The 63,034-nt window shown below is 45.6% G+C and overlaps 3 protein-coding genes across 5 annotated transcripts; all 3 read right to left on the bottom strand.

Annotated features, from left to right (window-relative positions):
- Positions 1-2,742: 2,742 nt before the first annotated feature.
- On the bottom strand, positions 2,743-4,538 carry LOC309584564 (retinal homeobox protein Rx2; the record flags this gene model as incomplete). The annotated part of the gene is made up of 3 exons (XM_082300646.1): positions 4,088-4,538; positions 3,737-3,966; positions 2,743-3,195 (listed from the first exon to the last, which is right to left on the bottom strand). Exons 1-3 carry the CDS (start codon positions 4,353-4,355, stop codon positions 2,743-2,745), a joined length of 951 nt encoding a protein of 316 aa, XP_082156772.1. The 5' UTR covers positions 4,356-4,538.
- An 8,008-nt stretch (positions 4,539-12,546) lies between these two features.
- On the bottom strand, positions 12,547-20,443 carry LOC309584600 (complexin-4; the record flags this gene model as incomplete). Its single annotated transcript, XM_082300694.1, has 3 exons — positions 12,547-12,774; positions 18,305-18,392; positions 20,277-20,443. 3 exons carry the CDS (start codon positions 20,441-20,443, stop codon positions 12,547-12,549), a joined length of 483 nt encoding a protein of 160 aa, XP_082156820.1.
- Positions 20,444-23,007: 2,564 nt separating this feature from the next.
- On the bottom strand, positions 23,008-36,431 carry LOC309584570 (protein ERGIC-53-like). Of its 3 annotated transcripts, XR_014227242.1 has the most exons (14): positions 36,247-36,431; positions 35,286-35,440; positions 35,095-35,202; positions 34,573-34,634; positions 33,759-33,858; positions 32,422-32,545; positions 32,030-32,088; positions 31,301-31,433; positions 30,296-30,492; positions 30,119-30,189; positions 27,778-27,928; positions 26,946-27,067; positions 25,444-25,887; positions 23,008-24,498 (listed from the first exon to the last, which is right to left on the bottom strand). XR_014227242.1 is itself a non-coding variant. In XM_082300655.1 (13 exons), the coding sequence occupies exons 1-13, from the start codon at positions 36,428-36,430 to the stop codon at positions 25,851-25,853; spliced, it is 1,503 nt and encodes a 500-aa protein (XP_082156781.1). In that variant the 5' UTR covers position 36,431; the 3' UTR covers positions 23,008-25,850. The 3 variants fall into 3 exon arrangements, 2 of the variants coding, with proteins under 2 accessions (XP_082156781.1, XP_082156782.1); XM_082300655.1 differs by having other exon boundaries at positions 23,008-25,887; XM_082300656.1 differs by having other exon boundaries at positions 23,008-25,887; positions 30,296-30,489.
- Between the last annotated feature and the right edge of the window lie 26,603 nt (positions 36,432-63,034).

Here is a 63,034-nt window from a genome sequence, read left to right as displayed (position 1 = left end):
CGAGGCAGGATTATTAGACTCAGCACCCAATTAAGGAGGAGAAGATATTTACAACAAAATGAACAAATGGGCTTTTAAAATGGAATGGGACAATTTGAAAAAAAGTGTAGGAGCACCGAAAACTAGACAGGGTAGAAGAAAGATGTGAGTTTGCATATGCCTCTGTCTCTTTATTTGCCCACTTATGTGTAGCTGGTAAAATATTCATTTTAAGCAATAAACTCACAGCTTTCCTTGGAGGACATGTCTGTGCACAGCCGATCCACTACAGGGTTCACATGTACAAGGTATAAGAAAGACCTGTTTAATATGCCAATTAAAAAACAACCACCATATCTTGCCATAATCTTTCTTTATTTGTTTGCAGATGCTGGATCAGGACCTTATCAAAAGTGAGCAGGTATCTTCAGCTGCTACTTCTGCTGCTCTGTCATTATGGTTTTATCTGCTGCCAGTCCTTGACTATCTCAAGTAACCAAGAGTCAGCGCTGGTGACAGCTGATCAGGAAGTCAGGGGCTTCTTCCCATGGCTTTACAGGATACAGAAGAATCGTAGGTAAGAGAGAAGGAGGGTAGTAATGCCAAATGTGGAAAAGCACTATTGAAATCTTGGGGAGCTGGTTATTAGCCATGAGCAATAAGCACAGGTGAGAACTTTTGGGCAGCGATTGAATGTGCTCACCTGCAGGGGGGTTTTCAGCTTCAGAGCCACAGCTGGACTGCAGCCAAGTAATGACAAGTGAGATTGTTCCTACCCTGAGAAGGAAGAGTGTGCAGAGCCTGTGCAGTCGCTCATTAGTGTGTGTCTCTTGCTGATACAGGCTGGGCTATGCAGGCACTTCTCAAGCACACCAAGAGGAATCCTTCTCTTGCAGCCACCAGAAAAGACGTGCCTTCTTGCAACTCCAGCATCACGGGGGATGCAAGCAAAGCTCGCCTGTGGAAGGACCACTAATAAGACCTAAAAACTGAAGCAATGTGATTTTTGTTCTCCTCTTTTACTCAGGTGTCCTTACTAGAGGTTAGCAGAATACCTCCCTGGTCCTGACAGCAACAGCAACTCTTTTCCTGGCAGCTCTTCCTCTCTTTGCCAAGGAAGCAAAGAGCTGTGTGCTGGGAAGTGTGGGCACCACCACAAAAGCACACACTGTAGAATTGTCAAATCCAGATCCCAGCAGGAGGGTCTCCCCCAGCAGGGCTTCATTCCCCCCAGATTCAGGGGGTACCACTCACTTGGCTTCCCTTCATGCCCTGGACCAGCACAGCTCAGGGAAGGGAAGCTGGGGGTGCTGAACATAGTGTGTGCTCTGGTCCAGAGAGGCAGGCTGGATCTGCAGGGAGGCTGGGGACAGAGGAAAAGGCATTTGAAAACAAGAGGGATTCCTATTATTATCTGTAGAAGAAGCTCTCCGTACAATAGATGGGGACTGCTGTGGAGAAGGCTGTGAAGGGATGTTTAGAAACTGCTGTCTAAGGTTAAAAAGCTCTCTGAAGTGAAGCTGAACAAAGCTGACATACTTGTTTCTGACAGGACTCTTAAAAGATACGCACAGATTGTGAAAACATAATTAGATGCCAGCCTTTGTCTGGCCACAACGAGTGGGAAATGGTGAAAGGAGAGGTCTCCCAGTCTGCATTGAATCATCCCCAGGACACAATGAGGGCACTTGTGCATCCTTCTCTCTTCCCTAATGAGAAACGTTAATTGCCACAACCTCCTGAGTGTGTAGAGCACCCCATGCCCAGCAGAAGAGAAGGGGTGTTTCATTACAGCTTCTCAGCCCCATTACAGGCAGTAACGGAGATAATGAAAAATAAAGATGCCGCAGTTTTAGTTTCGGCAGCCTGGCAATGGGCACTGGGTGGGCAGGGGAGCGGGCATGGCCCAGCTCTGTGCCAGCCTCCAGGGGCTGTGCTGGGCAGCCAGAGCGGGCAGGATGAGCCTGCCAGGCCCCAGCTGCGTGTCAGTGCCCAGCCAGTGACTGTCTGTCTCCCCTTGTGGCAGCGGGGCTGCAGGGGCCAGGGGCCCTGGGGGTCCTGCTGTTCCCCCTCTCTGCAGAGGCAGCAAGGACTGCCACTGACTCCAGCCTGCAAAGCCCACCTGAGCTGGGCACTGCTCCACAAGTGCAGCTGTGGGAGTGGTGTGCCTGGCCCAAGGACTGCCAGGGCTCCGGCCCCTCTGTGCCCACTCTCATCTGGGCATACAGCCTCCAGTGCCACAGCCAGCTTGGGCAGGGTTCTGCTGCTGAAGGAGGACAGAGAAGAGCCCACAGCCGGGCATCTCCTACCCCTCTGTGCATCACACAGAGCGGAGGGTCCAGCCTGAGATGCCCATATGGGTGAAGAAACACGATGCACAGCCTCCATGCAGATGGTGCCATTTAATGATGCAAAAGCAGAACCGCCTCTCCAGGTACAGCATCCTGGGCTCCCAGCCACCTTACACAGCTCTTTGCCCTACTGCAGCTTTTATTGCAACTAAAGCATCCAGCCAAGGAGGGAGCAAAAGAGATTGGTTTTCCTAAGCTATGATCAGGCCCCTAACTCTGCAGGGCTTGTGGAAAAGGGAATTAAAAGGGCCACAAAATACAAAAGCCAGTCAAGGCTGGGGGGAAAGGCTGGTGCAAGGGATAGCCCTCCTGTGCCTGGCCATCCGGGGCAGCCAAGGCAGGGTAAGGGTGTCCCTCAGGCGTTCTGGGACGCGCCTTCCCCATGGCTTTCTCCCAGGTGCTGATAGGGAGTTCAGATTGTCTGCCAGGGTTTGCCAATGGACTGGATGTGCTCCTTAGCCTTCAGCCGCAGGGCAGCAATGCTGGTGTTGCGTGGGTCTGCCTCTTCCAAAGGGAACTTGTCCACAAAGGTGGCCCCACACTGGTAAGGTGGCGGTGGCCCCATGGCCCCCAGGGGCTGCAGCGCGTGGGTCACTGCCGGAGAGTTCAGGAAGGGCGGTGGTGTGTAGCTGCCAGGCAGGCTCTGTGGTGAGGCCACGAAGCCAGGCAGGGTCTGCAGGGCTGTGCTGCTGGGCACTGGCGGGCTGAGCCATGTCTCCAGGGGCAGGCTGCTGCTCAGAGGACCCATGGGTGTTGCCTGTGGCGAGCGGTTGAACGAGAGGATGGGCGAGTCCTGCAGCTTCATGGAGGTCACCTCCAGTTTCTCCTGCCGCCTCCACTTAGCCCGTCTGTTCTGAAACCAAACCTGCAAGCAGAGCTGTATCAGCCAGGCCCCAGGCGGTGGACAGAGGCTCGCCCCTGGGTGCAGCGGTGCACACAAAACAGAGCGAGGGAAACACGCCTTGCCGAGCTAGGGCAGAAGGGAATTTGGAGGGCTCGGGCGTTCCCCCACGACTCACAGCCCTGCGCTGAATGGAAAACAGCCCCGCAGCGGAGCTGGCCCGCCCATCCACCGCCACCGCCCTGGCACACAGCGGGTTCAGCGGCCCCGGGCTGGGACACGCCACTCAGAGGGCAGCAGCACCGACGACGCGGCTGCCGGACGCAAATCGGCCCCGAACCCCGCGCTCCACTGGGGCCTCGCGTGGCCGCTCAGCAGCGCACCGGCCGGGCCGAGTGTGGCCGGAGCCGTGCTGCGGTCACGGGCCCGCGCGCCGCATCGGGGCTGCTCCGGCCGCCGGGACCCCGGGGCTGCGCCGAGGCGCGTCGGGCCGGGCCGTGTGCGGCTTCCCGGCGCGGGGGGTCGTAGGGGCCGGACCTCCGCGGGGGGCCGGGCCGGGCGTTACCTGGACGCGGACCTCGGGCAGATTGACCTTCATGGCCAGCTCCTCGCGGCTGTACACGTCGGGGTAGTGGGACTTCTCAAAGGCACGCTCCAACTCGTGAAGCTGGTACGTGGTAAAGGTGGTGCGGTTTCGCCGGTGTTTCTTCTTGGGCTGTTCCTCGTCCGACGGCTTCCCCTCGCCGCTGCTGCCAGCGGGCAGCTCGGGGCTGGCGCTGCCGGGACAGTACGGCTCTGCGAGGGGAAGACAGGGGGGTCACCAGCGGGATCTCCCCGCGGGGCTCGCCCGAGGGCGTGGGGCAGCGGCGCCCACCCGTCCGCCCCCCGATGCCTGGCGTTCGTCCACAGCGCTCACCTTGGAAGCGCTCGGCGCGGCCCTGGGGCTCGGCCGGCGGCGGCTCTCCGGGCATCTTGGGCAGGCAGTGCCGGGGCCCCCGCCGGTCCGCCTCCTTGGCGCTACCGTCGGGCGGGAAGGCGCCCAACAGCCCGTCTTCCTTGGTGAACCCCAGGATAGCCTCGATGCTGTGCAGCCTCGACGGGTTCCCCCCGGGGCTCCGCGCCGCCGGGGCAGCCAGCGAGAAGGCGCCCTCGGCCATGGCGAGCGGGGCGCCGGGCGGGTGCATGAGGCGGCTGGCCCGGGGCTCCGCCGCGGCGCTGCGGTCTCACCCGGCCCCCGGGCGGCGCGGGCAGGTCTGGCACGGTGTCGCCGGGCGGGCTGGCCTCCTTGGGGCGGGGGAGGAGTGCAGGGGGGCGGTAGGCGAGATGGAAGGCGAGGCCCCCGCGCCTCTTCGGCATGGAGGGGGAGGCAGGGCATCCCCCGGCCCCCGCCGGCCGCCCCGCCCCGCCCCGCCGGCCCCGGCCCCAGCCCCGGCCCCAGCCCCAGACGGCGCCGGGCGATGCCATCCGGGGCCCCCGAGGCGGGGCGGGGCGGCCCCCGCTGCAGCCGGGGCCGGCCCGGACCGAGCGCCGCGGCCGGAGCCCCGGGGCAGGGGCAGCACTGCCGAAAACCGCGGTGGGACGGGCGGCGAGAGGCGCGCCGGGCACGGGGGGACAGAGCCGGGCCGGCGGGAGCCGCGGGACCGCTGCCGGGGGCGCGGTAAAGGGGACTCAGCGAACGGACGGGAAGGGGCTGGAGCCCGGGGGTGCCGGGCCGGAGGACAGAGGGTCCCCGGCGCGGCCCCGCGCTGTTCGGCGGCTCTCGGAGCCTCGCCGCGTTTCTCTTGCCCGACGGCTGCAGCCCAGATCTCTCCCAGACGGTTTGGTGGTGCGTCGGTTTCACGGCGACCGCTCGAAAGCTGATCCGCGGGACGATCCGAGGCCCCGGGCCGACTCGGGCACTAGCGTAAGCGCCGATGCGCCGGTGCTCTGCGGGACACTCGCCCTGCGGCCGGTTGCTTCCAAAGGCGTTTCATAGACCAGGTGCTTCTGGGCAGGATGGACGCAGGAGGTGGACTCAGCCTTTCAGACTTCACAAGCCCGAGGAAGCTCTAAGCAATATTTGCGAGGACGTTTTCCAGTACGCTGCTATAGGACAAAGCCTGTGAGAAGAACCGATTCTGTGACCCTGTACTCCACGGTGCAAGTGGGGCTGGGGGGGTAGCAGGCAGGGCATGGCTTCATGGGGGGATGCACAAAATGTTTTGAAGGTGAGGCAGGGAGACAGATCCCACACATCACGTTGTACTTGGCTTGGTGGAAGACGTGGACCCACCACAGTACCAACCAGGTAACAGCATCACGTCTCCTGCATCGATATTTTTCCTGCTTTTGTCTTTCTGTCACTTTATCACTTTTCACACTAGCACTTCCCAGTTCCTCTGTACCTTTTGTCCCATCTGGTTTAAATGACAAACCCAGTAACATCCAGAGTGGTTTTCAGCCTACACTTAGCTTTGAAGATTCTTCCATTTGAAGCCTGAGGAGAGTGTATGTGAATGAAAAACACCACTGCTGCTGCTCATTCTTCCAGATATATTAGCTCTCTCAATAAATCTGCATTTTTTTCTTCCCCTCCTGCCCCAACAGGCTCCATATCATGTAGATTTTCTCACAGGAATCACTTCAAAGATTGGCAGTGCTTGCTTCTGCCAATGTCCACACCTTTTGCAGGTTTATGGTCTGATGTCCCAGAGTTGATTTCTTTTAGGAGTGCACGGCTTTTCCTAGATCCAGGTGAGGTTTGCCTTCACTGACTGCTTGGGGGGGGGGGGGGTAGTTTGAGGCCAAAAGAACTCAGCCATCCGTTTGCACAGAGGGAAGAGGCTAACAGAAGAGACAAGAAAAGGTTAGTGTGGCTTTTGTGCACACTATAAAAAGCAAGTCAATACCATTGTAGGGCATTGGAGGGTACGCAAAGCAATCAGCCAGGGGCCATTGTGTTCCTTTAATCTACATGTGTGTTTCCCAGGAACTCTATTAGTGAAGATGAATGAACTGTGCAATGTCCCTAATTTCTTCTAATTTGAAACTGGGGGTTCACAGCCCTCAAAATCAGCACAAAACATACCTGTCCCTCCAGAAGCCCTGGGCAAAACTGGGAATCAGTTTTGCTTATTGTAGCTAAGAAAAACAGGAATGTGAGACGAAGGAGCAAAAACCCTTTAGTCAGTGCTATAAAGGGCATTGGATCCTGGCACAGATGCTGCTTTTTGGGTACCTGTCAAAGTTGTCAGCTACAGGATCAATAATCGATTTTTTTGCCATTAATTACAATGTGAAGGCAGGAAAAAAGCCTTCCAGCCCTGAAGCAGGGTGCTTGAGTCCCACACAGGACACAAGAGACCTTCCTCCTTGACAGAGAAGGCTCCTCTTTCCACAGCAGTAGATTGCTCTCTTTGCTCTAATTGTATTTTCCATACAGAGCTACATTTGTCACTGTAGCATCCTCCTTGCAGGCAAGTGGAATTGTTCAGAGGAAGCCTCTCCTTTGATCCCAATTTGAAAAAATACCTGACAAAAATCCCCATAACTGCATAGCAGAGCAGAGAGAGCTCTGACTCTTCCAACTCTAGATCTCTCTTTTCTCTCTTGCCATGCTTCAGGCACACACTGTGTGACACACATGAGGCATTACACTGCTCCAGGGAGGGAGGAAGTCTAATGGTTCCTCTGATTACACAGAGGGTTTAGAATGGCAAAGAACGGTAACTGAACATTTCCCTTTGGGTCTGATGTCCTGGCTGTCAGTTGAATCCCTTGCTGCCACAGAACCCTCTGGGATATGTGTCATATTAGAATGAAGCCTCAGAAACTGATGCTGTGGTACATCACAGCTTTGCAAAGACCATTGACCTTTGGAAAATTACAGGGGCAACCAGAATCAAATTTGAGAGTATTAGGGGATGAAACAGGCAGGGTATGTTACTTGCTTTTCCAAGGGATGCCCCCATTCCATCACCTTTTTTATTTTTTTTGCAATGCATTATTGAAATTTCTGCTGAAGTTATGCCTGGAAAGTAACAAAATTTCTCAAGATGGACAATCTGTCAAGTGCAGTTGTCTGCTGTACCTCCTTCCTGTACATGTATAGTGAAGACTAAAGGGAAATAGTTTTCATCCTGTTGTTGCTGTTGAGACATACGCATGGGACGTGGTTTCACACAGTGAAGTCAGCACCATAAAATGCCACAGATTCTTCCTTCCTTTTCGCCTGCCTTTTCCTTATGTCCAGGTGAAATAATTACTGACTTGCAGAGCAGAGATTTGAAACTGAAGTCACACTGCAGGAGAGACATCGCTCTCCAGACCAAAGAAGTGCAGCAGGGAGGACATCCCTGAAAGATAAATGTGGCTTCCAAGGTCAGACTGCAATTCAATGGGAGGCAAGCAAGGAAAAGGAGGAAATATTCACCTAGAGGGAACCTGTACCCTCCTGCAGTTTGCATGCTCTGTATTATCCAACAGATTGTTAAAAACAACCAAAAAAAGGCTTTGCTTTTTTCCTCCCCAGAAATTCCTAAGGGTGCAGTTTCAGAACTTTCTTGAAAGCATAACGCGTGAGGAAGCTGCTGCCTCCTCCTGTCACTGCATCGCTCACACCTTTCTTGTTTTTCTGCTGGGACTTTTCTTGATCTACCCAGGAGAGTCAGTTGCATTTTCTCTACCTCCCAGGGTCCTGTCTGGCACCCAGGAACTGCACAGAGATCTTGCTGTCCCGCTGTCTGTCCAGGCTGTGGAATAGGCTCTGGGAGCCAGGCAGCCCTTTCTGGTGGGAGCACCACGGACTAGGTGCGATGGTGCTGGGATTTAGGCTCACCATGCTCAGAGGGAGGGAGGGGAGGTTCATGCTATGAGGCTATATTAATGCAATCCTTCTTTACTTGTTTTCCAATTAGCCTAATTGAATTCAGATTGCTTAAAAGTGGGCACTAGAGACATTTATCTTGATGGAATGACGGTCTTGAGCTCCAGCGATCCTATTAACTCTAAGAACCCAAATCCCAGGTAGGGTCCGTCCAGCAGTAGCTGCCATGTGACCTAACCCTTTAATCTGCTCCTGACAAAGACACACAGACACACAGGCACGTCTCCGTCCGTTCTCACACGTGCATAGCTGCATGCACACCCATACATGTGCATTTGTGCACAGAAATGGACACAAATATTCCCAGACTCACATACCAGTGCACGTGCACATGCGCACACATGCAGAGGCTCTCCCGTGACCTGTCCCCCAGGGCTAAGCACCTCGAGAGCTGCATGTACCTGGGGTGGTACAGGGCCTCCCCTGCCACCTCCTACCCATGTGCCTCCCCAGGCCTGCGGCTGGCAGGTAAAGACCGGAACAGCTGGTGCTGGAGGGATGAGCCCTGCAGGTGATGCCGGGAGCAGGCAGGCACCTCCGGCAGGCTGAGGATCAGGCTCCTGCTGAGGGCAGCACAGGTCTGCCACCCTGCCCTGACTCTGCTACTCCAGACTGAGTTTGGGAGCCTCTGGTCTAACAGTGGTGCTTAGGGCTGCTTACTCTCCTGCCAGTAGCACTTCATGGGGGCTGGGTTCCCATCCTGCACCAGCCCCAAGCCACCTCCCAGTCCTGCTTGTCTCTGCCAGCCCAGACATTTTTTTGGAATCTCATTAATTGCTTGTTTGGTGATTCTGACTGTACTTTCTTCTCTGACCCTTTAAACTGTGAAAATGCTGATCCTCTATCTGCTGACAAATTTAATTAGATCCTTTAAAGCACCAGATGCTTTCAGTAAGATTTTCAGGATGTCCCAGGCACATTTTAATTCAAAGGTCAAAAGCCTTAAGATTGTTTATTTTGTTGTTTTATAGATAGGACAATTCAGTCTGTAAAGCAACACAACAGTGTGGAGACACTAGCAAGTTTTATACCAATGCAGAGGGAAATGCATTGAGCCTCACAAACCTCAGGCTGATTGAGCTGAGCTGGTGACTCTTTTATCTACTTTATGTAAAGACCTCCTAAAAGACCCCACTTGTCTTTCCAGATAGATAATTAGATTCCATGGTGCCATGTGAGAGCAGGATCCCAAGAGGGAGAAATTGGATCAGAAGTCTTGTTGGTTTTAGGCAAAATAACTCTGATGCTTGAGGGACCTACTGAAGATAGGTTTTCTTCAGTAAAGGAATGACCTGTTGGATAAGAGCCATTTAAGGCACCAGGACATCCTCTGGAAAAAGCAAGGAAGGTCAGAACTTGTCAACTCTGTGTTTCTTAGGTAAGAAAGAAATGAGCAAGAAGAAAATGTGTATTTTCTTGGTGCTGCAATGGGGAAAATATTGGATAACAGGTTTTCAAGCAAGTCTGTTCGATTTATATTTAAAGACTGATTGATGAAAGAATTTTCCCAAGCTCTATTTGTAGGAAGGAATCTCAGCTTCCTTTTACTGTTAGCAAACTGGCTGTGTTCAGGGAAACTAGAAACTACCTACAAGAACATTTAACACATGGTTGGGAGGAGTGTTTTTAGAAAGTGCTTGTGTGCTCAGCAGAAACATTAGGGGAAAACTGGCAATCAGCTTGAAATGTGACAAAGGATTCTAGCCGAAAATAGGTAAAAGACATACAAATAAATATATTTGCCAAATAAATGTAATTTGCCTTAATCAAACGTTCCACATATGATGAACACACAAAGCTGTGTGCTGCCCTCTCTGGTTTTGGCAGACACGGAGGCAGGCACCACTGCGACTGTCAGTGATAACGAGGTTTTTAAAGGCAGCAGCTTTTCTCTGGCCTTTTTCTGTGTCTCAGTGTCTGTGGCAGTGCACCAGGAGGTGGTAGGGAGACTCTCCCTCGCCACCTTGGCACCCAGCAGCTGTCGGAGCAGGAGGGAGGGGAACCTCTCTTGCTTGCCCTTCTCTCTGCCTCACAGCAGAGGTGACTTTGCCAAAAGGATAATTTGGCCTCCTTTCCAAGTGACCAGTAAAACACTGCAGGCATAGCACAGGCTCACATCCTCCCTGAGATGCTCTGCCTGTCTGCCTCTTGTCACTGTCCCCATGTAGCTGTGGGTGACTGCTGACCCATCTGCAGGAACAGGGACTGTCCCAGGCAAGTGTGGAAAGGCGCTGCTTAGGTTTGGTGGGCTGCCTGCTGCAACCATTGCTTTACCTGTGGAATCTGTGTTATCCAGACTTTTCCTGTACCTCTTCCTGGGGACGGATCCTCCCTGGTGGTGATGGGATCTTCCAGGATCCATGGGATGACTTAACTTCTCTCCACAAAGCCCTGTAACTCTCTGGGGCTTGGCAGAGCCCCCACTGTTCTGTGGGTGTCTTGGGGTGACTTTATGATGTGTATCCCATATCGCTGCCCTATGCCCAGAAATTAATTCTTGTGCCTTTCTAAGCCTTTAAACTAGCCTGAGAGGAGGAAGGAAAAACTGAGCAAAACTTTTTCAAGGCAGTTTGCAGCTTGTTCAAGGTCACACAGAGAGAGCGATTTTTTTTTTCCAGCTGCGGTGGGGGAGCAAGGAAGCACCCGGCTTGCAGGTTTTTTTTTTCCAGTCAGCTTTTGGCCAGTTTTTCAGTTTCTTTTTCTCCAGAGAGAGACTGAGAGTTGAACTTTTTTTTTCTTCCCTGGATTTTCAGATTTTCTCCCTTTTCTGCTGGACTACTTCAATATCAGAGCACATCGGGAGGACTTTCCACTGAGCACAGAGGGCCTGGCCCTGGGCCAAGCCCCAGCTCCGAGGAGACCAAAGGGAGGACTCTAACATTTTGCCAGGTTTTTTTCTTCACAGTGAAAGATTTTATTATTTAGCATTATTTTCCTTTTCCTGTGTGTTTGTTAAATAAATAGTTTTTATCTCTTTCACTTTCCTTCGAGGAAAATTTATTTTTCCCAAACCTGGTGGGAGGAGGGGTGGTTGTGCCTTCTCTCAGAGGATATATCTCTAAATTTGACCAAACCGGAACAGTGGGGCTGGAGGACATGACCCAAAACAGGCAAAGGGTGCTCAACACGGAGTGGTTTTCACATCTGGAGTGTGCTGTGGTTGTATCTTGTGCACTTCACAGAACAATACGTGAGGCCAGGATCAAGGAAGAAAGAAGAGAGAAAAGAGAAGAGAAGAGAAGAGAAGAGAAGAGAAGAGAAGAGAAGAGAAGAGAAGAGAAGAGAAGAGAAGAGAAGAGAAGAGAAGAGAAGAGAAGAGAAAAGAAGAGAAGAGAAAGAGAAAAGGAAGGAAGGAAGCAAGCAAAGAAGGAAGGAAAAGAGAAAGAAAGGAGATAAACCATACTTAGTGTATTTGTTAATTTAAAATGAATATTTTTACTTGATTGGGTGGAGACAGAAAGAGAGAGAGATAAAGACTTATAAACCTGTAGGAAGGTGCTACATGTATTCATTTCCAAACTTAATTCCCAGGCTAGCTCTTGGAGAACTTACGAAGCCATTCATTTCATAGAATTCCTTGGGAGTCAAAGCCTGGGTGTCTCATAGCCTCAGGCAGATTCAGCATTAGTGAGATCTATGCCTTTCCTCAGGTTTAGGTGTCCTACCCTGGCATAACCTTCCATGTTTAGCCTTCGATGGAGACAACTCCCAGAATCAGCGTGAGGAGCTGGTTTTAGCCTATCCAAGTTTTGTGCTAGTACCTCAAGCCTCAGAATTTGGCACACAGAGCAGCCAAACAAAGGGTCACTGCTGTCCCTTGATGTTTGAAGTGTCTTTGAGAGGCTGGGAAATGAAAGCAGACTGGAGAAGCCTGCACTGCTCCAGAGCAGGGCTCACTGAGAGCCACCAAGCCTTACTTTCCTACAAGTCCCCACTCAGTGTATTTGACAACATTTTTGACCCATGCTGTTGAGTTACATGCTTCATTTTTTGCCTTTTGCTAAACTTAGTACAGAGATGATTAAAAAAATCAAGGTTTTTCAGCCAATGTCAATATTTGAACACTGTGTTTGCCTCAAGATGTTTGAAACAGACATGTTTTTATAAGAAATACATGTGTTTATTTCTGAAAGCAGGATTAAATATGCGGTTACCTCCATGTGATGTATCAGAAGCACAGTTTTGTTCAAACATACATATTTAATAGCATTTCAATCTCTTGGAAAAAATGGGAGAAGGCACATTTTTTCCCCAATATTAACTTCTTTAAAGCCATTTTTTCCATGGGAGAAAAGGTTATGTTCAAAACTGAGGATCAGTTCTAACTTCCTTCTAGGCGGTCCCAGCAGGTACATTTTCACTCTCCCCTCAGGATTTTAAGTCTCTCTCTCATCAGTTTTCTATATTTACACTGAATGCTCTAGAGCTACGTGCATCCCTCTGCCTGCTCTCCCTCTGCAGCCCCAGCAACACAAGACTGAAGTTATAGCCCTTGGGCAGTGGTGGCTCTTCTACATCATGGAGCATTTCTGCTCAGCCGCCTGTTTCATCTCAGTGAAGGTGGCTTGTGCCTTTTCTTTGATGGCATCCATGTCCATATTCTGGATGTTCTGCAGCTGGCCCAGGATAGAGTCCTTGTCCTCTTCCTCCTCCTGATCTTCTGCCACCATCTTCTGAAGGTCTTCTGGCAACCCCACATCATCTCCAGCCATCTGTATTTGATTCTCATCCAATTCACTCTAAAGCAGGAAACAAAACCAGCAAATGAGAGTATTTCTGCTCTCCCAGGATCTACCAATGAGCCTCTTGTTTTGTTCTTTTTTTTTAGGTTTTTAGGGAGAATGGAAACAGATGCACAAATTTTTCAGTCAAAATTTTTGAGCGCCACTTGTGAATTCAGGGCCTCAATCAGTTTCCATGCAAGTTCTAAGATTTTTCAGGCAATGTCAATTATATTTCTTTGAAGGGCTTCAGCACTGTCAAAACTGAAGCCCTCAGTGTCACTTGCCATTTTAGAAACCTTTGCCATGCTGATAGTGCAGGAATTCCATTCCAAGTTATTCGTATCCCCCAAAACCATGCTGCAAGACACCGCCAAGCCTGTCAGCTGCTCTGCTGTGCCTGTCAGCTTCTGCTCAATGAAGGAAGAGCTCTAGAAAAGCTGTGGTACCATTTTCTTATTCAATTGTTGGGAGGGGATTTTTAAAGTATTAGCACTAAACTGAAGCCTTCTGGAAGAAAGAAAAAAACTTCGGGATGAACTACTGGAAAAAGGGTCCCCCATCTTCCCAAACCATGTCTAAACTCTGTCTAGATCTTTGATTGGCCTCTCTGAGTTGTGATGAAGAGCAGGGGCAGCCTGGCACATAATCAGTGTTGCAGTGCTGGTAAGTGGGGCAATAGGAAGACCTAGACAACAAACGAGAGGAGGAAGGTCGGGTGTGAGTCTGAGAAAGCAAAAGGAGGCAGGAGAAGAAACTGGTTAAGCAATTAAAAGGGCTGAGACTGCAGTAAGCACTACATACACTTGCTTCCTGCCTGCCCCCCGATACACTGGGATTATGTCAATTTTTCAAACAATGGTGATTTTGTTCACATTTTCTCGTGGATTCTGATGGATCCAGAGCTCAGAACAGGATATTTTGACACAGTTCACACATCAAAAATGAACATTAATGCCTCATTACACCTCCAAAATGAAGCATGACAGCAGCAAAAGCCTGATATGAATAAGCAGCAATGCTATCAGCAGGAGGTGTTTTTTAGAGTGAGGGGTCTGGGTTTTGCATGAATGAAAGGACAAATGAATGCAAGGACATATATGAGCGATGTCTGTGTTGTTGTAGGCCTTAGCAAGGACAGGCAGACTGGGGGTGGTTGGCCGCATAACCACTATTTACTGTTCCATATTTCCATACTTTATGTTTGCAATAACTGTACTTCCCTTTAATCTGATTTCTCCCCATTATCTCATGTGAAACTGCGGAGAGCTCTAGCAGGATTGTTACTGCTGTGTGGATAAAATGGGTGAGGACATCTCTTCCCCTTTTTGGGTAAGGGTTGCTGCAGTCAGATCTGTGGGAACTAGAAACACTCTCCCAATCAGAAAAGATATTCTTTATTGATTGTGTAGCAGGAAAAAATGTGTTAAGCTTTTATTCAGCAGCTGATGGCTACCAGAGGAGTTAACCCTTTTGAAATCCTCACCAGTAGCAGTAGAGGATGATAAAAAAGACACTGTTAATTACTGAAAAAGTGTGCCTTAATCAGACGATCACACATGTTCTTTTCTTTAGAATTATTTCTAATTTAAGGCATCATCACTGCATGCTACTGTAGTGATTCACATGTTTGCAATGTAAACAATTGTCTGGCATGTTCCTTCACCAAAGCCCGCTGTCCTGTGGAAGTCTGAGATGTGATGTGCAACAGTTTGGGGCTTCAAAGTGTTCTCTGACCAAAAAAGAATATATTGAGATATAGTCTAAGGCAGTACAATTCTGCCAAGCCACCTGCTTCTACCCACTTGGCATTTAGCTTGAAAAGACCTAAATTTGGCTTCAAAAGGGTGGGGCTGCTCAACAAGAAGCAAAGAAGCACATGAAATGTGTAGCCTCTTCTCTTCCTTCTAAAATTTGACAGTTTGATTCTTGCTTACTTTGATTTGAAATGGAAAAGTGAACACAGAAGCTACATCTATTCTACTAAGTTAAATATGCCTGGCACAGGTCTCTTGCCCCAAGGCCAGCTGGCCTGGAAAAAACCCACTGGGATGCTATTGAACTCTGTCGCCCTGCCGAACAGGGTGGTCCCATCAAACTGCCGATTGGGAATGCCTGTCCTAACTCCCAAACTGGCCCTGGGAACTGCTTGGGAGGGTGCCCAGGCCAAAAGTGGGTCAGATATTATTCTGACAATTAACAGCATAGGCAATAGTGTCTGAGTGCATGGTAATATTTTTTGACGCTGACTATGCATCTGATGTAGTCAGTCCCAAATCTGTTTTGCTATAGATGCAATAGAGTTCTTTACATATACAGTGATACACGCAGAAAACTGTCTAAATATCTGCTTTGTTACAATTTGTTGGTAAAGTCGTCTGCCTAAATTAAGGTGCAAATGTCCAGTTCAAGGATACCAACTTTATTTTGTAACACATTAAGTGTGTACAGAAATGAGAAAAAAGGAGAGTGAAAGAGAGAGAGAGGGAGGATTGAGACAGTGCTAGCAGGAGATGGTCACCATCTGATATCACAGGGGAAGTTCCTTCTTTAGCTACCACAGGTAAAGGACATGGTTTAACATTAGACAGCCCCATGACCACCGGGTTGGAAGAGCAATCTCCCTCAGGGAGGAGCACAGTCCGTGCCCACCTGGCGGGAAGAGCAATCTCCCTCAGGGAGAGACAGCTTCTTCCACTAAAAGTTTTGTCAAACTCCCTCAAAGGGAGATGACGCCCTCCAGGCAGAGAGACAATCAAAGTTTGGTATTGCTTGTTAAATGGCACTTTCAGTTCTCTGACCAATGATGTTGAAGTCCTCTGTGCAACTTAAGGAGCAAAGAAAACCAAATGCTGGTTCAACACTGCTTATGTGAAGTCTGCTTGCAAACAAAAAAGAACAAAGCTCACAGACTAATCCACAGGGGAAGCAAACTCTTTTCCAGCATCGCTGTGTGAGATACTGCTTTCCTTATGCCTAACTTATCCTGTCATAACATTTACCTATGCTGATGTACAGAGAGCCTTAGGTAGCTGGCTCCAGACCTGATCCTGTGATTCATCGCCTATAATGCACCAGTAACATACAAAATCAGAGTTCACCTTGCCTTGACCTGCAGGTGGGATTTTTGATTAGCAATACAGCAGCCCCACCATCCTTATGCCAATGAAGGGCTGCAGGTACCTCACAAGTACGAGGAGCCATAGGTTGGAACCAGCAGCCCTCCTCCCCAGAAACACCCTTAGAGATTCCGGACATCACAGCCTGGAGCACAGACCTGGTGAGTGGGGACTGGTCCCTCCTGATATTTGCACTGGGACTCCATTTTTCCACAGCTCATGCCCCTGTGTTTAGACCTTGCAGAAATTCATTGATTACTGAATCCCAGTTCAGGAAAAAGGCAGCAAGTGGATAAGAGAGTTTGGTGAGGTTTTTTTTGGTTTTTTTTTTTTTAATTATTATTAAAATATCAATGTCTGTACATAATATTTTTAAAATGTTTTGTGTGAATGTGACGCACTGAGTACTCCAAAGATGAAAAAGTTGTCCATAGATCAAATGTCTCATGGCTAAAAACATCTTTCTGATGATAAACCTAAGTTGACAACTCTGTTAATAGGATTAGTTTCATTAAGGGTCTACTTTCTCTTATAAATCTGGCCCAGATAGCACGGAGCTTTAGATTTTACATGGCAAAGGGGGCCCTGCTTAGTCCTGAAATTCATGCTTTTACTTAAAATGCTTGCTAGTGATTGATACTGGTAATATTCAGTGTTTCCAGCCCATACTAGGCTACCTGAAATGACTTTTAATTTTCAAAATAATTAATGCATTATCACAAGTCTGAGAGCATTTTGCTGCCAGCATGTTGTATCCCAGCATTGAATTTTTTTCAGGGATACATAGTGTGCATGTAATAATTTAATTTTCTTCCTGCTAGAACATGTTTTTGTAAGGGCTGAGGAAAACCAAGATATATGCTATATAGGGAGAAACAAATGCGGAAAAACGTATCCTGCAATATTGTTTGCTGGCTAAGGGCTACTTTCCTACCTTGGAGACAAGTCTTCTATTGTTATTACTGAAGTTTGGCTCCAGACAGAACTTAGTATATGCCAAAGCCGAGATCCTGCTGGAGATAGGTCAGATCACCACTGCTTGCTTGTGTGTCTTGAGCTTGAGGTGCTCAGCCAAGGGGGACTGGAGACCTGGTCACCATCTCAAGCTGAAAAAAGCACTACAAGTGGGAGAATTTCAAAACCACAGAGACACCCAGCTGCACTGATGTTTAGTTGAGACCTGGGCACTCAAGTATCCTGGAGCTTTCCAAAGCAGCCCCTCTTGGAGCTGAAAGCTCTGGCAAGATGCTAGGTAAGTGCTACTCAGGAGCTGTCTCAGCATATGCCTCCAAAAGGAAAGCAAAGCCTAATGATATTTTACTCCTCAGCTGCTAATTAAAATGCTGGTGTTTAGAGACTTAGGCCTCCAATCCAATCAGTCACTTAGAATCTTGGACTTAATTTTTTTGCATAATTAATCTTTCTGTAATTAAACTCACCCTCAGAGTATGTTGTCCAGCTAGAGCACCAGAAGAACCAGGCTCTTAGGGGTGGAATACATCTTAGCTGATTTCAGCTGTCACCTGAAGAGACATAGCCACTGGGAGGTGAGCCAACTCCATCTTAAATGCTTGTTTAAAAGCTTGGCTAGATGAGGCTACAAGTGCTGGTCTCTTTCTGTTGATGATGAGTCCCTAAATGACATGTTTGGATTAAGCACTACATTTTTTTGCAGTTAAATTACAGGAGATGGATTCTTTACCTTCCTCCATTTTAATTAATCAAAAGCTCTGGAAAGTACTGATCAGAAAATGAGTGGTAATGAGCTGGCAGGTGAGTAATATAAATAAACTCTCAAACTGCTAAGAACCACCACACATTTCCTTGAGGGGTATAAATGAAATATGCCAACATCTTCCCACTAGTGATAGGTCAGAGCAAATGTGTGATCCAAATCCATGGAGAAATATTCTGTCCTGTATTACCTCTCTCCTGCCCATGGCACAAGCTTACAAAATAACACCATAATTAAAAAAAAATATTTTAAATAAGTGAGATCCATGGATGTTTACCGTAGGTTTAGTGCTAAAGCCTGTACTTTGCTAAACTTTTGCTAAATAAGGGTTCTGCAGTTAAAACCCTGAAAACAAGATGATGAGAAAATAATGAGTGAGTCTCCCCTCTAAACCAGGAAAACCACTTTGAATACAGTAGAGAGCTATCCTTTTTTGTATCCAGGTGATTTCACGTCAGGAAAAAGCTGTCAATCTAACTGTGCTCTCTGTCATGATCCAGAAGCTATTGCAGCTGCTGCCTGCTTTTAAAAAGCTTCCAGATTTCTCTGCTGCTTGAAGCTTTTGCTTTCAATATTTTGGTTTTCCTGGGAATATTTGACAGTGTCAGGATCACTAAGGAAAAAGGAACAGGCAGTTTAAAATTGGTTGAAATTTGGCCTCTGGACTAGATGAGCTCATGAGCTACAGGCTTACCTTGGGCAGTCTGTACTTTTCTCTCAGGTGAACCCTCAGAACGGCTCGCTCTGCTTTTTTCTGTGCAAATGCTGCATCTCTTTCCATCCTGGAAATCAGAACAAATGTTCCTTCAAGATGTTAATAAATACAATCTTTTGCACGGAACCAGTTGCTTGGCTGCAAAAAGTTACACACGGGAGTTATTCCCCAAGTAACTTGTCCAAAGGCACAAAAGGAGCAATACCAATAAAGTGATGCCAAAGGGCCACACTTCCTGTGCTTCTGTCACCTGTGAATTTTCCTGGTCTTTCCTTGTCCATTCATTGTTTCACAAGGGCAATGAATTCTAAAGCTTCCCTGTATGGAAAAGCACTGAATTAATCTGTGATTTTATAAAATGTTTTCATTAGATTTAAGGATTGGTCTGCACAAATATTTTTTTAGATTACATATGTGCATATTACATACTTGCAAAATGTATCTCCTCAAAGATTTTTGGTAACATTTGATAACACTCACCTTTCACCCCCCTCTCCCTTTAATTTCCTTTTTCCCCTGCTAGCATTTTCATGGAAATTCTATTGCAAAATTGATCTTGTTTCAGCATAGGTATTTTGGCACATAAAAGCTACTGGCAAAATGAAATATTACTTTTCCTCTGTTTCCAAAATGAGTTTTTGGATTTCTCTCTCTCTAAAAACAAAACCCCCACAAACAAACCTAAAATCTGAGGAGGACCCAAAGCCTGGTTGGTTATGGGTTCAAAATTGAGCACAACTTCAGCAAGGCACATTTACTTTTCTGGTCTCCATTCCTGTGCAGCTGAACACTGGGCAAAATCCAGGGACCCCTGAAACAGGAATATGCTCTGCCCATGCCAGAGATTTCTGACACAGAACCACATCTCTTCCTGAGATGATCTTTTCTCTTAGAGTTTCTAACAGTCCTATAGGGGTACTCCTGCCCTGCTTCCTCAGTATGGTTCAGTATGGAAAGGACACATGCACCACTTAAAAACAGTATAGAAGTAATTCTTTTCCCAGGCATTTCCCTGTCCCAGGAATCCTGTGTTGCTTCTCAGTCTCCATAAAACATCTTCCTGCCAGCAGGTGGTCATTTCTCTTTTAAATATCCCCTGACATAAGGCAGAGCAAAACATTCTGTGTTTTTTTCCAGACTAAATAACACCTCTTCAGGGTTTCCAGATAGAAATGTCTGATGCTAAATACAGACCTGGATACCTCAAATTCCGTCAGTCATTAACCCGGTACCTATAATCATCTTACAAGAAGGACTTACACAACCATTATGTAATTGACCATTAGAGGAACAGATGCATTTGAGATTTAAAAGTCAATCGTTTTATTTATAATTATGCATAATTTGAACTCCTGCATGCCGTCCTCCATTTTACTTGTTTTCATAAACACAGGAAGAGATAAAGATTGTCTTTACAGTCAAAATTGAGACTTAATTAATTTTAAAATTCTGCTTTATTTAGTGGATTTTAGAAAAAAAACAACCATCTTAAACCTTTGCTCAAGATAAATGAGCATTTAATATAGCACTCAGTACTTTTTCAGGTCTGCCATAATAAATGTGTACAACGAAATATTACCTATTGAAAGAATACTCAACATGGAGCTCTAGGAGAACAAATCATATACATTTGAGAATTAAATACAAACATCTTGGAAAATTTTTCTAGATAAAGTAACATCACCTAGGAATGAATCCAGCATATGAAGCTGTGGAGATAGCAGGAAAGCATAGGAGAGAGTTGCGGGGGGGGCAGGAAGAAGGAACATAATATTTTATCATTTCCAGTTGGGGAACTTTTGTTTTGGAAAGTCTTTTTAGCAAAGATTCATCTGCTTCTAAAAAAAAAATACTGAAGAGCTGCATGTTTGGCTTTTTCTTGGGTTATTTTTATCTGCATAAAGTTACCAAGAATTAGCCCCGTGCTCATAATAAGGGAACAGGTACTCACTTCTCCTCAACCATTTGCTTTTGATATTCTTCATACTCCTCTCTGGTCATTCCTGCAGCTGCTGCTGGATCAGAAGGAGTGCTTTCTTCTTTGCTTTCTTCCCCTCCACCTCCAAGTCCCAAATTCTTTACCTGGTTGCTCAACATACTTTTCATTAGAAAGGCCATCTTCTCAAAAAAAAAAAAAAAAAAAAGAAAGAAAAAAAAGAAAAAGAAAAGGAGCTATAAGAAAACAACTACAAGAAAGCCAAACAAAAAATGTTTTCAAACACAACAGTTGTAAGCAAGAGAGTTTCTACAGCCACATCAGCTCTTCAAGGGCACAGTGCTAGTGAAACGTGAATGCCAAAACCGGTTTGTCAGCCATAATCTGGATTAAAGAGTGAACTCCTTAATATATAGAGGCAGATGGTTCAGATTACTCCAAAAAAAATCATTAGATGCAACTACCTACTTTTTCCATTAATACTTTAAGCTAATTGTACACGCACACACACAAATCAATTATAGTGTGCAATAGCAATGTTGATATCTTCAGTTTTGAAGCTCTCTCTCACTTTCACAGAAATCACAACATTCCCTTGATCTGAATTGAAAACCTGCTTGACTCAATAGCCATAGTAAAACAGCAAAATTCAGGCTGTTGAGTGGTAAACACTCAGATTTGAGATTTGAAAACTTGAATTCTTCATTAAGCAAAAACACTGATTCTTTTTATCCCACTGGACAGAAAGTATTTGGTACAGTTTTTCTTCAGCCCTTCTTCACATGATTGGTTTATCTCCCAGATGAATGAGGCATCACTGCTATGATTACTTTATTTCAAGAAAGTAACCCCAAAGGAAGCAAGTCAGATCTTCTTACTGTTCTTTCTTTTGGGTTTCTGTCAGCTCTTGCCCAGGCTGTCTCCATCTACATCCCTGCTTTGGTGCTGCATAGAGCACCTGCTGTTTGTAATCCTAATTGCTGATAAAGAATAAATAAGTCTGAGTGTGTATGCCATAAAACAGTCTGGATACCTTTTGGGTGTAGATTGTTTCTGTAGGTCCTCATCTTTCAAACTTTTATTTGCATCATTAGCCTTACCAGGTCTACCCAGGTGAAGATTTCCAGGATCTGCTACCTAGGTTATAGACTATTTTAGGAAAGAAAATCACCTGCTAGGTCTCCGAAGTCCATGAGTTTGGGTTTTGAGCATTTATCCTACTGCAGTGACTGCACATGCCTTAATGCAACATTCTGGAATTTTGATTATCTAAATGGTTCTCCCAGCACTCTCATAATTTCGATGAGAACTGAGAGATGGGAGGATTCCAGTTTGCCTAATGCCTTAATCTATATTACAGCCTTTCTAATTAAAGCAGACCTATTACTACTAAAAAAACAAAACCAAAAACCAACCAACCAAAGCCCCCCCCAAAACCAAAAACAAACCCCAGGACGTTCTGAAATCCTGGATTACTAGTAACTAAACAAGAAACTTTAACTTTCTTTTTGAAACTCTCACTCAGAATCATGAAATCCAACTACTTCATCTTTATTTAAAATTCTCCTAGCTGGAACTTTGCAAACACTACATGGAGCACTGATTTTTCCAGTGTTAGGTCTCAAGAGTCTTCTCCAAGTGTATGGGAAGCGGTACCTCTTAAGCTTTTCACTGTTGGTCTTTACTGAAAAGAAGCTTCCCTAACTTGGCTGTAGGCTTTGATCCCTCTAGAAATGTTTCTAACATCATTTTGTGTCTAAAAGTGATGCTTTCACAGGATTGAGAAAGGCAAGAATTGGCTTGGGGAAGGACTGCTGAGAGGTCTTGCCCTCCAGGTCTCACCCCTGCAATCAGCAAAAGGCTTTCCAATGTTAATTTTGAGATCAAAGATAACGAAAAGGGCTTTGAAAGTTACTGGGCCTATTGGTACTGAAGCTGCTGAGAAACCACAAGAGAGACTGGTGACAAAAGGCAAAACACAGCCAGTACCCCCAGAATAATTCTGTTTCAGGCAGGTGCTCTATTGAAGTTAAAAAACTTACTACTTTTTGTTGATGACAGGAATCCCACACTTCATAAAAACATACAGACAGCAGCTAATTAAGTACTCATGTTGCCACTTCCTTTGCTTTAAATCTATGTCTTTTCCATCTAGTTTAAGTGAAATCAAAATTAAAGACTCTGTTCCTGGTTTATCTGATAAAAGTAGGTGATATAAAAAAGCCTGTGTTCCACACCCAAGGAACACACGGATCTCTAACCCCAGCATTCAGTCTTGAAACAGGCAAATTCCAGAGCTAAAGATAAAAGCCTCACAGAGAGGCCAGCCCAAAAATGCCATCCGAACTCCCAGTCTTTTCTAGATTCTGTGTTCCTAACAGTCACATAATGCAAAAATACATAGGAGTTCTGGGAAGAATCAGGATTCTGCCCTGATTCAGCCCTCTACCAAGAGGATGTTGCCTTTTCTAGCAGCTGGACCATCAGAAAGATGCATTTTAGGGTTTAGTCAGCTTGAATAGATTCAATTCAAGATCCCTCTTCCTCCACTTGCTAAAATCTTGCTCCTGGCTGGGGAAAAATGACAGAGGGAATTCAGCCCCAGAATACCATTAACTCCCCAGTGCCAGGTAGAACTGAACCCAGGTCTGTAAGTATTCAGACTCTGAACTGAGGGTAAAGAATGCTTCAAATACACTTGCTTAGATTTCATGGACACGTACCAAATGAAAAGAAAAAGGCTTACTAAAAATATGCACCTTTATTCAAACAAGGTTATCTCTGAACTCCAAGTATCAATTTACATCAGTCAGAAACAAACATGAAACTGTCAGCTGTTTGAATTTAAAATAAAATAAAAAACCAGTAGACATTTTTTGGTGTTACAGTAATCGATCCATTGAGAAAGGTCAGATTTTCTTCCCACAGAAGTTACAAACCAGAGCAGTTAATTTACAAACCGCATTGTGCATTTGACTTGTAAAAGATTCAGGGATCACCATCTGTTTAACAACCCCCCACCAGTACAATCCCATTCTCTTGTCATTGCCAAATATTTGCTACTTATCATCCACAATTCAAATATAACTTATTCTCTCTAATACTGTCCAACTCAATTCCAAGGTGTCTTTTCCTCCTAGCAGGGAAATCTTACTGGATAAGAATCAAACACACACTGTCACTGTTGAAAGAAACCTCCTAACAGGAGGCTACATTGACTGAAAAAATATTCTTAAAATCCAAATTTCTTGCTATTACTTCAAGAAGACAGGATGAAAGCTGAGCTGGGCAGTTGGGAGTTTTCTTTTGATCCAGTGAGTTATGGAAGCTCCAAGGAGAGACGATTGTGAAATGAATCATGAAGCAAAGTTACCAGTCTTCTGATGTTCCATGTTAGACCCTCTGTTCCCTACCACAGAAGTTTTCTCGTTGCACGTGGGAGACGTGTCTGATCAAGCAGCCTCCTCCTGAAGAGAAAACTGTAGGTTTCAAGTTTCCCCCTAGACATCACCCCCAGCCTGCTCTTCTTTCTAACCAAACAAACAGAAGTACAGGCTGCTCCAGCTTTAAACCAAAGGAATGGGTGGGTAAATTCACAGTAACAAAAATCCAGGCTCATTCCAATGGGCACATCAGAACTGCTCCACATTTTGCCAGATACTTATCAAAACACTTTCTGCAATAAGGGGTTTTGCAAAGCCTGCTGTGAGAGAAGGAGCTCTGTTTGGATGTTGCACTGATAAAAGAAGGTCTGCAACTGAAAGGAACCACCACTGCACAATTTCAGAACCATTTAAGAAAATATATTACGTTTAGTTACAAGAGTCAGGGTTGTAATAGCTTAGATTCAAGGCACCTGGAAATATTTGCTGGTGTTGAAAGAACTGAAGCGATAAATTCCAATGTGTTATTCTGCTTTATCTGAAAAGTTGTTTATTCATTGATTAGCCTGAGGCAACAGTTTCTCTCATTAGTACAGCAAAATCTGCTCAAATTTAGAAATGAATCTATAAAGCTACACCAGTTAGAGTATCCTCCATACTGCAGATGTGTTAATTGGTGTGTAGGCAGTGTCATTTTCTTGGTATAGCACAGACATTCACGTTTTGGACACTGTATTAGAAGTAACAAAATATATTGCATAGATTTATCATTTCTCCAAACTGACAGGCACAATACTGAAGTGTTCTTCATTACAGTGAATTTGGCAGCACGTGTTGCACTCCAAGGGAGCAGACTGTAGAAATGCAATAGGAGTAGTCATATTACAGATCATTTTTGCAGATTCAGACAAACAAATTAACAGTTCTAAGTGAAATATCCTGATGCATTTGTGTATTTTATAGAATTCAGGAAACTACAGAAATACTTACTCTAATTCTACACACAACTCAAGGACAAAGTTACCACCGATATGTAAACAAGGCAAAATTAATTAATTTCACATTCCTAAGTTGGGCCCTCTGCTTTCTTTCTTTCCTGAAGCAAATGTTCACTTGATAAGCAGTATCAAAATCACATGTTCAGCCTTATGCTTTTGATATCCAGGCAGGAATTGACACAAAATACTGGTTCTACAGATTAACAAACATGTCTGAAGCTAGTTTGTGAAGAAATGGGTTAACACTCAATACCTGCAGTTTACAATATTCACCATGTCAAGATTTAAATCAAAGCATCTGGACTTGATACATGAAAGACACAAGACAGCTTTAGGAAAGTAAAGACAAATTCACACACTAAACATATCCTTGATACAATCAGATTGGAAGACAGATAAAGCAATCATGTTTGCTGGAAAAGTTCCACAAATCTCCCCAAAAAAATTACAGACAGACTTGAAACTATGAAAGAAGAAATCAGCCCCACAATATACTTGAAGAAATTACTTTATCACATTTTCTCTCACTGCCCAAAATCAGACTGCAAAATAAGGAGAAAAGCCTTTCTTCGCATGCTCTCTATAATTGGTGTTTTACATCAGGTATCAACAGTCAGGGTCTTAAAGGCCTGTCTTTGTATCCACGCATTAAAAAATGTTTAAATGAGAATTAAAGAAGATATTCTTACACTGTTAAATCCAAGTGGTAAACAAATAAAATGTTTATAGTAAGTTTTTACCTCCCAAAAAACCACCAAACCCCACAAAAGAACAGTTCTTTGAGGTGTGGGATTTTCCTACCTTCTTTTTCTTTTCTTTTTTTTAACTGCTATGTCAGGACACTTAGTAGCAAATTTTCTGCACAAATCATCCATCTGCAATTCACACTCCGAACAAACACCAAGCCTGGGTGTTTCAACTCCTCCTCTGGAATCTTAACAAAGCAGAGGAATCGGGAATTTGCCTTTCAGTATTAATGAAAAAGTCAGCTGAAAACACAGACCTAGATAGGGTGCAGTCTTCCCCCATCCAGCAGTTGCTCCCTGTTTTAGCATCAACACCTTAAATGAGAACTCATTTTATTTAACAAAATTCAATAATTTATAATATTGAAGTATATCCAACACTAAAATTTCCCTCATTTACAGAAGTGTAGAATTTTCTGTGCATACAGACTGCTGTTACATACACACAAAAGGAACAGGTCATCAAAAGAACTTTTTGGCTGCTGCTTCTTGTTGGCTCCTGAAAGAAAAGGCAGAAAAGAATTCTTCAAGTCTTTTTAACTTAAAACTAGCTAACTGTTGTAAATTTTCATTTATTTGAGGATTAGAAGATTCCATTCCTTATCAACAGAGACTTAGAGGAAATGTTAAGTCATATCACAAAAACAGGATATAATTTTTTCTACTCACAAAGACATGGGTAGCATCACTGTAGTTCCAATTTTGCATCAGACACAAAAGGAAAAAACCAAACAACCCCACATTCTGGACAAAAGCCAGAAACAATGAAAGAACAAACAAACAGACTTTTAAAATATTCTTAACATTTTCTGAAGCTTCTCGGTATCTGATTGGCCAAAAGATCACCTTAGAAAAGGAAACCCATGCAACTATTCAGGGAAAGAATTTACTTTAAATGGGATTTACTTTTCCCTCTGGCACAGATCATTAATTTTTTTAGTGGATACAGACACTATGGATCAACCACATCCAGGTGCTGGAATTACAAAGGCATCACAAAGAACTGGAGGGGAACAGCTCCTTGTTTGTCTTGGAAATCATCATTCCAGCCAATGGCAAAAAGACTACCAAGCATGGAGGTTGTCTTTTCCATCAATGCAAACAGAATTTCAACATTATGACATCACAAGGAGGAGGAAGAGAACAGAAAAAACATCCCAATTAGCTTAGATAGAAAAAAAAGAAAAGAAAAGACACAACAGTCAGGCTGAAACAGGTCAGGTTCCCACTTGATACCCGGTGGGTGAGTGGGGATAGAATAAACCAAACTTTATTATGATAATTCAACATTTCCAATGAGTTCTGGGACAGTGGTAAATTCTGCATTCTTAGAGGTTTTGAAGACCTGACCAGTTTAAACCCCAAGTGACCTTGTCTGAATTCAGTGTGGACTCCGTTTGGAGCAGAAGATTGAACTGGAGACCTCCCAAGGTCTTCTCCAATCTGAATGATTGCTTGTTTTAACAAGATTAACACAATGATGCCATTCCAATGACATTATCAGTCAGCAGTTCTAAAACTATTTGCCCTGCTGTCTTTAAGCCACACAAGACTTACCTATACATGACATAACCAATGAATAACACAGTTTGCACCACCACAAATATGAAGAAATGCATTGTAGATAAGCAGGATGGAAACGGTGGCAACTCTGGACACTTTGGTTTCTCACTGGATGGCTAAAAACCAAGAAAAGACCAAACAAGACATCCTATCAAAAGACTTACAAAACAAGGGCTTTGCAATGTGATGTAAAAATTGGAGCACAAGCAGAAAATGGAGAGAAATTACAGTACTCTGAAAAATAATCTTACTCCTCATCTCACTCTCCCCTTCCGCTTTTACGTTTCTCAGATAAATTGCCTGATGTTAAATTGAGGGTTATATAGAAAAGAATGCATAAATATGGTAAATTAATCAAGGACCTTCTATGGATCATAAGCTAATTCAGCTTAATTGCTACCTAGGCTAGACTAAGGTACTCCTGGATATGAACACAGTCTTTTTTGCACTTAGAAATCTTAAGCAGAGTCTGCCTGATTTTCCTCTGATTAAAGCTCTCCCTTGTATGCAGAAGCATCACAGAATCTCCTCTGTATAGAGCTGTTAAATAGGGGGACAAACACAAAAAAAAAAAAAGCACCCAGAAAACCTAATTGCTTGACCTTGTTTCCACAGGAAATTAAGACTAAAAATCGTGCTCTTTGTGCAAAACTTCTCATCGAGACCCAGATCATGCAGTTAGGTCAAGGCAGCATAGTTTTAGCGAAGCAGCTTAATGAAGGATTAATTGCTCCCTAAACTGCATGCTGGCTCATCCTAGCTTTTCACTAACAGCCAAAGAAAGCTGTGTTACACTCATGCTTTACACTCCCAGCACATAAATTACCGTGTTTCGTTGTACTAAATGCTCTATGTCCCTCTTGACTACATGAAGGTGTTCTTTGATGTCGTTGAAGTGCTGAGTTGTTTCATAGACTCCTGCAGAGCCAGGGTGTTGAGCTCCACTGATGGATCTCAGAGCATCAGTCACAGAACTTCTGAAACAGGACAAACAGCAAACCAACTTTCAAAACACATCAGCTTTTCTACAAACAGCAGTTATTCTGGACCTTTTTTAGTTCATTAGAATTAGGCTGAAATACATAGTTGCCCCAAAAGGCAGCAAATTTCTTCTAGCTTTCGAGAACACCTCTCAAGAAATAATCCTTTAGTCAAACTATGATTTTTAAAAATAGTTAATTGCACTGACAGTTGCCATTTGTAGAGTGCCCCATATCTCGGTCACGCTGAGAATAAGAACTAGCAAATATTCTGTTGCCAGAACTTCTCCTTTGCCTGCCTGACTGATGAGGGCTATAGAACAAGAGTTCTGTCTGAGGCTCTTGCCAAGGCTTTAGGATCAGCAGAGTTTAATGCAATCTTTGAAGAAAACCAAAAGCTGTTTGAAAAATAAATAAACAAATAAATAAATAAATAAAAGCAGTCATGAAAGAAATAAAAACAAAGAGGCTTTAGGGATAAGAAAAGATTTAGATACATCCTTGTTTCATGATTACCATTTATATGAGGAACTCATTTCCCATATGCACTGTTGTAATACTTAGCATTGTCTTACTGTGAATTCATTTTGCTTCTACAACAAATGAAATTAAATCCAGAAAAAGTTGAGGTTTCATAACTAATTTGGTTTGAGGTTAACTAGTCAATGAGAGAAAAAAACCTTAATCTCTAATCAATATGTTTATATAATTTTCCTGTAGTGTGCTGTTTCTTTTGAGTTGCAAAAGAGGATTATTCTACAGCTAAAATATTTATCATGTGAATGATAATCTCCTCATTATTAACAGAATAGACAATCAAAATGTATGCCTTTAGATTTCTTTTTAATTTACTTAAAACTTTCCATTTGGTTCAGATGGGAGCTTACTTCAATGCTTTCACAGAGCACTCCTAACTCTTTGTAGAGTGGTCAGCAATTTTTCATTTACCTGGACTTGTAATTAGTATTATAACAATATATTTTAGAAATAAATTTCTCACTGGAAGGTTTTATCTTAAATAACCCATCATGCCCACTGCCTAATAACCACTGATAGTAATTCTGTCTTTCCAGATGCCTCACAGTGTTACAACATAAGTGGGACACTCACTTAGTTCTTCTCCCTCCTAACAGAACCGTATCTACATAATGAGTAGCAATCTGCACACTCACCTTCCCCCAGACTGATCCAGTCTTTGTTAAAAGCAAAATAACTTCCCTTAATAGACACAGGCTGTATCAAATTGAATTTATATTGACTTTTGCATTAATAATACCCTGCTGATAGTTTCTATTGTAGGAACATGCAAGATTCTTCTGTAATCAGATGATGAAGAAATCCACAATCTTGCCAAGAAAATTACTTGGCCCCTAAGTCCTTTTCCTGCAGGATGACAAGCAATGCACCAAGGGGCTGTTTATTTCTCTCTCTAAATAAAGCATTTCTTTAATCTAAGAAATATATAAAGATGATGTTATGCAAACTCTGAGCTGGTAAGTAGTCACTAAAAGGGCAGACTGCCAATATTAACAAGAAAATCTAATTTGCTTGCAAGGTATAAAGATTTGTCAAGAATATTAACAGAAAAGCTTCCGTGGAAGAACAAGTGCAAAAATGGAAGCACTCTAATCTTCATTCTACAAAAAACTGACCTACTTAGATAAATCACAAGAGCTGCCCTTGAACTAATACGGGGGGGGGGGGGGGGGGAGGGGGGAAAGCACAACTGAAGGAACTGTTTTCTCCTTTTTTTAAAAAATACAAGGTAAGGAAGGTTTTAGCTGCTACAAATGAAGGGCCAAACCAGCTTAAAGGCATTCCTGATTAAGACAGCAACAGCAAAATATTAAAGAAGTATTGAGACATCCTCATCAAACACAAGCATCTTCACAAATCTATGTACAAACAGCACCTTCAAGATAATGGTTTTACTTCATTGTTTTTAAAGGGGAACTTACCTGTTGAAGTGGAATTTCATGATAAAAAAAGAGACAAATTAGGGTGCTTAGCAATCCTTGGGGCATGAACTGACTTTACTACAGAAATTAAATATACGCAGTGAGTCTTCACTGAGGAACTGATGCAAACATCAAGTTTGTCAATATTGTCCCACTGAAGTAACACACAGGATTTAAAAGGAAAACCATAAAATTCAAAACACACCCTTAATATTTGGAAGGTGTTTACCTTATTTCCTTTACTTGTCTAATGACCTCTTCTTGAGTTTTCACAACTGTCTCTATCTCTTGCTGGGAAACCTGGTAGGGGCAGGGGAAGGAAAAAGATCAACATATCTTGGAAAAAGCAAATGGATCCCACTGCTGAAATCAGGCTGGGCTCTGAATCACCATGGGTTTTATTTACCTGTCCCTGATGACCTGGAAACCCAGCTCCTCTTTTGGCAATCTCCTCTGTGACTGCAGAGACGTATCTCCTCTGCTCATCCAGAATCATGTCCAGTTGCCTGTTAAGCTGTTTGATTTCCAGATGAATTCGATTCTGCCCCTCAAAGATTTGCCTCAGTTCACGATCACTCACAGTTTCAAAAACATCATCTGCTGCTAAGAAAAAAGCACAGGGGGTTCTTACACATGTGCACGTTCCTCACAATTCCTTGAGTTGGATCATTTCTCTTGCTCCCTTAACATATCCACATCCATCTACCTTTTCCTACAACTTCACCGTCCCAAAGTCCAAAAGACTCTGTGGCAAAGGGATTATTTCTGATCAATAAAAGGCTGAACTGTATCTCAAAAATGCAGATCAAAATAACATATAGGACCTTTAGAACAGTCATAACTTATCACTGTGCAATACAGATGACAACCTGAAATTTCACGTCTAGATGCCTAAAGTACATTCTCAGTGTATTTGCATTCACATACAGCTATTAAAATCCACGGAAGTAACAAATGGCTTCCATTATATGTTCAAATAATCAGGTTCTTGTTTGCCCAGCATTAGGCAAGCATTAAAAAGCTTTTCCATGTAAGCACATGATCCAAGATATGCACTAGACCATCTTTTAAAGGGTTTTCTGTGAATGTAGAGAAACAGACCAAAAAGATGTCCTTTAAATAATGAAAAAGGCCATGCTTTCTTAATCACCACTTTACAGAGGGATGCACTACCTTCTCTTCCTTCTGTTGTTCTTAATTCCCACCATGTTTCCAGTCATTCGTTTTGTTCTCAAGCCAGGCACCGCTAAAATAACTTTAGAAACGGGAAGCACTTTACAGTAAAGATTTTTAAATAATGTAAGTAACATCAGTGGGAGCTTAGCAAGATCAACCGGAGTATCCCTAGTTCTGAACATCCTGGAAAACAAACATTTCCCTGGACAACTGAAAAATTGCTCAAATAACTTGCCTGGCTGTCCTTGCACATCAGGATGTTCCCTTTGAAATTCTTCCTTCTTCTTATCCAATTCTTGCTGAAAGTGCTCAAACTCTTCTTGATACTTCTCTTTATCTTTCTGAGGGATTTCTGCATCTGGTGTTGGCTTTAAAACATTATTGGAGGGAAGGGCATGTGTGAGATTTTTCTCATGTTCTCCCCCCCGCCATGCTTAACACAAATGATTCTGCAGCAAGGCTGTTCAGATTTCAGATGTGAAGATATAATAAAATTACTGCAGCACATTAATACATTTAGCTGAAGTGAGAAACCACACATTCTCACGGAGAACAAATAGAAAATTTTCCCAACAGAAAATTAAAACAAGCTTTACATGGATAAATGCTGTTTAGCAGTACAGAATCATTCTAGAAGTAGGGAAAGTTGAAAGGGAGAACAGATATTTTCCCACTTTCCAAAGAAAATGTACTTTGTAGTACTGCATGGTTTGATTTAACATCACGAGTTTTGTTGCTTCAGTGGTGCTTCAGAATTCTGGTCTTGAGAATATTAATGACAATATTACCAAAATATTACAATACCAGTTTAATTTTTCTAAACCAGATGACAGCACAGCTACATGGCAAAACTGTGAAACAGGAATGCCACGTGTGACTTAAGAGGAAATACCATAATCTGGTGCTGCATATAAAATAACATGCACAATAAAATATTTTACTAATCATGCATAAAAATCCTTACTGCTTCCTTCCCAGGCTCAGTCAGCTGGAAGGTCAGAAATGACAGCACATCGTGGTCATCTGTATTCAACAAACAAAACAAAACCACCTTACCAATTCCTGTAATTCCCAAGACAACCTTCCACTTGCAAAGGATCTTCAAAAAACAGCATCCTCCCAAGCGTTTGTGCAGCAGGGAATGAGAGTATATAGGGGCTTTGTCGGGAAAAACCAAAAATTCTTCACCTAAGCATGTCATTAATTTGGGACTGCAAGAGGGTTAATTACATCATCATGGTCAAAAATTGGTATAATGGATCAACACTCGTAGTAAAAAACCAACCACCCAACCAACCTCTCTTGCAAGCCTTTCAAGTCCCCACAACATTTGCCATAAATTTTAACGTTTCCTACCTGCAAGTCCCCCTGTGGCGGCAGATATGCCAAAGTACCCCTGTGATGGCAACACCATATCTTCCACTTTGGCACAAAATTCATAGTCCTCTTTATCCGGAGTAAAGCCATTATTAATTAATACCTAAAAGGACAAACACTTAGGATTTTCACCACATTTGTGTTAATTGTTTTGTCAGTTTGCAGTAATGCTCACAAAATACAACTAATTGGGTAACTCAGCAGCTCAAACTGGAAACCAAAAACTATTTCTCTTCTGAAAAGAGACATTTTACTGACATTTTACATAAGCATTCTATTTGCAAAAGTACACATCCTAAAAGGGTTCTGGGCAACACAGACCTGATCTACACCAGTCATCCCTTGCAGTTCTGATTCAAAGCTTAGGGAGACTCTGCAAATGCATCCCCAGAGAAAGAGAGAACTGTTAAGTTTAACAACAACAGCTGGGACAGAGAAGTTCCTAGAGGAGGCATCAGGGCCCAGGTGAAAACAGAGCAGCCTTGGAGGCTGAAATTAAACTTTCATTCAAGAGTGACAGGCAGCTTTTCCCATTAACAACACAGTACAAGGTCTGCCCTCTTTTAGGTGCAGTCACGTTTACTTTTAGAGAAACTTCTACTACAAAATGACAGCTCTGCACTTTATGGCTGCTACCTGTGAATATACGAACGGCACCTTTCCAGAAGGAATCAGAAGCCAACACACAGACACTTTGTAGTTGTCACAACCCAGCACCGCATTAGTATTTTTCTCTCCTTACCTAGAAGGAATTCACAATCAGCTGAATAGTATTTAAGAAGTCTTAAAGACTCCCTTATACCAGTGGTTTTTAATCTTTAGACTTCAAAGCCCTACTATTTTTTGGAGGTGAGAAGCCTCAAGTAGAAAATTTAAATCTACTGTTAAATAGTTTCATTTTTTTAGCCACACTTCAGAACCTCTGGTTCAAAAATAAGCTACAAAACCCTCTGCAACTCTTAGATCAGCTTAAGAAATACCAAGCTCAGGAGCTGCTCAATCACTTGAATCTTAAACAAATCCTGACTTTGGGACACCTCTCCAGGCAAATCAAGAGCAACAGAAGGGTTTGAGCACATTATGAGTGTGTTTGCACAACTGCCTCCTAAGTCACATCAGAAAAATCAGCAATACCTGCATTCTAATGTAGCCAAAAGAACCTGTGTAGCATTAAAACACAACACCTCCTTCCAACCTCTGCAGCCAAGCTCCATATTTCTAACACCAGAACTGACACATGTGTTGCAACTCTGTGAAAACCAGTTTCACATTTAAGAAGTTGAGAAACACAAGTAATTCTGTTATTTCAGACTTACAGTCAGTGTTTTTTGGTAGTATGTGATCTTGACTCGCACAGGATAGGGCTTGTTCCGAAAGTCCCTTTGACAGGATGCCAGTGCTTGCGTGGATCCATCACTGTGCAAAAAGGGAACATCAAAAATAAAAATAAGTGTTATAGTTTATCAGCTGGGCCAAAAAGGTGTCTGACTCTCACTAAGCAACCTGATCCCAGTTTTTCAATCTGCAAGCCCTTCCAAGGCTGTTCTGTAATTGCACTGAGCTTTCTCAAGCCTGGGATCTCCAGTACTGCATGCTGTACACAGGACACAACGCAGAGGGAATGCAGGAATGGGGAAATCTGTTTTCTGAGGTATAATTCTCAGATATATTCCTGCACCTGGGAACCTGGACGGAAATAAGATGCAGTGACTGCACCAAGTGAGCTAGACACCTGTCCTCTTTGAAATCCAAAAAGGTGTCCATTGTGCTGCTGATAAACAATCAAAAATCAAAATTAATCCAACTAATTTTAGTAACAGCGATTAGCTTTCAGTTAGTCACTTCTGCCAGTTATTAGCTGTGTGTGGAGGACGCCCATAAGCAATAAAGTCTGTACTGTACCTCTATTTATCTGAGTTCATCCATCCCAAAGGGCATATGCCACTTAAATATCGATCAGTTGCCAATTTCTCTGCTGTTACTGCCAAAGCAGTGTTTTAACAAGTAGAAACCCTCAAATGTAAAGGAAACAACAAAGTTTCATATGAAAGAAGCCTTTATAATGCTTCTCATGGAACATTTCATCAATTAAAAGCAAGCATTCAGCAATAACACTGAAAATAAACTTACTTCTGATGGTCATACAGAAGCTTTCCATTATTGCCTACAACAATCACTCCAGGATTGTTTTTCTAGGGAAAGAAACGGCACACAAATGGATTAGTTTAATTTGAAGGGAAGCATCAGCAACATCCCTGATAGTCTTCTACTAAAATCTGTCTAAAATGTCTAAAAGCAAGCCAAAATTGTGCAGGGGAAGCAAAAGCAGCAAAGCAGACCTATTATGTACTGTTTAAGCTTCAGGATCATTCTGGACTGGGAAACTGAGAACTGAAAACAGCAATTGTCATCCTCATCTGATACAAAATCTTTGCTGCTGAATTAATCAAGGCAGATTTCTTCCAAGAAAAAGAGCATCTCTGAAGACACACATAGAAATTGCTGTTTCCACTATAAGGGAAACTTGACTATTTTATTTTATCCCTTTGAAGTGAAACAGGGGAAGAGTAGAAAAACAACATCCTTGCTTTTTCCTCAACAGGCAAGAAATTAATTTATCATCTTTTCTAGAAGAGTTTCCTTCCAACCAACCTTTCCATCATTGTCAAAGGAATCAAAGAAAATTCCAACACCGTTCCATTTATCAGCTGCCCCGAAAACAGGACCTTCCAAGCCTTGCTCTTCTGTAAACCAGATTGCCTATGAAGAAAGCAAAAAGTCATAGGTCAAGATTCACTTTTAAAGCACATTTATTTTTCTCAGTTAGGTCAAACTGCTCCTACCAATCCATCAGCTCCAATGCGGCCTCTTCCTGTAACTCGAAAGGTCACTTCCACTTCCCAATATTCAAATATTGATTTGTTTTTTGTCCACACTGAGCCTTTCTGGCTTTTCAAGGAGGTTGTTATGCGGATCTGATCTGCACTTGGGATGGCATCTAGAAAGCAAACAAGATGTTCTAACTTTCTGTTTAGCAGTGTAACAGAACAATAGGAATACATTCAGAGAGAAACTCGCTTGCATTAAGTAACATTTCTTTTTGGGATCATTTTCTTGAAAAAGCAGGAGAAAAAAAACCTCATCTATGGACAGTTTCCTCCATGTTACTCGTAACATAATGTCAAGTAAAAAAGTTACGTTAAGCAGTAGCAACTAAATTAAAGTCTGAAAAAAACCCAGCAGAAGGTACTGCAGAGAAACTATGTGAAGGTGGAACTGTAGATGTCAACACCTTTCATAAGGGGGGACACTCGGGAAGGATGACAAGCCTTTCTGAGCACAACGGAACCCCTAACCCAAAGGGCACAGAAACTGTACAAACATTGTTGAACCAAGTCCTATTTGCCAAGGCACACTTTGCATTTCGAGCTTCGAGACGATGAAACCGAACAGTTTTTCTGGCAGCACGGCCAGGGCCGACCTCGAGCGCGGCAGCAGTGACACATCAGCACTTCCCGGCAGCGCCACGAGTCCCCTCCCCAGGGCCCGCAGCCGCCACACCAGGAGGCCATAGGTACCTTCGCACCGCGGGTGGGAGCCCGGGTGTGCCCGGGCACTTCCCCGCCACCGCAGCATCTCCTCTGCGCCTCCGATGCCACGTGGAGCCCGAGGGCACGGCTGGCACCCACGGCCAGCTTCGCCCGCGGCTTCTCCCCGAGACCCCGCACCCCCCCGACCGGACACTGCTGCCTCCGCCTCAGGAACGCCACTGGCCCGGCCCCGCCACCCCCGTCCGGCACTTACTGCCCGTGTGCACCCAGAACGGCACCGTGCCGTCCGCCTGCACCAGGTGCGGCCCCTTGAAGCTGTACTTGTACTCGAAGCGCCGATGCGGCGCAGCCGCCGCGCCCTCCGTGGCCTGCGCGGCGGCGAGCGCCGGGCCGCCGAGGGCGAGAAAGAGCAGCAGCGGGGCGAGCGGCGCCGCCATCTTGGCCGAGCTGCGGGGCGATGCACAGGGCCAGCGGGGCGACCCCTGATTGGACGAGCGCGGGGGCGGGCACGCGGGGGGCGGGGAGGGGGCGGGGCCGATGTGTGGGCGGGGAGCGGGGCGGGAACTGGGCCGGGCTGGGGGCGGGGCGAGGCCGGCGTGAGGGCGGGCAGCGGAGGTGGGCAGCGGGGGCGGGGAGTGGGCCGGCGTCGGGCTCCCAATGTGCCCAGTGGCCACGTGGGAGCCTGGGGCGGGCCCCGGTCGCGGTGTCTCCCGGCGAATTTCCGAGCTCCCCCGGGTCCGATGGGCCGCGTGCTGTGGGCGGGTGCGCGGGACCGCCGCATTTGTGCGGCCTCTCGGACAGCTGCGAGCCGGTAACAGTGCACAGAGTGTCTGAAGGATAAATAATCTGTTCTTTCCCCTCAATATTACTTTCGTAGCAAAGACTGCACTTCCGCGGGCTCTTTTCAGTTCATTTGCAGAGTAGTCGGAAGCCCGGCAGGAAAATCCACACTGTTTCTCTCAACATGCGAGGCCAGCCTTCCACAGGGTGAGCAAAGCAAACCTCGGGTGACAGGCAGGCCAGGTGACAGTGGTGACAGGTGGGGATGGCCCCCGACACTGCCAAGATGAGAAACACGGCTGTTTTAAGTGTGCAGCATCACGGAGCAGGGGCAGGGCTTGGCTCAAAATTAAATCAAGCACTGAGCCAACAGTTAAGAGCTTCCTTTTTCATTCTCTCAATTTTCATTTAGCAGCCTATCGTACAGCCGTATTGGAGAAAAAATAATTATCAGGAGTGGGTTGTGGTTTTTTCAGCTTCTTTACACCCTTGGGTTTTGTTCTACATTTTTCATACCCATTTGATTCTGACATCCCTTCTTTTCCTCTTAATCTGTGAGTATGAGCAATCTAAGACTCTGTAAGTAGGTTCAGAGCCTAGTAAAGAAGAGGATGATCTTGGTGGCATTCAGGAGAGATTAAGTTCTTTTTTTTAAATGGTACACATTTCCTTCAGCATGGATGAAAAGTAAAACCTCACATTCTCACTTCTTTTTCAGCCACACAAAGAAGTAAGCAAATATATCAGGACCAGATGGGACTTGGCAAGCAAAATATTTCTGAGATAAATTTTAGAAGAATTTCTATATATAAATATATTGAGTATTCTTGATCAGTTAACATTTGTTTCTATAGAGAAAGAAGTGCTTGATTTCTTTTTTTTAATAGTGTCTTCCATCCAACAACATTCTAAAACATCCCGATTTATGAATCTGTTTTGCTTTTTTAGAGCATATATGTGGGAGATGTCAAGGGAATTGGGAGTCTCTTCTTGACAGCTTTCTAGACACAGAAAACTCAGCCATTTTTCTGTCCTTAAAAGATCTAGAAAGTAATTTTTGAGGTAAAATTCTGAAATTACTTCTGGAGGATAAAATTATGTGTGTATCAGAGATCCAAACAGAGCAGCATGAGGCCCTCTCCTGTCTGTTTCCTACATATGGCATTAACCTCAGAATTTATGCCAATAAAATACCAGAACCACGCTGAAGGAGACTAGAACCCTAAAGCACAAGCCTTGAAACAATTCCCTCTTACCCACGTGGGTGAAAGCAGGCTGAAATTTTGCCACTTAGAGGCACTGCCATAGAAGCTGTATTAGCAATTGTGCATGGAGGATTTGTAAAACCTCCTTTGAAAATGGAAATTCCTTTAAAAGTCTTCTTCCCAGGCATGGAAAGCTGCCCTCCAATCCACTGTGACATGCAGAAAAACATCCACAGACTCCCAAAATTATAGATATTAGCAGTCGAGACTCTTCCAGTTAAGTCTCTTCAAGCTGTTTTGCTACATGAGCTCACTAGAGGAAACAAAAAATGTTTCCTCTTTGTAAGAACTTTCTTGAATTCTGTCCTGAAAATTACATTTGAATTCAAACCCAGTAATAGGGGAAGGAAGGCTGAGCAAAGAGAACAGAGAATGGCTCACTGGCCTGAAACCCACTTGGATTGGCAGGGACTGAGAGCACTGGCAGGATGATTATCTGTATAATCATAATTCTGTACCATCATAACAAGTGAAATACCTTCATTTTCTTAAATCCTGCCTGGAAATAGTTGGTATCATTTCTGTCATTATTCTTATAAAACTGCCATGATATTTTCCATAGGTCTTGTCAGGGAAGTCAAAACCCCTTGAACACACAGTAACTATAAATCTCTCCTTCAACCTCCAGAGCTCTCAGCTTTTGGACACATTAACAAGCCCACACTGGAAAGGGCAGAAGAGAGAAAAGGAAAACAAATGAGGCTCCAGTGAGTGAACTCTTCTAAAAAGTGTGGGGGAGAACCACTGCTTGTGCTAATAAACTTCCGAGGTATCTTGTGTTGAACTTGAGGATTTTGAGCAGAAATGCAAGTGGCCGTATCTGTATCCAGAGGACCTGTCTGATCTCTTCCCATCTCAGTGATCGGTCCATGATTTTTATAAATATCCCTGAAAGCACACTTTTGCACACAGGCAGAATTATTTTCTGTGTCACAATAGATGGGAATGCTGAAACAGACTGGGATTTTTGCACTGGCTGTGCTTGAATTTATGTGCAGTTAATTAAATGCTGTGTGGAAGTCACAGAGGATTTTAGTTTTGGTTTTTCCTGAGACCATGCCTTAGCATTTGAGCCTTAGCACAGCTTTATAAAGCCACTCACAGAAGCCAAAGACTCACTGTCCTTGAGCTGCCACTGGAAAAAATGGATAGGAAAAGCACTGCGCATCTTAGAGAGCATTACCTTTTCTCATTGATGTCTGTTTATTAAATCAGTGAAGGGAAGGTGGGTTTTCAGAAACTGTAAGCCATATTTCAACAGTCCAACCCCATTTCATCTCTACTCCAAGACATCTGGAAGTAACAACTTTTCTTTTTAGAATAATAGAATTATTAAGGTTGGAAAAGACCTCTAAGATCATCAATCCAGCCTTTAATTTTTTTTTTTTCACTGAAGAATTTCTTAAAATGTACTACAATTTTAAGGAGACAATTAATATTTTGAGCCCTGTTTTTCTATGCTTCATCTCCCTGTCACAACCTTGAGGATTCTCCCTTGTTCCTCCTCCTAGGCCAGCAATCTGTGTATGAAGTGTATTATTGAATTTCAATTACAATGTTAATTACAGAAGACAAGTGGTTACTGAACCTTGCACCATAATTAATCAACCTGATAGTTACTTACTCCGTTGTTCACACTGGATTAAGCTGGGTCTGGACAAGCAGGGCAAGGAAAGTGAGTGACAGGAGCATTATCATGGCGCACTGCCTCCCATTGGGAAAGTTCATCTTCCTCCTGAAAGAGACGCCTTCAGGGATCATGGAATTTGAATTCCCTGTGAATTTAGTGTCATCTTAGCTTGACCAGCTCTGGAAGAACATATTAACCTCCTCTTGTGATTTTCAGAAAACCATTCTAATTTAGCAAGTAATTAAGGGTCACATGTAGGATAAAGAGCTAGATAAGCTTGGATTACGCACAGGAAGCTTTGTTTCCAAGGCAACCCGAGCAGAGGGGGTGTTAATGCTGAGGTCAGGCACTTAATGAACTGGGAATGGTTACTGGCTGCAAAATGTATTCGAACTGGGCAAGGCAAACTAACAATTGCATTACCATTTAATGATTTGATGAGAGAAAACAAATGCCTACAGAGCTACTTACCACCGCAAATATTGCAGACAAAGCTTACAGGCGGTGGCACCGTTCTGCTAAGTGAGGTCAGGAGAAGTCCAAAACAATGACGCTTGACAAGCCCAAAGTACTTCAGTCAGTACTGATGGATTTCGTGGCTTCCAAGTGTGAAGGTGTCGCTGTTTGCGTCAGCTGTCGTTGCTGACACACTCACCCTGTGCTGGGTGCTCTTTTCCTCCCGAGGTTAGTCCTGCCCAGAGGTTGCTACCTGTAAGATCACCCTGGGGGATTTAGCACACTGAAAAGCAAGACAGCTCTTCCAAGAGCTCAGGACGTAACCCACTCCTGGGGCTTTAGGCTCTGGGAATTAATCCCATGGGAGATTTGACAGGGCAAACACACAAATGCCATGGACATGGATAAAACAGCCAAGCAGCTCATCTATAGCAAAATAGATGGATTTAGTAAAACACAGTAATATTTTCAAAATGGAATCTTGCATTGTTTTGTTCTGTATGACGTAAGGAACAGTTGGGAATGAGATTATTGTGCTTGAAGAATATTAGAAAGTACAGAAAGTGGGAATGACCCATTAAATATCTGCTGCTTTCTCAGTTCACTTGGACCATTGCTCTGTGAGAGAAAAAAATTGCACAGGCATTTTTCAAAGCTTTCTTTGAAACAAACAGGCATTCTCTGCCTTTTGAGACAATCACAGGATATTCTGTAACAGCTGGGGCATTCTTGTGGCAGGAATGCAGGCACCTCTAACTTGGTGCCATGCTTTTTGGAAATATGTGGATGTATAAATCAAGGCAATTTTAGAGGCCAGCTAATCTCTGGGGTTTTTTCTGTGTAGCCTTGGCATAAAAGCAGGTGGTTTTACATTAGGCCAGCTGTCTGCCCAGGGGGAATTGAAATGCACAGTTCTCTCAAATATGAACTGTAGGACTTTCAGTAAAGGATAAGACTGTGGTGCAGGTGAGCTGGCAAAACCTGAGCCCCTCACAATATTCAAAAACAAACCAAGCACAAAAAAAGCCATCAACCAAAAAAAAAAAAAAAAAACCCACAAACCAAGTTAACAAAAACCCACGAGGGAATTTCCCTTCTTCGCCCACAGGTAGCCAGAAGAAAAAAAAAGTAATGGCCTTAAATAAGTTACACGTTTGAACAGTGGCAAGGAGAATTTATGCAAAATACTAGGGGATATTTTGCTTTTCTTCCAAGTACCAAATACCTGGAGAGAGGGCCAACAAGGCCATAGCCTCTCTACACAAGATTTTTGAGGATGCCATCACAGGTTTTTTGTTGGGTTTTTTTTTTTTTTTTTTGAGACACAATTTGATAATTATTATTCCTGGATCGAGGCTAAATCTTACAAATAATGAGTGGGCATCAATTAATAAAGGCCATCATGCCTTCCATAGCCACTTAATATAAGAGGCTAGATTTCAAAAGAATGCATCAATTGGGTGGCTAAATCCACTAAAGGAACTGCAAAGGGCTTAACATGCTTGGGAAAATCAAATGCCATAATCCAAATTTGGCCTGTAGAAGCCTCATGGTGGCAATTACTGCTTTGATAGTGACCAGAGTTGGGCCATCATGAGATGGAATGAAGCTGCACCATCCTCACTTTCCTCTTCAGGCAGAGACCCCCTCCTAACAAACATGTCCTTCTGTGGTGCTGGATGGCTCTTTTTTAATTTGAATTTTATTAAAATAAACAATTGAGCCATTCATGTTTATCTCAAATAGGGATGAGCTGAACAGATTTAAAAGCATCTAAACCTCTTTGAACATTACAAGTTGTCAAATTTAGAATCTCTTCAATCGAATGACCTAGAAGTGAACCATAAAAACCATGGAAGCATCCCTGCCTTTGAACTTTGGCTTCTGGAGTGCAGGCTCTGGGTGAGCTGCTCATGTGATTCTCAGCACAGCTTGAACCACCCCAATTTCTCACTGCTGCCTCTCTTCCGGCTGTGTGACAAGTCCGTGTCACTTGTCAGATGTCTCCCCCAGACTCTGAGCCTCGCCTCTGCTACTCTTCTGTTCTCTCCCTTGTTTTATCTCCCCTCCCTTCCTTTGCTGTTGCTTTCTCCAGCACATTCCTCTCTCTACTAACCATAGGCCTTCCCTGTTTCCATGATCTTATTGTTTCTCTAAAGCCATACAAGTCCCAGCCTCCGTGGGGAGGGCAATATAGGGCATGATTCCTAATGCATCTCTTGATGAACAGAGAACCATACAAATAATTTTCAGTGCAAGCACATAACTGCCACTTTTCTCTATTTCTGTATGTGAGCAGGAAGGAGTTCTCAGTGGGTTTGGTACCCAAAGGAATAACCAGTCAGAGAAAAGTCCCCTTCAACTGAGTTTTATTGAGAAGAGCTCTCAGAAATACCACGAGGAAACCTGTGGAACTCAGGGGAAAATAGACACACCCACAGACACACTCACACTAAGTCCTTTGCTGTCACCCCTCGTGCTTTTTGCCTTCAAATGAAGTTTGTAAACCTATTAAACATTACCCCAAGCGAATTCTTACTGAACTAACATTTCCAGAGTGACCAAAATTGAGGAAAAGCCAATTTCAGACTATGAGACAAAGCAGCAGGAAGGAAGACAGGGAAAAGCAGGGGAGTTTCACTTCCCAGCCTCTCCTCTGCTGCTTGCAATTGATGGATATGCTGCCATCTGCCACCTCTCCTGCGGGGATAGCTGCCAAATTCCCTCTGAGGTAAAAAATGAGATTTATTGGCCCCTGATGGTAGGAGCCACGGATGAGATGGTCTGAAAATGCATTCAGGTCCCACCAGAAACAAACCAAAAGATGCTCTGCTCTAGCAAGTGCAATGCTAATTACAAAGGTGATTTGGCACGTGACACTCCAGGAGCTTTGCAGCCACTGAGCTACTCTCTGCCTCTGCAGGAAAAAGCAGGATATTTCCAGTTTTGCATCTTTCTTGGCTGCTTTATAGCTGGATGGCTCTGGGAACACGTTTGGAGGAACTGGTTTTAACTTTGTTCTCTAGGAAATTTCTTTCTAGCAGCCAGCAAGAAATCCCTCGTTTTCATGACAACCAAAGGAAAAGCAAGTGACCATGCATTAAAGTGAAAAGAATCCATTTGGAATGTGAATAGAGCTACAAATTACCAAGCATAAACACAAACCCAAGAAACTGGCTGTTTGTAAACTGATTGGGTTTTCTATACACAGGCAAAAAAAAAAAAAAAAGAAGTGAGGAAAGGAGGAGCCCTGACACTTTATTGCTCGCTTACATAAATAGACAATCAAAATTGTCTTACTGAAAAGTTCATTGACTTCTTGAGCTGACTGGAGAGGTTTCATCTCCACTTTCCTCTTTTAGTCCAATAAAAAAACTACTTAGCCGCTGGATTTTGAAGAATTTTGAGAGTTGACTGTTAGTCCTTATCCTGTGCCGGAGACTCTGAACCCTTCATCATTGGGCAGCCTCTTCCTGGAGCCCTAGAAGTATTGCTTACTTGGACAAACAGCCTGAAAAAGCATCCTGTGCCCACATGTATGCCTAGATTGGATATAAACAAATTCTGAAACAGCAGAGGATTGTGTTTAACACAGGGATTTGCAGTGCCACCTTCAAAAAGCTCACAGAATTATTTCTGTGTCTTGCCAGGCAACATCAGCAATACAGCAAGGCCTTTCTGTACTCTACTTTAGCACTCAGAATACTCCCAGTAGCTGGGAACTTCATAATTGGTCTTGAAAACCAGGAGCCAGTCTCAATGCACCTACAGAATACATGGAAAATGTAGAGTATTTAATGTTATGCAAACACTTTTTTAAGAAATACATTTGGGTATGGCAAAGCCAGGACCTCTGGCTCCAGCTGTAGTGACAACAGGTTTAGTATTCTGATGGCAGCACTTTAAATAAAAAGAAGAGAATACCAGGGATGCTGGCCAAAGTGTGGGGGCATTCATTTAGTGCTGGAATTGCCCCTTTCTCTCTCATAACTCAAACCCTCACAGCCATTTCCCTCATACAGTCATTTCCCTTCTGGGTTTAGTTTCGAACAACAGGAGTTGGTTTAGGTTTTGAGGTTGGTTGGTTTCAGTGGCGCTTGCTGCTTTTTTTTTTTTTTTTTTTTTTTTTTTTTTTTTTTTGCTAAGCCCTCATTAACTCCACTCACGCTGTCTTACTCTGTTTGCCAGTGCTTAAGTAGTGCTTTTTTAAAAAAGCAACCAATTAGCACCTCATCAGCTTCAATTAGAGGAGACAAAAGCAGTGTAAAGATAACTCAATGAGAGGGGGTGGCACAACATCATGTAATCACTTAAGACAGCGGTGAGCATTCACTGTGCTGGCTCTGCTGGGCCTATTCACCTTTTTTTGCTTCTTTCTGGGTGCATTTAAGACCTTTTTTTTTTTTTTTTTTTTTTTTTTTTTTCTGGGAAGCCGGGCCTCCCAGGAGTCTCAGAGTCTCTCATTCAGGACTACCTGTTTACAGCTCAGCGACCAGAAGGACCTAAACAATCCTATATTGTACGCCCAGTGCTTCCTTAAACTTAGGCCTCCACAAAGGCATGTTTTCAGAAGCTGGGCAGAATAAGTTAAAGGCTGGCTTTATACTCATTAAGTGTTCTGCTTGTACTGTCTTCTAATTACACGGCAGGGCAACAATGTCTTTTTTTCGTCAATGGAGTTCTTTGGAGCAGTTAATTTGGTGCCTGTACTAAATGCCCCCAAACATTAATTAGTGTGGAAGGAACCCTAATTTCCTCGGCGGCTTTCCTCTCCATTTACTTCCCTTGTTTTCACATAGGCTTGGATGAGCCTCTATAATGAAATTACCTCATTAATGCTTTTATTCTTTCAGAGTAACTCATTCAAGATCTACCATTTAGTTTTAATTTAATGCTGTCAAAAGCAAAAGGTGCATTCATGTCTTTGATTAGTGCATTTTTTTCCTCTCTAAAGAGTGGACAGATTTAAATTATTAAGATGGCAAGTAGTGAGTTATAATTGGATACAAGCAGCACTTCAGTGAATATTAAATGCTTTCAAAGCCTGGCCTATCTGCTCTGCTGACTATTAACTGTGTCCAGTGAGTTCTTCTGTGGGGTTTGAATTAACGGCACATTAGCTACTGTGAAGCAAATGAAGTTTAATTTTGTTTATTAAATATGTTGCAGTTGCATTTATGAACATGACATTTCCCTGTAGCAGAGCACAGTTTGCCCCATTATCCTACCTTGACCTCATTGCTTGGGAAGTCCAGCCCATGCAGGGGCTCATCTTGGATTCAGCCTTACAAAGTCTGTCTGGAGACATACCTGGGTATGGCCGGGAGGATAAGACCTGGGAAATTCTAAATATTGTCACCTCAGCTGCATTTAACCACTCTGATAATTTGCTTACAGAGTAGAGGGGCACGAATTTGTATTTATGATTAATGGGGAATGCCCAGGCATGGAACAAGCAGGGCGGATTTAACACCAGATCCTCGATCTTTATTTGTCTCCATCCTCCCTCCTTTTGTTCACAACTCACATCACAAACTACCTGAGATGCATCAGAGAGACACGGATGGCAGAAGACTTCTGCAACCTGCTTGGCACGTGCAGTTTAGGACTAATTAGAGTTTAATGGGTGGTTGCAGTACTCCCAGTGGTCAAAGATCAGTCACATACTTGGGCCAGGACCTCTGCAGGGCCCTGTGCTCCCAGGGTCTTTCAGTTTGGAATATATGCAAGGATGGAGATCCCTCAACCTCTCTGGGTCCCTGTTGCAGTGGTTACTCAACTCCAGAGTGATGTTTTCCTTCAGTAATTAGCAGGGAATTATTATATATGCAATATTATTGTATGTTAAATGCAAGCATCAGCTGTGGTAGGATAACTTGAATTGATAATCTTTTATAAATAACATCTATTATAACTTTATTATGTATTATATTTATTATAAATATGTGATATATTTAATGCATATTACATAGGCTACATGTGCACTATATTATGTATCTATTATGACTGCAATCACAAGGCACACACAGAGCAGTGCTGTTTATCTTTAGAATCTTTCCCACCTGTGCTCTAAAAGCATCTTGGGTCTGGATTAATTTCTCCTCCCAGCATGAGCAGGAGCAAACCTTTGTATTTATGTGTTCCACGGTGGAGCAAGGTCAGGGGAATTTTGAAGTCATTTCTGAATGCATGGCTTTCACCATGAGCTGTGTCTCACTGCCCTCTCATGGCTGGATTATCCACGGACATCCCACTTCCATCTTCCTTAGGTTCTTGCATGAATGTTCTGGCCAGCGTCATCTCTCTAAATTTCCGCCCCTCTGGGCACAGCCAGACACCACAACCCCATCATCCCCAAGGAACTCTGGCAGTCGCCTCTTTACCTCTGCCCTTTTCCAGCAGCCACGGCTAGGACCGGGCTGTCAGAAACGGCATTCCCTAGGCAGTTCATCCCAGCAGAGAGGGAAAGAGTTCCTGGGAACACGAGCATGACCCACATCTTCCACCCTGCTCAGCCCAGAGTCCATCCAGCACTCACCGAGAGCTGCTGGGAGCTGAAATTCTCCCTGCTCCCCCTGCCTAGGAAACCCTGCCTCCAGCTCCGGCTCCCCCCAGCTCTCACCTCCTGGGAAAGAGCAGCTACATCCTTGCTGCGCGCTCCTGCCTCCGGGCAGATCCCATCCTTCAGGCAGGGAGATGGCAAAGGCATCTCCGCTGACTGTGCCAAGGGTAGGTGACAATGCCAGTGGGTCACAGCAATGCCAAGGACCCTCAGAGTTCCTGTTTGCAGGGAACAGCCAGCCAAGCAAGGATGTTTTTCCACTGAAAGGGAACAAACAGGGACAAGAACTAAAGAGGCTGGGGCAGCACAGCCCCCAAACCTGCCCAGTCTCCAGCTGCCACACGCTTCTGTGGCCAGATAGAACCCAAATCCACACCCAGAATAGCCTGGGGCGAGGTCCAGCTGCTCACTTCCAGCCGTGTCCGAACATCCAGTGCCAGTGTCCGTCAGTCCCTGCTCCCCTCTGCCCTGAACCACTGGCATCTGAGATATGTTGGCACCACTGCATTGACTAAATACCCACAAACACATACTGGCAATATCAGATTTCTCTGCCCACCCAGGACACACCAGCCAGGTGTGTCCCTTTCTCCCACTCTCCCAACAGAGACCTCCTCATTCCACATCCCATTCAGGCAACACCAACTTAGCCCTGGGCTGGGAAATGAAAGACAAAAACCATTCAAAAAATCATCCCTGCCTTGAGGGTGTCCAGGCCTGGGAGAAAGCCCTTCCCACCACCCTCTTGGCCTTTTTCTAGTCCGAGTAACTGAGGAAGTACACATCCAACCCCAGCAGACAGGCTGGAATGTTGTCTGCATGCCGAACACCACAGCCCCGAGCACCAGCAGCACGGTGATGCTCTGGATTGCACTTCACAGCCTCAGTCAATGCAACATGGGAAAGCCAAGTGATTCATCCTTCACTGAGAGAGGAAAAAACAACAGCAAGGGCTGTCCCAGCTGACCTGGCCCTCGTGGGCAGCTGCATCACTGAACAGGATCATCCATCATGTCTCACTCTGCTACAGGAAAATACTGCAAGCCTTGGGTCTGGGGTTTAAAAGCTACTTTTAGATCAGCCAAAAAGTCTCTGGCTGGGACAATTCACTGAATTCACTGGTACATACCTGCCCAGAACAGTCTCGAGGGGTGGTATTAAGTGCATTATTCTCAAGGTTTCAATGATTCTGGCATTATCCCCTCATATACCTGAGTGTGCCAGAAACCCCAGAGGTCCAGAAGCTGCAGCCCGCTGCAGGCAGGTGTTTTTCCTTCCCAGCTTTTTGGGAGTGTGGGTGAAGGTCCCCTTCCCTGCTCAGCTTTGGGAGTTGTCCCTACCGCAGAGCCCACATGGATCTTTGGCCTTGCTGGAGCCAATTCCCTTGTTATGGCCCACTTCCTGCAGAAAAATGGGAAAGATTGGGTATTAGGCAGGACTTCTTCCATGCAACTGGCTGAGGCCCTGGCACAGGTTGCCCAGAGAAGCTGTGGCTGCCCCATCCTTGGAAATATTCCAGGAAAGGTTGCATGGGGCTTGGAGCAACCTGGGACAGTGGACGGTGTCCCTGCCCATGGCAGGGGGTGGGACTGGATGACCCATAAGGTCCATTCCCACCCAAACCCTTCCGCGATTCCAGGATAATTCTGTGATCTCTTCTTGAGTTTATTTTGCATCATTTCATCTCAAATTCAAATCCCCAAATTTAGATGATTTGTTAAAGGAGTAATTTTAAAAATTATTCCAGGAATAAAATGGGGTGGGTCAAACATACAAGAATCATTCCTACAGCCATCAAATCATTATTCATTGGAAGCCTATTCCCTCGTCTCTGTTCTTTTTTGTCTTTCCTGGAAAACCTTATGATCTGTGAGCTCCTCCGAGAGATCTACTGGGATTACTGGAAGGTTTGCTCTGTCAGAGAGCCAGGGGGGTCTACACCACTTGTTCCTCAGCATCTTTATCCTTTAACCAGCTTTCCCACAGAACAGTATTGCGGGAGAAGTTCAGAATTACTAGAAATGGATCAGGTTCACCTTTTTTCCTCACTGTTTTCCTACTACTTCCAAATTCTTGGAATTACCCTCAAATGAGGCCTAAAAAACTACTGTGAAAACATCAATCAGAGGAACATCTTGAAAAGAGAAAACCACATCCAGCAGCAGCCAAAACAATCCCATTGCTATTCTTACCTGGTCTCCAGGTGTTCCTGCCAGAGCTCCCAACAGCTATTGCCATTCCATGAGGGTGAGGAGGCAGTTTTGAACGTGTTTTTTGCCGTGGGATGGGACGACAGAGTCCAGAGGGTCTTCGTGTCCCTTCCAAGCCACCCCATGATTCCGTGGTATGATCAGCACCTATACCAATTCCATTCCAAAAAGCCCAGTTCCATTCCTCCCATTAACACAGAATTTCTCCCCTCCTCTCTTTGCTCCACATCAGGGATGCGTTGCCACGTGCCACAGGCATGGGATGCCTCAGCATTGCCTGGGAATGCCACTCAAGGCTGCCCTGGTGGCCTCAGCGCTCCAAAATGCCCAGCTGGCCCCGTTCCAAGTTGGGAATGTCTCAAACAGCAGCGTCGGGTGTGCCCTCTGCCATCCCACCATTGGGGCAGCTCCCATAGAATGTGACTGACTTACTGGATTTGGAATTCCTGGCTTAAAAAGCAAGTGGTGGAATATCCTCTCCTGGGAATATCCAGAAGATCAGAAGGCTCCCTGGAAGCCACAGGTCAGGGACAGAGTCAGATGAACGATCCTGAACTGGTTTTCAGGGGATGCATCCACAGCCTGTGGCTGCAAAAACTCCAGAGCTGTTCCTTCTCCTTGGGACAGCCAGGGAAAACATCCCCATCATGGATTTTTAAAAGGAAAAACCTCACAGCTCCAGGCTACTTGTCTCCTCCCAAATCCAGGCCAGCACCCCAATAGGCTTGAAGGACAAAACAGCAGGAAAGACCAGTCTCAGGGCACACACCACGAGCTGGGCATCACATTCCTTACTGGAACTGGGCTGTTCCCACATCTCTGTGACAGCCGGGAGCATCCCCTTTTCCTTGCTCTTCCAATCAGGAGAAAGAGACAACAGAGCCGTTCAACACCCAGTGTGTAACCCCGACAATCCAGGGAAACGCACCTCACTCTGGGGAGAAGCATAATGCCCAGTTCTGGAAAAAACTAAGGAGCAGTACTGGAAACACTGCCAGGCGTGGAGCCTCCCAGCTCCGGAAATGCAGCTCTTCCAATGGAAACCCCAATCTTGCCCGGGACTGGGCTCAGGGAGAAAATCCCGCCCGTTCCACCAGCCTGGCACGGAGCATATTCCATGGACACCCCCGGAACGTGTGGCAGGGGTTGAACAGGATGATCTGTAAGGTCCTTTCCAACAGGGATCATTCCAGGAGTTTAAGGCGGATTTCAGCTAATTCTCATCTCACAATTCCTTCCCAAGCCTCATCCTCTGGGCTGCCTGTCCCACACCTCGCTGGGAAGGGAAGCGGTGTCTCCTCCCCCTAAACACACCCACTGCCAGTTGCTGTGCCCTGCCCAAAACCCACCGGATGACACAAGGGGTTGATCCACTGTCTCGTCTGTTTTCCGTAGCCCAGCACTTCAGTGACTCCAGAGTCAGACAATCAGGATCAATCCTAGGTTACAGGTACTGGCACAAAGCAGCTGCTGTGCTGGAAGGGGCAATTTCAGTGGCTCCTCTCCCCTTAGCTGGGAATTCAGTGCTGCCAAGAGCCCAGCAATGATCGTGGATTTAAGCCTTCCTGTGCATTGATCCCCAACACTGACCACCAAGTGCTGCTGGAGCATCTCTCCGGGGAAAAAAGCTGTGCCTAGTGCAGAGGAGTCCCTCTGCCCATTTCCCCAGGCTGGATGGGGAGGTGCTACTGACAGGCTGGATCTCAGGAGAAATTCAGGAATTTGCTGAAAACTTCTAAACAGGGACTTGCTTCCAAGTCTAAGGCAGCTCAAATCCTATCGCTCTCCAGGCTTCCTAACAAAGTGCTGCAAAAATGTGTCTCTGTGAGGGAATCTGCCTTTAACCCAATTTTAGGGAAAAGTTGCCTGAGATTTCCGTTCAAATTTAAACCAGCCTGTGACATATGAGACAGAAAAACCTATTGAATAGCTTCTTAATAGCACGTGCAGTTCAAAACTGGGACTATATGTCTGGGACTGAACGTGCAGTCCAGATTTGGGAAAATGCATCTGGGACAATATGCGCTATCCGGTATGAGGACAAATTGTCCAGAACCGAACATACGGTCCGGATTTTGGAAAATGTGACTGGGATTGTGGAATCAATAAAAAAAATCCAGGGTTGAACATACAGTCCAGATTTGGGAAGAGGCATCCGGGATTACCCATGCAGTCCGGAACTGAAAAACATGTCTGGGACCTCATGTGCAGTCTGGATTTGGGAAAACGCGTTTGGAACTGTACGGGCTGTCCAGAACAGGAAAACGAGTCCATGACCAAACAAACAGTCTGGATCTGGGAAAACGGATCCAGGGTTGCACGCACAGTTCGGAAACAGGGAAAACATATCCAAGACTGCACATGCAGTCCAGATTTGGGAAGAGACATCCAGGACCGCACGTGCAGTCCAGAATGGGGAAAAGTTGTCCATGACCAAATGTATGGTCCTGATTTGGGAAAATGGATCCGGGGTTGCACGAACTGTCCAGAATTGGGAACACCTGTCCAGGACGAAACCTGCAGTCCGGAATTGGGAAACATGTCTGGGACCGAATGCGCAGTCTGGCAGTGGGAGAACATGTCCGGGACTGCACGTGCAGAAAATTTGGGAAGAGACGTCCAGGACCGCACATGCAGTCCAGAATGGGGAAAAATCGTCCATGACCAAACATACGATCTGCACCTGGGAAAATGAATCCAGGGTTGCACGCAGAGTCTGGAATCGGGAACGCGTGTCCAGGACTGTACATGCAGTTCAGATTTGGGAACCTTGTCCAGGACTGAATGCGCAGTCTGGAACAGAGAACAGGTGTCTGGGAGGGCACGTGCAGTCTGGGTTTGGGAAGACATGTCCAGGACCGCACGCACAGTCTGGAACAGAGGAAAAATTGTAGGCGATTGCTTATGATCAGTGGGGAATTACCTTGGGAATTATTAACCTCAGACATATGGAATTTTGGAGGTGGAATCCCAATCCTTGGGTACCTGGAGGAGAAGAGGTGTCCTTATCCATGGAAAGGAAAGCCTGGTGCCCCAGTGTGTCAGGCGCAGACAATGAACGAGCTATTCAGGGAATGAGCAGCAAATCCTTTCTGCACCTGCCCTCACCCTGGGACCGGCAACAACCCCGGGTGTGAGCTGTGAGGATGATGAGGGGTCAGAGCAGCCCCAGGTGAACCTTTAGGATCATGAGGAGACAGAGCAGCCCCAGGTGTGAGCTGTGACGGTGAGGAGAGGGCGGCTCCTGCCGGGGGTTGTTTTAGGAGGGCTTTCCTCAGCTCACTTTTGCATGGCGATGCTGGAGGAGAGGCGCTTATGCCGGGCTCCCGGGGGGGGGGGGGGGGGCGTCTCCCAGGCTCTGGGGGAGCACTTGGATGTGGAGCGTTGCTTAAAGGAGGTGCCGAGGGACGAACCTTTGTGCCAGGGAGCAGCAGGTGAGCCACGGTGTAGATTTGCAAGGGGGATCTTTCTCCTTTCCCCTTTTTCCTTTTGATTTCATCTTGCCAACCTCTCGACACGCCCCGCCCGCCCCCCTTCCCCTCCCCCCCCCCCCCCCCCCCCCCCCCCCGCCAGTACCCCCAGAAAAAAAAAGGGGGTTGCGAGGACAAAAGGGGTGTAAATTGACGGAAGAAATTCCTCTTTCGTTATTGTCTGTGTTAAAACTGGGGGATGCCCCTTCACTTGTAACTTTAAGGGTATTGATTGAAGGAAAACCTGCCTTTTCCATGGTGTTAGGCTTATCAGTTGATAGGGAGTTCCCACGTTCCACTTTAACTGGAAGGGGAGAGCACGGGTCTTGCCACTTTAGAGGTTTGAATTGCGGGTAACCCCCCCCCCCCCCGCATTTTCATCATCCTGAGGTTTACGCTGAGGGGGAAGCCCTGTTGTCCCTGCTTTTTAAGGGTTTTAATTGAGGTAAAAATCGCCCTTTTCCCATTATTTGAAAGATTTAATTTGAGGAAAGCCCCTCTCTTTCTGATATTTCAGGGGATTAAGCTGAAGGGGAGAACCCATTTATTTGCCATTGTATTGGTTTAAATTGTGGTAAACGCTGCCCGTTGCCTCAGTTCCAGGGGTTAAATTGAAGGAAACTCCAGCTCTTCCAGCATTTGAAGAGTTTAAATCGTGGCGTGCCGCTGCATTTGAGGGCGCTTTTGCCCGTGCCCCGGCCCCCAATGTCTTGCGCGGGAGCACTCCTGGCCCCTGGGGAATTTCTGAGAAGGAATGGCAATTTGGGGGCTGGGCTGCCGACAGGGACCGACGGAGCCGCGCCGGTCCGAGCCGTGCGGAGCCCAGGCGAGCGCTGTCAGGGCGGGCAGGCGGGAGCCGAGGCGCGGAGCCGCCCCCGGCCGTGCCGCCCGCTGCGTGCGCTCCGTGCGCGGGGCTCGGGCGCCGCCCGGTCCCGCTCGGCAGGCGCCGGGGGCGGGCGGGGCTCTCCCGGCGCGGGGCCGCCCCCGCCTGCCGGAGGAGCCGCTTCCGTGCCGGGAGCCGCGCTCCGCCCGGGTCCGGGAGCGCGGGGCCGCCCCCGGGCGCCGAGTGCCGCCGGTGCCGTGTGGCTTTTCCGGTCCCCTCGCAGCGTGGAACGGCGCCAGCCCGGCCCGAGTCCCGGCAAAGGACGCTGGGGGACACTTGTGGCTTGTCCGCTTCATAGCTTGCTTGCAAAAGTCACTGAAAGGAAGATTGGAAAAAACCCAACCCCGACCCCCCAGGCTTTTTGCCTGGGGACTTTGTTGGTATTGCTCTTTAACTGAGCCACGCCTTTAAATACCGACGTGGGTGCCTGCTGGAAGCGGTGTTCCATGTATTTTGTACTCTCTCATGAGACCTTCGTGGTGTCATATTTCCATTGCTGTGTCAGTCCAGCGGCAGGGGTGGAGATAATTGGAGGTCCAAGCTGACAGTGTCCCGTGCATCTGTTGTTCATTGATCTATTTGTGGTGTGAAAAACGAGGTTCACTCTCCTGTGAGAATTTCAAGGGTTTAATATAAAGACAATAAGAGACACATAAAATAAAGCAAAGGGGTAATGGCCGGGTGCCTTGGCGCTCTACCAAGAGCACACCTGATGCTCGAGGTGAGTCCTTTTTATACTATTTTTACTGTCTGTTCTCTATTAATACTCAAACTTTTCCCGGAGCTGTTCTGCATGGCCACTCCTTGGTTCTGCCTTTTTAGAGCAGGCGTACTCTTCTGCCTTGCGGTTTTATTTCTTTTGATTCTTGGGGTTGGGCTCGCTAGGTAAGAGTCGATGGTAGGGTGGATCTCTTAATTCTCTAGGCAGTCAGGGCTGATTGCAGCTTTGGGCCTCTTTGTCTCTCCGGACAGAGCGGTGATAACGGCTCTCGGACTCTCCTGGCCGCCCGTTCTTCGGGCGGAGTAGCCTTTGGGCCCTTTTGTTCCCTGACAAAGTGTGGGTTAGCAGCTTCTCGGCCTCATCCTCTGTTTGCTTGGAGGTTATCTTACTTGCTCACACTTGCTAACGTTCTTGCTAAAAAGAGAGAAAACTACATCCACACAGCAAAAAGCATTTCTAACATTATATAATATCTAGTTTTATACTTGTGAGAAGCCAATATTATAGTATATGTTTATAACAGTGGTGTTCATTTCATCTGGATGCAGAGTTGAGCTTTTTGGGCAGACGGTCCCCCTCAAACCACAAGGCTTATTTAAACCTTGTACACTATTTTTTGAAGATGCAGGGTGGGTGAGGACTTTTTCTTGTTGCTGTACTAGGGAATGGAATGCAGGAGGTTCCTACAATACTGTCATTGAGGTTGGAATGTTCAAGGATATCAGTGTGACGATTCTCAAGGATGAATCTTTCTCCCGGCAGTCTGTAGCGTGGTAGAGCAGGACACGACGAAGCAGGGTGTGAGGCACAGGCAGGGTAGGAACAGTGAGGTGCTTCATGCTGGCAGCTCAGTTTGGTGTTGCTGATGTTTTCAGAGTGGAAGCAGATTGATTTGGTTCCGGTGCACTGGAACAGGATCCAAACCTTAGAAAGTATTTCTTTGTCCTCAGGCTGAAAAATATTGCTGTGCAGCACTTGTTCCCTTGCACCTTCAGTTCATTGTGGAAAGCATTTATTTTAGTGAGCAAATGTTGTTGTGGCTGGTGCAGTGAAAAGCAGAAGAGTTCTTGATAAGATCAACTTGGAGAGCTGAAGTGCCAGCCAAAACCTTGCTGTGTTCCGCTGTGATGCCACTGAGGGAGGAAAAGAGTGAGCGTGGAAAGCCTTGAGCAGAGTGGTGGGAAATGGGAGGAGAGGAAGAGTCAGGCTGATATGCAGAAAAGATTCCACTACTGGAATAAGTAGTAAAGTATTTTTTATTATGTATGTTTATTCCAGCGCTGGAACACATGGGGGAATAGTTCCTCCAAAGTCATGCATGCCGACAGCTGCATTCAGCTTGGTATATATCGGGTTACAAGTTCCATATTCATTAAGCTTCCCAATATGCCTATACCTATTCATTGCCTAGCCTCGCCTTGTATTACAATGAGCCCAAAAGTCATTTATGTCTGCACTGCGCTCGCGCAGTGTTGTCTGGTGGTTGTGGGCAGGGGTCTCCAGAATGAAATAAGAGTCTTCCTCAGATGAAGTAAAGGGTCTTCCTCATCCTGAACTTTTCATCTTGCTTCCATGTGCATGCTCTTTATGTCCCTGGCCCAAGTCTAAACTTGAAGACTGGTTTGAGTTAGTTTTAGGTTAAAAACAGGATCTTTGGTCAAGATTCCTTCCCTTTATCAATAGTCTTCTATCTTCTCATCTTGCTTTGGTAGGCACAATAAGTGTTGAGCAAGCTGTATGCATTGCTTTTAACAAACAACTTCTTAGCAAATCATTTAACCTCTGCTTCCCCATCCCCCCTGATTAAGGGCTAAGTATGGATTTAAACTGGGCCAGGTATTAGTGTAGGAAGGGACATTTAACTGCAATTTGTTTGTTTCAGGAGGTGTCTCATCATATAGTCTGCTATTTAACAGTTTCCATGCCAGGTTAATTGTAGTGGAAGACAGCAAATGAAGCCAAGAGACTCAGTTAGGATGTCCCAGGTCCCCGCCAAGCACAGATTACAAAAAAAACCAAACCCTGGGATTACAAAAATACTAAAAGCTCATCTTAAAAAATGCTAAAAAAACAGCCTACCAAAAACTAGGTTCAAAAATACTAGAATAACATTGTTTCAAAATAAGAGAAACCCAAATTTCAAAATACCAGAAAACCAGGTTTCAAAATCTCAGTTTTAAAATACCAGATTACCAAATTCCAAAATACCAAAGTTACCCTGTTTCAAAATTGCAAACTACCAGGTTCCAAAATACCAATTTTTTTCCATTTCATAATAGCAGAATCTCAAGTTCCAAAATATCAAAATGACTCTGTTTCGAGATATAAAATTGCAAAATACCAATTTTCAGATGTCTTATACAGGCAGGATTCCCAAACCCACAAGAATGCAACATTGTCAAAATGGGATCTATGCTACCAAAATGGATATTTTATCCTCTGAAAAGCTTTCTTACAGTGACCATCAACACAGGTATTTATTTTAATTGCACAGCCAGATGCAATAAGACTTTTACTTCAAAAGCAAACACTCACAGTAGTTTTCTGCTTAGATCGTGTCCGTGAGGACTGGCATTTGGGCTGGAGAGCTGCGGTTGGGATCAAAGGATGGAGTCAATCTGCTCCCTGCAGATGCACAAGGAAAGATCAAGTAGCAGGCAGAGGGAGTATTTATAAACAGTATCAATGTTTCACTGAAATTCAGGGTGGACTGGTGGTGGGTGTGCCTGCCAGGATCAGCCATAAACAACCCGGCCAAACCCCCAACCCCTCAAGGGGTGCGTCAAACACTTCAACGGAAACGCAAGTCAGTAATGATTATGGAAGAAAAATTACTGGTAATTGCTTGTGATCTGTGGGGAATTTTCTTGGTAGTTACAAGTCTAGGACATACGGAATTTTCAAGGCAGGGTCCCAATTTTGGCCACGGGCACCCAGATGAGAAGGCTGGTCCTTTTCCACGGAAAGGAAAGCCCGGCACCCCGGTGTTTCGGGGGTGGACGATGGCCCGCGTAGGGGAGGGAACAACCGGCAGGACCATTCTCTGCCTCATCCCTGCACTCCAAGATGCAGCAGCCCCAGGTGCAACCAGTGAGAATGAGGAGGGGGTGGCTCCTGCCACAGGCTGCTTTCAGAGGGTTCCCCGGGCACACCTATGCAGGGAGCTGCCGGTCGAGAGGGGCCAACGGAGGCATCTTGAAGCCCCTCTGGGAGCAACGGTCACAGCATCCGGCAGGAGCTGGGAAGTTGGCCGGATGCACCCGGGTACAGAACATCGCTTCAAGAAAATGCCCAGGGAAAAACCTTTTTGCTAAGGGGAGGCACTTGAGCAGGCAGGGGAGCCTGTGAGGTCCCTTTCATCTCATCAGCCCCTCTCCAGAGCCCCCAGTCCCTCCCCAGTGCCCCCAGAAAAGAGAGGAGTTATTAGGAGAAAAGGGGCTTAAATTGAGATAATCAGCTTCCTTTTCCATAACTGTCTGTGTTAAAATTGGGGGGGAATCCGCTTCCCCCTGTCATTTTAATGGTCTCATTTGAAAGAAACCCTGCATTTTCCATGCTATCGGGGTATAAATTGACAGGAAATCCTCACTGTCCATTATTTTCCAGTTTAAATGGAAGGGGAAAACCTTTACAATGCTCTTTTATGCGTTTGAATTAAGGGTAGCTTCCCCCTTTTCATTGTCCTAAGGTTTAAATTGAGGGGAAAACCCAGTTGTCCCTCCTTTTTAAGGGTTTGAATTGAGGAAAAATCCCCCTTTTTCCATCACTGGAGAGATTTAAAGTGAGGGAACCCCTCTTTTCCCAATAGTTTAGGGGACTAAATTGAAGGGGAGAAGCCATTTATTTGCCACTGTATCAGTTTAAGTGGAGGTAACTGCCCCCCATTCCCTCATTGTAAGGAGTTCAATTGAAGGAAGCTCTCCCTTTTTGAGCATTTTAAGGATTTAAATCTGCATTTCAGGGTGCTCCTACCCGAGCCCCGGTACCAAATGTCATATGGGAGCGAGTCTGGCACAGATGTAACCCTAATGCCACCTGGGAGTGCATTAATTTTTCTTGTTTTTATTTTTAATGTATATAGCCCTAATTAGAGATTCCAATGAGAGTTACATCATTCATACAATTACTGTTCTTCTCTACCTTATGTAGTCACATGTGGAATACTACTTATTAATCGCTAGGGAATATTTATCCAGGTTAGGAACAAATTATCCAAGTTATCTAGCTGTGCTGCCAAAACACAATGTTTTATTTCTTGCCGGTTTTCTGCCCTTTTGCTTGATGTTGTTGAAGCAGAAAAGAAAGTGTCATCATTTCCCTGAAGAGTTTTCTTCTCTATTGAGCCCTTTACTCATCTCGAATTTAAGTCAGAGGAGCCAAATGACCGCTGCTCCTCCAAGGGCTTTTATACCTTGCGGTATTTGCCTTTTCCCGGGCATTGTGGGATTGAGAGGCGGGCCCGGCCAGAGCTCTATCAACCCCAGCCTTTGGCAAAGGGCTTCATTCTCTCCCTGGGAGTGACTGTGACAAGAGCCTTCCTCTTATTTCAATGAAAGGGATCTTTCAGCTTATCTTAGCTTGTTTTCAGTAGGTGCTTTTGGTATCTAAAGCATCAGAGGCCTTGAAGGCACTGTGAAGAAGATAGCATTGAGCACAGAGAGTATATAAGTTCACAATTTTTGGTTGTGCATTCAGGGGTGATAAGGTGCTTTTGCGATTTCTGTTTTTGTTCTTGTATTTTTTTTAGGAGTTGTGTAACTTCCTGCAATTCCAGATTGTGTTGAGTGGGATACTTCAATTTTTTTCAGCAACTGCATTGTGTCCCGAAAGGGATTTGCCCCATGTCAAAGATGATGACTGAGATCGAGGCTTCTAATAGGTAAGTCAAGGACTGTGACTGGGAGAGGGAGGGGTGTGCAGGGTATTGGACTAGGGGTTACCGTGGGGAGGTTTTGAAGGCAGCACAGTAGGAAACAGTGTCCATTTGGGGCCCCGTAAAGCTTTTCTACACGTGCAGCAGGCGCATTTACGTGCGTCTTACGGCCCACAAACGCATCTACCGCACTCACAGAAATGCCTCGTAACTTTGTCACTCGCTAATGCAGGTGCCCATCATAATAACAGCCACAGCCTTGACATGGGCTAAAGCCAGAGACTTGAGGACCTAGGTGCACTTAGGAGCGAGCGAGCGGCTGACTTGTTGGGATTTGGCCCATGTGCTCCTAAACTCGTCTATTGATTTTGGCTCTTTTTTATCCAAGAGGCTAACCGGCAATTGCGGAGCCTTCCGAGATGGCCGAGGCAGATTTATTTCGCGTCCAATGCAGATGCACATCGCGGCTCATTTGAAAGATAAGTTGGGGGCCACAACCTGGGGATGGGATGCCAGCAGAGCAGCGGGTTAGAAATTCCTGGGAGAGATTTAAAAATTAGCAGAGGGGAAAGGGGATGTCCCTTAAGGGGCTTCTTTGGACAGCTAAAGAGAGCAGCTCTACTTTTGATTGCAACCGTAGGACATGCAGAGCAGTTCCTGTCAGTCTTGTGCTGTCTAGCATGCTTTTGGGATCCCTTGGATCAGATATCTTTGCCTTTTCCCCTTGAGGGCCTTATTACAAGCATTGGCTGCCATCTCTAGGTTCTTGAATATTTGTACTTCTCGGCATGATGCCGATATAATTTGTTCTTTTACCGGCGGGCTCAGCCACATCTTGGAATCACATCTCAGAAGCGTCGAGTCGGGTGCCTTTTGAGGCCTTGTTCCTGGCTCTATTGCCATCCATCCTTTGCAGCCGTGAGATGTCGTGTCCTGGGGCTTGTAAGACTGTAAGGATATGGGGAGCGTTCTGAATGTAGCATTGTCTCGCAGCCATCTTGATCATTGTGACCGACAGTCCTTCTCACAGGTCACTGTTACAGTTTTTTCTTCTTCTCCTTAGAGCCTCCACCATTGCCATACCATCAGTCATCTCTTTGGCGTTGTCTCGGTCCTTGCCATTATTCTTCTTCCTGAGAACTTTTTTTATCATCCTAGTGTTACACTGTTTGTAGCATAATGTGTCGTTTGAGTTTGTGTTTAGCCTGAAACTGCTCTGCCCTGTGGAGTAGACTGGGGGGGTAGGTGGAGTAGAAAGACGACTTTAGGGGGAACTTTTTGCTTTGTTTAGCCACCTGAGCCACACCTCAGACGGAGCAACCGCAGCCAGTTCATGCGAGGCTCGGTGGAGGCATGGGAGAGGTACTGCAGTGTCTCGCAGTTTTCTAGTCCTTTGTTTTAATGCACGCTGTTTGCGGCTCCTAGATGGTTTGCTTGGAGAAATGAGAACTTGGGGAAGGCGAAGCTTTCCCTGTGTGCCTGAGTGACTTTGACAAATAATTTTTTTTGCAGAGGGATAGGATGTAAACCAGACACAAATGGAGGATGCCAGAGGAGCACAGCAATGAGGTGGGTTGGCACCTGAAGCCCAAGCTCCAGCCTGACTTTCTTCAATGCTTACCCCATTGTTTGGCTCTTTGTTTCATTAGAAGATGCAAAGCACTTGGTACGGCCAGGTACTGGTACCGGGGGCACCATGAGCCAGATGAGTATCGGTGACTGAGATGAGTATTGATTCCAGCACAGAGCTGGATGTTACCGGAGTTTTAATGTGTTAGTGATAAAACTATAAGCATCCTTTGTTTTTTTGTTTTACAGGTGGTCTGAAGCATTCCAACCACTGGTCCAATATGACAGCGGCCCTTGTGGAAAGAGGTCACGGTCAAGCGGTTTCAGATGGAAACTAATCCGGCAACGCGATGCTTTCAGACCCTATGTCGGTACATGCCTTTCTGTTTTGTTTTGCCCCGTCTCCCCCGGGAAGGTCCATTGTCATTCAGCTTTTCAGGGGAGGTGTAAACAGTGGCTATGTTACCAGATTGTTCTTTGTCTTAATTTTTAGGAAGTAAAGCCAGGTATCACCAATCAATGTCAAATGAGTGAGGTGAGCAGTGACCGGTGGACAGAACCAGTTGTTATTGCATGGTTGCCACATTCCGGTGCAGCTCTAAGCATCCGTTGTTGTTTGTATGTTTAAGGTAGTCCACTTTTTTATGCCGAATCGCCTTGCCTACCGGCTGATGGACCCGGCTCGCCGCCATCGTGAGCCTGTTGGAAGTATCATGGGACTCTGTGACGGAGCCTTGACCTTTTCCATTTGAAGGTGCCTTCCATGTTGCATTTGGCAATGGCTGATGATTTGTGGCAAGTCGGGGAGGGGGGGAGGAGGAGCGAGGGTCCCCTCAAGTTTCAGCAATGCCACGTGGCCTTGTCTCCTCTTATCTCAGGTATGCCCTGTGATGGCGGCGTCAGACTCGGAGTGCAGCCGGAGCATGTGGCCCGAGTGCCCTGGCTGTCTTAGGAGATGGTGAGTAGAGGAACTGTCGGTTTCTGGCCGGTGTGCCACTAAGTTCACGCCTTGACGTTTGGTTTTCTTTCTTGTAGCCAACTAAGAGACAATGGCCTGGCAACGGTTGGAACTTCCCAGATGGCAAGGTGGCCTTCTTTCACACCTGACCTGGATTCGCATTCCCGGACCTCCGAGAGATAAGTGGAGGGCTACGCCTCACAGAGGGGATGAGAGCGATGTGCCGAGTAAGGACTCCCCGGGATGGATTTTTGAATTAGCTCTGGAGACGGAGATGTCCAAGAAATGGCCCCTTTAGGCCGCATGATGGGAAAGTCTCACTTCTGATCACAGTGCTGAGGCGCGCAGGACAGAACAGTCCCGGTGCACGTTGTGTTGCTCGTCTATCATGTGTTCTGCGTCTTTTGGGCTTCTCGCGTCATGTGTCTTTTTCCTTCGCCCTTCGAGGTGCTGGCGGCCATTCTTCTCACTGGGAGTTTCTGTCCGTGTTGCACCCCCTTGTTGGTCACGTCCCGTGTCACAGGGGCCAGCGTGGGTTTGGCCCGGAGCTGCTCTGCCCTGCTGCATAGTCTGGCATTATAGGTGCGATAGGGCAAAGCCCGGGGACTTGAAATTTGTAATGCGGGCTGTAGTTGCCATCTAGATGGTATTCCTCGATTGACACAAGGTGTCTGTAGCCATTAAGTTCTCATGCAGCACTTTGACTTTTATCATCACTGCCTTTCAGACGCAGATCGATTATATCTGTGGCGGAGCGCTCCATACCAGGTGAGGGGGTTCCCACAGGAAGGTGAGTCACTGTTTGTTTGCAGGGCAAGTGTAAATGGGTGGCTATGTTCTAGCATTGTTCTGTCTTTATTTTTAGGAGGTAAAGCTAGATATCAGCAGTCAATGTCAAGTGAGCGAGGTGGGCAGTAACCGGTCAACAGAACCAGTTGTTCTTGCTTGGGTGCCAGGTTCTGGTGCAGCTCTTAACATCCATTGTCATTTGTGCGTTTTAGGCGATCCACTTGCATTACGCCGAACCCCCTTGCAGAACAGCCGACGGACCCAGCTTGCCACCCTCGTGACCCCTCCGCAAGTATCGCAAAGCTCTGCGATGAAGCCTTGACGTTTTCCAGGTGAGGGTGCAGTCCGGGTAGCTTTTGGCAACGGCCGAGGAGTTGCGGCGAGTCGGGGAGGGAGGGAGGAGCGAGCGTCCACTCAGGTTTCAGCAATGCCATATGGCCTGTCTCCTCTTACCTCAGGTATAGCCTGCGACGGTGGCATCAGCCTCGGAGCGTGGCCGAAGCGTGCAGCGTGAGGTCCCCTGTCATCTTAGGAGATGGTGAGTACAAGAATTGTAGTGGGCCACGTGCCGCTAAGTTCAGGCCTTGACGTTTGGTTTTTTTTATCGTAGCTGACTAAGAGACAACAGCCCGATGACAGCAGGAGCTTCCCGGATGGCAAGGTGGCCTTCTTTTGCACCCAAGGAGGATTCGCATCCGTGGATGCGCCAGAGATAAGTTGAGGGGATGCAAGCGGGGTGTCGGGTCGGGGCTCATCGCGAGTGAATTTTGAGTCAGCTTCAGAGATGGGGATGTCTAAGAAGGGGCCCCTTTAGGGCCCCTAAAGGGAAAGTCTCCCCTTAGATCACAGCGCTGAGGCGTGCCAGGCAGAGCCGT

Source organism: Coloeus monedula (genome assembly GCF_965178545.1).
Source record: "Coloeus monedula genome assembly, chromosome: W".
Lineage (NCBI taxonomy): Eukaryota > Metazoa > Chordata > Aves > Passeriformes > Corvidae > Coloeus > Coloeus monedula.
This window is presented reverse-complemented; position numbering and strand designations above follow the sequence as displayed.

Bases quoted from the DNA above. Each gene is read 5' to 3' on its own strand.
- LOC309584570 (XM_082300655.1), bottom strand. From the start codon at position 36,430: ATGGCGGCGCCGCTCGCCCCGCTGCTGCTCTTTCTCGCCCTCGGCGGC. The intron at 30,493-31,300 runs GCAAGTTATTTG...CTTTTTTCTTAG, and splicing joins TGATGTGCAAGGACAGCCAG to CAGCAGATGATGTTTTTGAA. The intron at 30,190-30,295 runs GTAAATAAAACC...TGCCCCTACCAG, and splicing joins TTCCAGGTCATCAGGGACAG to GTTTCCCAGCAAGAGATAGA.